General features: G+C 32.2%; 2 protein-coding genes and 2 long non-coding RNA genes across 5 annotated transcripts in view; 3 read left to right on the top strand and 1 right to left on the bottom strand.

The window, feature by feature from the left end:
• Positions 1-3689: 3689 nt before the first annotated feature.
• On the top strand, positions 3690-48529 carry LOC139498521 (PAS domain-containing serine/threonine-protein kinase-like). 2 transcript variants are annotated; one of them, XM_071286941.1, is made up of 20 exons: positions 3690-3821; positions 27187-27289; positions 28147-28396; positions 28885-29087; positions 29696-29866; positions 33624-33764; positions 34728-34862; positions 35777-35900; positions 36360-36514; positions 38914-39025; positions 40023-40176; positions 40796-41805; positions 42367-42539; positions 42910-43074; positions 43622-43747; positions 44694-44828; positions 45663-45862; positions 46284-46417; positions 47013-47153; positions 48016-48231. In XM_071286941.1, exons 2-20 carry the CDS (start codon positions 27263-27265, stop codon positions 48114-48116), a joined length of 3657 nt encoding a protein of 1218 aa, XP_071143042.1. In that variant the 5' UTR covers positions 3690-3821; positions 27187-27262; the 3' UTR covers positions 48117-48231. The 2 variants fall into 2 exon arrangements, with proteins under 2 accessions (XP_071143042.1, XP_071143041.1); XM_071286940.1 differs by lacking the exon at positions 3690-3821 and adding an exon at positions 16461-16504 and having other exon boundaries at positions 48016-48529.
• Positions 48530-55782: 7253 nt separating this feature from the next.
• LOC139497083 (uncharacterized) lies at positions 55783-62847 on the top strand. Its single transcript, XR_011657674.1, has 2 exons — positions 55783-56732; positions 62697-62847. It is a non-coding gene; the product is annotated as an uncharacterized lncRNA (long non-coding RNA).
• Positions 60643-62553, bottom strand: LOC139498520 (uncharacterized). The gene is made up of 2 exons (XR_011657955.1): positions 62310-62553; positions 60643-61004 (listed from the first exon to the last, which is right to left on the bottom strand). It is a non-coding gene; the product is annotated as an uncharacterized lncRNA (long non-coding RNA).
• A 1383-nt stretch (positions 62848-64230) lies between the features above and the next one.
• Positions 64231-64304, top strand: part of LOC139497635 (E3 ubiquitin-protein ligase TRIM71-like) — a 789-nt gene continuing 715 nt past the window's right edge. The window contains exon 1 of the mRNA XM_071285865.1: positions 64231-64304. This exon is cut by the window's right edge and continues 715 nt beyond it. Coding sequence (XP_071141966.1) covers positions 64231-64304 — 74 coding nt within the window.

The raw sequence follows: 64304 nt of genomic DNA, 5'->3' as shown, positions 1-64304 counted from the left end.
TTATTATTTGGCTACGCCCCCTCAGCCATGGTCTATTGACTTTGAAGCTTTTGCCTATTTGACATGTATTTGTTTGTGATTAGGTCAGTTCATGGGGAACCATGAGTGGTAGGTCAATTCAATTATATTTAATATGCCGTTTTGTAAGCATCGGCATATCTCATTTCTATGGAGATCATTTGGCTCTGCACCTCAGTCATGGTCTATTGACTTTAAAGCTTTTGCTTAGCTTACATGTATTAGTTTGTGATTATATCATTTTAAGATGAACTGCAAATTTAAAGTCATTGATAATAGATATGCAAATTTATTGTTATTTATAATATTTAACATAGCTCCAACCCCTCTTCATGGTTCATCGACTTTGAAACTTTTTCATAGTTTACAAGTTAATGTTTGTGTTTAGGTTTGTTTTAAAAGGGAAATGACTTATTATAAGTCAATGATATTTGGTATTCAGTTTAATTAGCATTGGCACAACTCATTTATATGGAGATTGTTTAGCCATGTACCTCAGTTATGGTTCATTGACTTTAAATATTTGCCTAACTTATGTAGCATGTTAAGTATTGCTATTTTAATCATAGGTGCTTGAGGACAGAATCCTGTTATGAGCCCCAATTTTCAACCCATTGTCTCTCCCCCTTATTATCATAAATCTCATAGAGTAAAAAGATGGTATATTAGTATATATATGATAGATATCGGATATGTTCCTTACGTCGTAACTACAATCCCTTCCCTTTCATGGATGTGACCTACCGAATTAGACTATTTACCGGATTTGTTATCACATAAGCACCACGACGGGTGCCACATGTGGAGCAGGATCTGCTTACCCTTCCGGAGCACCAGAGATCACCCATAGTTGTTGGTGGGGTTCGTGTTGCTTATTCTTTAGTTTTCTATGTTGTTTCATGTGTACTATTATTTGTCTTTTTCATTTTTAGCCATGGCGTTGTCAGTTTATTTTTGATTTATGAGTTTGACTGTCCCTTTGGTATCTTTCGTCCCTCTTTTAAAAAATATGAGATTTATAATAATAAGGGAGAGGGACTAATGGGGGCTCATCACAGGATCCTGTCCTCAAGGATTTTAATGTCAACATTTGCATAATCAAAATAACAAAAAGGCGAGACATATCTCTCTAATAACAGTTTATTAATTAGTAGAGAGTATATACAGCTTTGTTTTACACTTTTTTTCCCTACAATTCTTAATTCTGTTGTAATATCTTATAGATTGCCATCTGTCCACCTTTCCGTCCTTTTTTTCATCATTTTGTCCAACTGTTGTATCACCGATGGCTTAACCGCTTCCCAGAATTATCAGAAGAGTCTTACACAAAAGATTTAAGCCTGTTTTAATAGAAAAGTAAATATCATTCACAACATCAGATGAGAATCATAAGATATTAATCATTGTATGAAGATAGAAATTAGAAACAGTCAAATAACGATTTCTTTTCGAATTTAGCATTGCAACACATTTTTCTAACTCGACTTTCAGTTATTTTGCAATAATGGTTTTTATTCAACAGGCTGTTTGTTAACTCTATCAGGCTCTGCATATTGCCAAGAGAAAGAGTTTTGCCTTGTTTTTTTCTCTCTCACAAAATCGGTGATATTACAGCGTTTTCATCAGTTTGGACAACATTAAAGTTCTTTGTTTGAGAAAGTACACATTTCTTCTTCCTACCATTCATTTGAAATATTTCATTTTTATCGTGAGTTGGTTTGTTTTTAGGGGGGATTTATCTAGCTTAAACATTTGCTGCTATGCCTTTGGTAATGATCAACCATATGATTTAACGTTTTACTCGTAAAACTGCTAGTCTCTTCGTTTATTGAAGGCAAGATTACATTTTCTACTTGGCCTTAATCCTGCAATTCCTTCCCAAAAAATATAATCAAAAAATTACTGAACTACGAGGAAAATCAAAACGGAAAGTCCCTTATCAAATGGCGAGTTGACATTACCAAGTATTTTTGACATTGTGTACATGACATGAACAACTTGAAAGAAGCAGTTGTAAAGCCACAGCTCAATTTATGTATCTATATATATATATATATATATATGTTTAGATGTAACGCAAAATTTAAATAACAGCAAACAATCATTATGATGTCAATAAATCTCTCAAGAGGTCCATTACATTAGCTCCATTAGGTATTTTTGCTTTCATTTTGATTTTGTTTGTTATCTGGTTTTTTCTTGTGAATTCACAATGAAAATAAAATTGAGAATGGAAATGGGGAATGTGTCAAAGAGACAACAACCCGACCAAATAAAAAACAACAGCAGAGGGTCACCAACAGGTCTTCAATGTAGCGAGAAATTCCCGCACCCGGAGGCGTCCTTCAGTTGGCCCCTAAACAAATATATACTAGTCCAGTGATAATGAACGCCATACTAATTTCCAAATTGTACACAAGAAACTAAAATTAAAATAATACAAGACTAACAAAGGCCAGGGGCTCCTGACTTGGGACAGGCGCAAAAATGCGGCGGGGTTAAACATGTTTGTGAGATCTCAACCCTCCCCCTGTACCTCTAACCAATGTATTAAAGTAAACGCATAACAATACGCACATTAAAATTCAGTTCAAGAGAAATCCGAGTCTGATGTCAGAAGATGTAACCAAAGAAAATAAACAAAATGACAATAATACATAAATAACAACAGACTACTAGCAGTTAACTGACATGCCAGCTCCAGACTTCAATTAAACTGATTGAAAGATTATGTCTTCATCATATGAATATCAGGCACAATCCCTCCCGTTAGGGGTTTAGTATCATACCATCATAACATATATGAGAAGAACATAACCCGTGTCATGCCAACAACTGTTTTTAAAAAAATAATGTGTTTAGTTCCGATGCAAAGACCTTATCAGTGACTCAATATTAACGCCAAAATATGCAATCTTTAATGACTTGACAACAGTATCGTAATTATATCCCTTCTTAATAAGTCTATTCAAAGGTTTTGTAAGTTTCTGAGGTGAATAGTGACACCTTTGTGCTTTATAAAGAATATTACCATAAAAAATCGGATGTGAAATACCTGAACGTATTAGAAGTCTGCATGTTGAGCTATATTTACGAATGATGTCTTTATACCGATGATAAAATTTAGTAAATGTTTTGACTAGTTTGTGATATCGAAAAAAAAGGTTTTGTAAGGAATGCGCTAATACTTTTGATAGTTCAATAAAGGCAACAGTAGTATACCGCTGTTCGAAACTCGAAACAAAAATTGTTATTAACGGAGTTGCCAAATCCATTTATGTCGACTTTACCTGAGTGAGTGAGAACCTCAGTTTCTTAATAATTTCTCAATTTAACAACGGATAATTTAAGATCGGTATACTAAAATGGAGATTGTATTACTACATACAACCTCTTTGGTTAAACTAACTCATTTATATAACAACTTTTATCCAGTTGCGGAAATATAACCTGAAATCATCTCGTAGTGTAAAGGTAAAGTAGTTTTATTTCTTATTCATCTTGATTGAAAACCTGTCAGATGTTACACTGTTTTGATAGTAATTTATTGTTGATGCAAAGTTAACAATTGTAACAAAGAAGTATAACCTAATAAGGTATTTCAACCAGTACTACAACCAGGAAGTGGAAACTGGAAAAACCTGGGTCATAATAGAAATTTGCTTTGTTCAATATACATGATGTGTGGGGTGATAGATATTCATCTTGAACAAGTAGAAACCACAGAATATCTGTACACAAAGGAAACAAGACACAGTAATCGAAAAGATAAATAAAGGCAAACCAACAGCAAATCTACAGGGGTAAGTGATATAAGTAAAAACAACCATAGTTCCGATGCAAATTTACGTCGTCAGGAATACGGAAAGTGCAATTGTAATATGATATAATTAAATGACGGTTAGTCCAATACCTTTTAATGTTACTTTTGAAGCTATGGACTTACACCAATTTCATTCCGAGTTAAGACAATCCTGTGTACCTGGAGTTTTATTCAGAATGGCTGACGTGGACCTATAGATAAATGAAATTTAAATGCAATCTCAGTTTTGTTTCTCTATTCTCTCTCGAAAAGCCCTATATATTCAGCGTGTTCAATGTTCTCAGCTATTTGAATATCTAACCTAAAATTTTCAAGGTATAATTGTCTTTCATTTTACCTAGTGTGCTTTGTCTATATGCCTTTGTGTGCTTCTTTGTTTATTTAGATGATAACACAATGTTGACTGATGTACCCCCATTGTTGACATTTTTACCTGTTATATAAAAAAGAAGATGTGGTATGATTGCCAATGAGACAACTCTCCACAAGATACAACAATTATCAACTATGTGTCACCGTACGGCCTTCAACAACGAGCGAAACACATACGGCATAGTCAGCTATAAAAGGCCCCGAAATGTCTGTTTGTTTTTTTCACATATCGTTGTCAATACCATGGAGTTTGATGCGACTGTCATACATGTCCAAGTGAGATGTTTAGCTAGCTATAAAACTAGGTTCAATCCACAATTTTCTATATAAGAAAAGTCAGGACTATGAAAGTTGTTATCCATTCGATGATGTGTTTGAGCTTTTGATTTTGACATTTGATAAGAGACTTTCCATTTTAAGTTTTCCTCGGAGTTCAGTATTTTTACTTTTCACCTTACTTTTTACAAATTGTCATGCAATGATTAAAATCTTGTGACGAATAACACTACAAGATTAAGAAGTAATCTATTAAGAAATACCACATTGATTTTCTGTTAAAAGAACAGCATTTACCAAGGAGGGAATCCAGATTTATCACACATCACATTCCTTTGGAGTTTCAACCAAATATGCTTCCTTTGAAGTTTCAATCAAATATGATATATACCTTTGTGCTTTCTTTGTTGGAATTTTTGTTTGTTTTAATAGTTTTAAATTTATTGTTTCGAACATTATAACACAATGTTGACTATTGTATCTATTTGTTTTGCTCACACATTGTTGTCAATAGAATGGAAATATATATGCGACTGTAACATTTTTACTAGCAAGAGATTTAGCGAGCCGTTAACCCAGGTTTAAACCACCATGTTGTACTTATGGAAATACCAAATATGACAGTTGTTTTTCGTTTGTTTGAAGTGGTTGAGTTTTTGATTACATCCATTGTTCTTCTAAATGCTCCACGAAAATTCTTTCGAACTTATTAACATTAACTATATCAGCAATCAAAGCATGGCTTTAAAGTTACTCTGAAACTACCTACTTTAGAGGCGTTAATTATATGTGGATACATAAAGATTCCAAAGATTAAAAACTTTTTTCCATATTTGTTCCTTATTTGACGTAAAAAAATTACCACCGGAGACAATTTCGAATGAAAAGTATTGGCTTACACTTTTCATCGAAGCCTACCTAATAATCACTGGGATACATGTTAAAATGAAAGTAACAAGCACATTTTTACATACTTTATCAGAAGGAAAATTCGAAATATACAAAGTGCATTCCGTACTGACCCAATAGCATACACAACTTACGTTTGACTCATTAGTACAATAGAACCCAAAAGGAAAAAACTCAGGACTAGCCCGAGCATATACCATTTTTGAAAGAGTAAAAAAAGTGTTAGAATTAACAGGGTATTCCTTTATCAATTACAGATTCAAAAACAGTATGAGCAAAGCAGATAAAACACTTTCCATCAAGCTTTATCAATATTTATGTAATATAGTTGGATCAGAAGAAGTTGTAAATACAAGAAGAAAGATATTTTGCGCAATAGACAGTTTATGTAGAAATTCCTCCTACATTATCGTAAGTAGTGGGAGTAAGGCAGAAGGTATAGACTTCATAGGTAGTGATTATGATCAAATGACTGTTTGTCAATTTTGTCGTGTTTACGATAGTACAAATAATGCGTCAACCTTCACAGATGAAATACCCATAATCATGGACATCAATGACACAAAACCAGGGTTTACGACGCTTAAGCTTTATGACATGTCAGACCTACCGGACACATACCTATTTTGCGAGATTAAAGAAGGGGATGCATACTTTTCAAGTAAACTTTATCGGGAGTATGGTTTAATAGACGATTATGTTATCCATGGACCATGTACATCTACAGCAAACGGTACACATGATTTTGCAAATAGTTTTAGATGTAAGGAATGGATAAGACCGGCTCAACATTGGATACATAGATCCAGATCGTCTTGGCCCGATAACAATCTCGTTACTTCTGTTGTGCAGTACGGCGTTTTATTTGTTCCTATTGGATGTAAAGGATCAGCAAATGAAGATTTGGAATGGCGGATATCGTTTTCCATGGCAGAAAAACAACTTATTTTTTCCTTTTCTCATACACAGTTATTATGTTACGCCTTGTTAAAGATCATTTTGAAAGACATTATTAAGACAAAACACAGTGATCTTATTTGTTCATATTTCCTTAAAACTATAATGTTCTGGTTATGTGAAGAATCAAATCCTTCAGATTGGAATCCTGCGAATATGATTCCCTGTTTTATGAACTGTCTGAGGCGACTGATTTACTGTGTGCAATATAAAACGTGTCTTCATTACTTTATTCCCGAAAATAACTTATTTGAAGGCAGATTTACTGATTACCAACACAGATCTTTATTGGATAAATTACATGATATATACAATTCGCTATGGACTTGTGTTTTCAATACGGCTACATTTCAAAGGTTTATAATAGAACATAAACAGACAAATATGTTATCTAGCTCGCCTATTTTGACAGCATCTGCGTTCGCATGCTTATCATACACTAAATGTTCGTTTAGTCCTGTCTTCCCTATTCACATAGCTCTTTTACGTAAAATCAAAGATAAAGAACTTTCTGCATACATGATGTCACAGATTTTCAACGAATTGTTACAACTACCAGACCGATATCAATTTACGGAAAGTAACAAATCTGTTTACGAACAATACCAAATAAGCTTAAATTGCTTCAAGGCAGGGATACACTTTAATGTTACAGCCACTTGGTTACTGTTAGCATCATTATATTATAAATATCGACGATTCCACGAATGTATAGATATCATTAACTACAGTTTGTCAAAATGTACTCCCGATAAAATTCTGTTGCATTTAGACAAAACTTTTAAGGATCAAACGTATTTCCAACAAATGAGAAAATCAGTTGGATTCTTATCAACTTGCAAACATTTAGTTGTTGAAAATGTTTGGTTTCGACCACCGTTTACGTTATTGCCTGTAGAACTTACTCCTTTGATTGAAAGCGTTGTGCATGCTAAATTTATTCCTGCTGTTGTGTACTTGAATAGTTTAAAATTTTTGTGTTCATATCATCTTGAAGATATTCGAGGGTTACATACTGCGCTGCGAAATCTGGAGCTAACGATTCGAGATAAATATTTTATCATTCCAAACGAGCCCAATTTAAAAATTGCAAACCAGTGTCTCTATATTGTCAAAAATATGATGTAAATGTTAAATCAATAAATAAGTTTGAGTAGATTTTAAGTCATTACTTAGTGTATAGCGAATGGAAGTTCTGTTTTGTTTACAGTTTCTCGATAAAATGTCATTTCTTTAATTTTTAAATATGTTGTAGGCCTTGGCGAGTTATAAAATAAAACACAAAATAAAACATAGGTCACCGTGCTCGTTTTCGAGAAAATTGAGGCTGAAAATTGGGGATTTGTGCAATTTTGCAAAAAAGTTAAACAATGTTATAATTTTTTTGGAGCAAATATTCTTTGTCGTAAATTATTAAGATCGGGTTCAATTTGAAGGTGTGATAAGTGACAATAAGGAAAAAAAAATCCCTACACGAATGACTATACAAATTTTCAAGCTTTGCTTGAAATTGCGAATCAGATGCTCAAAGTGGGATTTTTTTATTCCAAAAAATATAGCAATAAAGTGTTTCTGAAAATGTCATTTTTATCATTTTTCTGCATGAACTGCATTTTGTCATGCTTTCTCCAAATATCAAATAAAAAATATATGTCACCGTGCTGGATTCTATGATAAACGTGATTTATCCTAAAAAATTGCGTCCCCCCTTTGTAACCCCAACGTTAGCGCTAAAGTGCACGACGTCGCTGGCAGACTTTTTCGACGTAAACTTGAAAATTACCGGCAACATTTTTCAGATGTATAAAAATTGCTTGTAAAGAGCTTTCTAAAAATTGGTAATATTGTTTTCGGAAATATAATCATGTGAATCATAAATACAGGTCTCAGTGAGAAACATCCCAAGAAAAGTGATAACGGACTGTTGATAATTTTTACGGCTTTTAAAATTAAAGACTCGGCAATTTAAAACTTGACATACAGGTTACATGTACTGTACCCAATCGTGCATTAATTTATGTATTAATTTATAGCATATGTTGACCTCTAGATGTTGTTTTTTTTGTTTGTTTTTTTTTTGTTGTTGTTTGGTTTGGTTGGCTGCTATTTCATTACAATACTCCTTTGGCTTTAAATCCTTCTATTCACGTTTCAGTAATCACTTTTTAGAATTTCACATTTATTCATAAAATTAAACTTTTATTCTGATCAATGATTACAATTGAATAAAATTGGGAGGCTCCTAAATATTTTTAAGTTCAGTTTTTATAGTTGACTATGCGGTATGGGCATTGCTCATTGTTGAAGACCGTGACCTATAGTTGTTAATTTCTGTGGCATGTTTGTTTCTTGTTAAGAGTTGTCTCATTGAAAATTATACCATATCTGTCAGAAAACAAAAACAAAATCTTATCAAGGAATATGCTAAAGGATGCTTTTGTCTAGAGAGATAAACCAGACCATATTTTGAAATTTTTGGATTTCGCAAAAACGATTGAATTAATAGCGAGAGGACTGGACATATTACCTATGCATAATTTCATCGGTAAATAACTATATATATATTTTTTCACCAAAGCGCGACGCATTTCGGGGTACAGGAAATATCGCACGTTCATTCCTCTGTCTGTCCTTTCGGTCCTTATGGTTAATTAGATTTTTCAAGTGTACAATTCTTGCCAAATTTCCATAAAACTGTTATCGTACGGACACATTATATTAGAAATTGCAATTGTATTTGCTGTCATTCCATCATTTCTCTTTGTATATTTGTAAAAAAAAAATTAAAAAACCAAAATAAACAACTGCGCTTCGAGCGCATGATACACCCGTCGTCATATGAAGAAAAAAACATAATACATGTTTTTAAAATAACACGGGGCTTGTACAGGAAGTCATGCTGAGTATATCTTGACTCATTTGTTATTCTTGCTCAAAAGGAAGTTTATAATGACTATGATATCATATTGAAGCTCAATAAAAATTCAAGAACTCAACAATGAATTAACGAATCATCACGAAAAAGTATACAGATCTGTTTAAGAATAATTTAACTAACAAGTATATAAAATTTTATGCAATAATTATTAATAGTTTCTTAGATACGGCTCGACATGTGAAAACCCCCTCTTTTTTCATAAACTCAATAACTCTAAAATTAAAAGAATCATCCCCAAAGTACACAGGAGTCGATTTCACAAAAAAAACTTAAGACTAAGATTGATCGTATAAGTCATGAACAATTCAGTATACTTACGACCAATCTTAGTCGTAAGTTTTTTTGTGAAATCTTCAGATTCATATAACTAAGAAGTGTGTAAGGTTTTAAGCAATAATCAAAAATCATTTTTGAGATACAGCGCGAACTGTGAAAAAACACCCCCTGTTTTAGTTACAAAGTCTTGTAACTCAAAAAGTTCACCAAAAAGATATACAGATCGTTTGACCATCATGAAAAAAACCCAACCATATTTAGTTTAATATGCTGTACTTTTTGACGACGTACAGACGGACGCCGCACATTTGTATACCATAATACGTCCCGTCAAAATTTGTACGGGCGTATAAAAATATTGTTAGCTATTGTCTTTATAATTTTCTGCGGAGTTCAGTATTTTTTGTCGTTTTACTTTTTGTTAGATAAAATATGTGTTACGTGGAGGTAATAGGAACTTTTTTAAAGTTGTATCATTGTTGATATTAGCGGAATGCCATTATTTATCTAACATAAATAAATTGTTCAGTTAGGAAGTTCACTTCTTCTTGTACCTAAATTTTCGGTACTAGTTTTAAAATATCATTGTTGGTTTTCTGTGCTGTAAAAAAATGACAGAAAATCGGAGCCGGACTAAATTGTGGATGTCAGAATGATAATAAAAATGTCCTATGCTTGAACAGAATATTTTTTACATCAATTTGGGAATCAGAATATGTTTTCAAGACAAATACTACTAGTAGTCCAAATAATTATGACAGTAAGGAAGGGTATATTAAATTTTTGCTTTGACGGTCCGCCTTACTGTGACGCGTGAAAGAAAAATAATATAATAGCCTTTCAAGACGTTTGGATTAGTAAAATACCATACCTCCTCCAATCTTTTGAAGTGCAATGATCGTTCCATAAATATTTTCCATCTGAATTTATTATTCTATTTTAGACAAAACTATATCATATGTAGGACATACGTCCTAAACATGCATGAAATATTTGCCCCTGGACGTTAAGCAAACAACATTCAATCAATTTATTGGACATAGTCTTGGTATAAAGCTGGAATTTAAGGTAGCGCCTTCCTCATATTAAAATGATAATTGACATGCATTATATTAGTAACATCAAAAGGGTTAGTCATCTTGAGAGTGCTAACTTTACGATATTTAAATTTGTTGAAGATCTCACAGAAACAGTAATGTGTTTTATTTCATAGATTTTATTAGACTGTTATCCTTTTAGAATCAAATGCACTAATATAATGGTGTAGAAGTTAGCATGCGGGAGAAACAGAAATTGGAGCATCGGAAAATCCACATTACGTTTCTTATTACGGAAAATTACACGCATTACGTCCCGCAAAAAGTGACGTTTTGCGGGAATTCAAACGCTTAACGTCGCGCCAAGAGTTAACTCCCTTGAAACTGTATCGGATGCCCTTAACAGAAAGGAAAGTAATTGTGTCTTTCGTATACCATTTTTGGTGGAACTTTCAATGTCAAAGTTTGTTCATGAATAGTGATTATAAGGTCAAAATTTATTAATTTTCTAAATGAATGCAGATCACAATTTATTCCTCTGAACGGTTTGAAACATTTACATGTTGTTTTGAGTTTGATTGAAATGTAGATCTCTGAATTTGTATGTTCTTATTTGTATAACGAAATCGTAAATTTGAATTTAATTATATTTTGTGCTGCTATACGTACTTGCTATATTTATAGTTGGGTTGTATTATGCGATCTGAAGTAGCTAGTACCTAAAATTCAATATTAGTTAGGAGTTTCAATAGTAAAAAAAAAGTTTCAATGTCTCCTGTGGTTTATAATTTATCTGTTCGAGGGCAAATAATCACCAAAAAAAATCCTGCGTTCTTTTTAACTTTTCATTTCATTTCATTTCATTTCATTTCATCATCTCCCGACAATGTAATTACGAAATTCAAGGCGCTAACACTGTTTTCATATGAAATATATTTCCAATGGCCATAATTTTTGGTAAAATAATTGGTCAACAAAATTAATGTTCCAACTCAATGCTGCTATCTTTGTAAACCGTTGTTTGTTTAAAATCCGAAAAGGAAAGTAAATGTGAGAGTGCTAACACTGCAAATCGAATGTTCAATGTTAATTACATTTCAAGGAGACATTACTCCGAGAAAATAATTGATCAGTGCTGATTTTCAAACTTGTCAAAAACCGTCTGTGGTTGATTAATTCATCATTACCATACACATTTTTATACGCCCGTCAAAATTTTGACGGGACGTATTATGGTATACAAATGTCCGGTGTCCGTCCGTCCGTCTGTCCGTCTGTCCGGCGTAAACATGTCGCACCGTAACTTGAGAACGACTTATCCAAATTTCATGAAACTTAATATAGTTGTTTCTTAGGATGGTCAAATGATCTGTATACTTTTTGGTGAAAATAAGATTTAAACTTTTTGAGTTACGGCACTTTGTAACTAAAACAGGGGTGTGTTTTTTTCACATGTCGCACCGTATCTCAAAAATGTTTCTTGATTATTGCTTAAAACTTTACACACTTCTTAGTTATATTAATCTTAATATCTGTATACTTTTTGGTGGTGATTCAAAATTTCATTTTTGAGTTTTTGAGTATTTTGTAAAAAAGGGGGAGGGTTTTTTTACATGTCGCGCTGTATCTCAAAAACGATTTATGATTATTGCTTAAAACTTAACACACTTCTTTGTTATATTAATCTAAAGATCTGTATACTTTTTGGTGATGATTCAAAATTTCATTTTTGAGTTATTGAGTATTTGTAAAAAAGGGGGAGGTTTTTTTTACATGTCGTGCTGTATCTCAAAAACGATTTATTATTATTGCTTAAAACTTTACACACTTCTTTGTTATATTAATCTAAAGATCTGTATACCTTTTGGTGATGACTCAAAATTTTATTTTTGAGTTATTGAGTATTTTGTAAAAAAGGGGAGGGTTTTTTTTACATGTCACGCCGTATCTCAAAAACAATTTATGATTATTGCTTGAAACTGTACATACTTCTTTGTTATACTAATTTAAAGATCTGTATACTTTTTGGTTTGATTCAAAATTTTATTTTAGTGATATTTGTAAAAAAAAAAAAAAACAGGGTGGGGGGGGGGGGGGGGGGGGGTTCACATGTCCCGCCGTGTCTCAAAAACAATAAATGGTTATTGCTTAAAACTTCCTCAGAAACTATTTATGATTATTGCATAAAACTTCCACACAAGACGTCGGGCGTATCATGCGCTCATGGCGCAGCTGTTTATTATATATGTTTTACAATTCAATTCAAAATCATGATAAAAAGGCGACATGAAAAGTAAGAGACAATATTAAAAAAAATGATGAAATCCTAAGATATGTATAACTAAGCGGCAAGCCATAAGCCAAAAAAGTAAGTTAAATAATTTGTGGCACAACATAAAAATAATGAATGTAACATTTTGCTTCATAAAAAAAACTTTATGCAAAGACGTGCAAATCATTTAAAAGACGTCCATTTGGAAAGAAGGTAATTGTGTGCTAATATAATGGAATTATATGTGACTGCCATATCAGTGGGAGGTTTAGCTAGCAAAAAACAAGAATTAATGCACCATTTTCTACATATATGAAAATGCATGCACCAAGTTAGGAATATGCATTTGTTCCCCATACGTTTGATGTGTTTCGGCTTTTTATTTGGTAATTTTATCAAGGACTTTCCGTTGGATTTGTCTTGCTATTCGGTATTATTGTTATTTTACATTTTATTACCAGGTTACCGAAGAAGACAATTTATTGCTTTTGTCTTAATCACAAGCAGACTTATGTTGATGCATGATATTGATTTATAGGAATTATCTAAAAAAAAACATCTTTCAAGTCAATGCAGACCATATATATATGAACTCTCGTTGATGCAAGTAAAATAGAGTTTTGTTTCATTTAAATCTTCAGTCATATGATGATCTATAATGATTCTAATGAAACCTTACCTGATATCTAAAAAGTTCTGCGAAAACAATTAATTGGTAAAGCTTGATATAATATTTAATGATAAAGAAAGAATAAATACACTTTGTAACAAATATATCCCTTTGAGCTACTAGCGTCAAGATTAATCAAGTTCACGTTATATTACTCATGGGCTGGAGTCCTCCTTAAAAAAAATAAAGACTTTTGGTCAATTTACAGTAATTTTGTATACAGCTTTGGCGGAAACTTTAGTGCCTTCAAAATATGTGCACATTTGTATAGAAAACACATAGTAAATAACTCGACGAAAAATGTTCTTAATTTTGTCTTAAAATCATCAAATCTATACTGAAGAAAATATTATTATAATAGGAATTCTTGATAATGATAAATTCTTGGATTAGTTTTAGGTTGAAAATTATGTATCCCTTACCCTGTTATTTGCTTTGATATTTATGTTATTAAGTGTTCCTTTAGTATGTAAAGGTAAAAAGTGCAGTAGTACAAGGAAATTAAAAAGTATAAGGAAGTTTAATTCAGATATCCAATATAGCCAAGAAATGAAAACTTGAAAAATTCGACATAATAGCAAACAGCTTTGTTATTCAAGGGGTGCTTTTGTAAACTATTTATGCGTCACCTACTGTTGATCTCTATTAAATATATACCTTTGGTATTGATTCTAGTTTTTCCGCAATTACGCAGAAGACATAAATGTGTTTGATTTGGGTAGAGGTGGCAAGATAAATTTTTAAAGAAGAAAAGGTACAGGCGTCCCACTTACATCTCCCTGATTTAAAACTAAATTTTTCCGCATCTCAACTTTTCGTTGACGTTTAAAGTAATATGAAACGATTTACCATGTTATAATTGTAATATTGTAATATTAAGGAAATTATTGAACAAATGCATGTATTTATACTACATTTTGTACTGTCACGGTTTTATTTCTGATAATTTATTTTAAAAAAAATGTCAGATTACTTCTTATTGGAGTAAACGGTTAAATATACAATTAGATAATTTACTAAATTTTTACGTTGTTTATTTATAATTTTGAAAACAATAATAGATAGGATAACAGCTTTAAAAATAGTATAAGCAAAACATGCAGCTCTGTGTAAGATCTATGTATGGCAGTATATATAAAATTATTGTTTAAATGATAATTTTGTAACAATTGTTTGCCATTTGCCTTTTATGATCTTTTTCTTGAAAACTAAATTAGATAGATCGAAAGTCTAGTGTTGTAACTTGATTTTCTATACAAATCCTTGCTTCAAGTTGTTAAATAAAACCTTAAATGATACCCCCTCCTCCTTAAAAGAGGGAGGAAAGATACCAGAGGGACAGTCAAACTCATAAATCGAAAATAAACTGACAATGCCATGGCTAAAAATGAAAACGACAAACAGACAAACAATAGTACACATGACACACTATAGAAAACTAAAGAATAAGCAACACGAACCCCACCAAAAACTAGGGATGATCTCAGGTGCTCCGGAAGGGTAAGCAGATCCTGCTCCACATGTGGCACCCGTTGTGTTGCTCATGTTATAAAAAAATCCGGTAAATAGTCTAATTCGATAGGTCACATTCATGAAAGGGAAGGGGGTTGTAGTTACGACATAAGGAACATATCCGATATCATTTGTGAAACGGTTATTCCATAACGGTCAACCAACTCGTGATGGCGTCCGTAAAATTTACGAAGGGATGATTTCAACTTCACCATTTAGAACTCTTGGTTTAATAGCTTCCTTATGAGCAGTAACCTTCTATCAAGGAAGTCATGATAGGAAATGCAAGTACGGGAATATCGTATCAATTGGGAGATATGTACCCTATATGCAGGTGCTGCTGGAATGTTGCTACTTATAAAATTTAAAATGGAAACTGTTCAATAATTGGAAAGCTGAAATCATCTCTTTTGTCGTAAAGTTTTGTTTTCAACTGACCCTCATTGCCAATTTCTAGATGAAAGTCCAGATATGAGGCCGACTTAACCGTATCTGTTGTATCCTTTATCTCTAGTTCGATGGGATAGATGCGTTCAACATAGTCACCAACTTTTGAATTATTTAGTGAAAGAACATCATCCATATAGCGGAAAATAGAGATAAAGGATATTGCTAACTTCTTATCTTTTTTCCTAAGAAGTTCCTGTATGAAGTTAGCCTCATAATAATAATAAAAAAAAAAGTCGGCAAGAAGAGGGGCACATTTGGTTCCCATTGGAATGCCGACAGTCTATTGAATCAGAAAAACACGTCCCCGAACCCTACATGTTCGCACCCAAAGTCCGTTCGCACCCTACATGATCGCGCCCAATTTTAATTGGTTTTGTGTTTAATAACTTTGTAATCAAGTTTTGGCAAGTGTATTCTTATAAGTATATGTGTTGTCATTGTCTCAAAATGAAGTGAGACAGCATTTGTTTTCTTTGTTGTTGTTGTTGAATAAATCTTAATCATGTTTTGGTTAGTGTATTGCTATAACTTTGTTTCATTGACTTGTTTCAAAATAAACATGATAAAGTGAGATTCTGACTACTTTTTTTTCATTTATGTGTTGAATAAATTTTATCATGTTTTGGTTATAATAGTGTATTGCTATTATATTGTATTGTTTCATTGTTTCAGATCAAAGGGACCAAGCTGTTAAAACAATTATCTTTTGTGTTTTTCATTTAAAATCTTCAATGTTATACTCATACCAAGCTAAAAATACATTCAGTATTTACACCAAAGTAATTTAAAACAACAATCATGATTTTCCAATTATTCAACTGGAATATGAATTAAAATTGCCAATTTGGGCGCGAACGTGTAGAGTGCGAACGGACCTTGCGTGCGAACGTGCGAGGTGCGAACGTGTAGGGTGCGAAAGTGTATTGGGCGCGAACGGACCTGATACCATCACGCATGCGCATTAAACTCTAAAAATGGCGGATGAATTGAACAGGTAGAAATGACACTGAACCCAAACAAAGTGTTTAAATCAAATATATTATAATTTATAAAGTTTAACCATCTTCCCATTGAAAACACATGGATAAAACTAGATGATTCTCCATTTATATTCAACGTTTGATCCTTAGGGACAGTAAAAAATAGGTGTCCTCGACACCCGTGACAAAAAACTTGTTGGAACAGACACACAAGTTGGCAGTGAGATATTCCTTCTTTTACTTTAGTGGTCACTGTACTTTATAGTTATATTCATAAGCGGTTGTGGGAAAGGGTCATTGTAGGGATTTCCCCAATGGAGGATCCCAAATGGAAATTTTGTCGACAATTTACAATCAGTTTTGCCATATAATTTGGTATAGGAATGGAAAGTATTTAGAAGCAAATAAACAACTTCCAAATAAATTTGAAGTCGCCTTTGAAGGTTTTGAAGGACTATGAGAGCAATCTTGCACAGATACCCATACCCATGGGTATTTTGAAATGTTGGCAGGTAATACCTGAGGTACATCCAAAAACTCGTACAGATTTTCATTTTTCCCATACACAATAACTCAATGGAATCTTTTACAAACTACAGTAGTAAATATGTTCCAGACCATATGAGTATTTGGACCGTAAACGTATACTCGTACGGTCCGACCATACGCGTACGGTCGGACCGTACGAGTATACGCGTATGGTCCAGTATGAGCTGACCATACATGTTATTGGATAATATGGGTTACATCTATACAAACAGTTATCACAATCTTTATTTTTAGTTTTACAAATTGTTATTATTACATAAGATGGATAAAATGAACTACCTAGTAATTTAATTAGATATTTGTTTAATTGTATATCTGAATCCTATTTTGAAACTCTCGCCAAAGGTGACACTGGCTACCAAAAGTATATTTTTCATATTTACAGTTTTTCAGTTCATGCATGTTCCTTTCGATTAGCATTTTTTTGAAAAGTTGCTAAATATTCTAAAGCAATTGTCCTCCCACATTATTTGCATTCAATTTCAGTGAGAATAATTGTCATAATTCAATTAGTGTATTATGCAGTGGTCTCGCTAGCCCAAAATAGAAGGGCGCCGCGCCCTGGGTGCCCTCAGCCGTGCCCTGGGTGCCTTCATCCACGCCCTTCTGCCCTGACGTCTTTTTCCAAAATTCTCTTGTGCCGTTTTGGTAAAAGTGCCTTAATTTTGTTTCATCGATTTCTGATCTCCAAGTTAATTACATATATGACACCTGTGTGATTGCCCCCAGGTTAATCATGTCATTACAATCAATTACAATGATAAAGACTTCAAAGGTGTTAATATATAGGTAATTTAATTAGGACAATGTATCTTTTTGTCATACATTTGATGAATGTGTCAGCGAGTGAGTTTAGCTTGGGTCGGCATTTTCGATTTCCAAGTCACAATGGAAGAGTGTATAAATGAAGACTTTCATGACTTTAGAATTGAATTTAAGTCATCAAAATAAAACTATGCCTTCACAGAAATGCCTTCCATCTCAACTTGTTAGCGACAAGCACAGTTTTTAATTAACGCAAACGTGTTGGAAATTAATTTTGGAGTTACTTCCCCTGTTTTAGCTTATTACAAATTTGTGCTCTAAAAATATTATCTAGTTTCAAAAAAAGGAATAAAGAACCAATTGAATATATAATAACATAATAATGTTACCTTAAGGATATTAACTGTCTTTGAACATATTAAAAAAAAAATATTGCAATTTCTGTTTGATAATTATACTTTTAGCAATCCATGTTCTAAACATTGTTAAATTAGTAATACACAAAAATAGGCATTTTAGGTATCAAAAGCTGAAATTCTTATATAGATAAAAAAATAAAAAAATCTTTGACAATGGGTAGAGTGAAGTTAAACTATAAAAACACAATATGTTGATGAAGATATACTATATAATTCATAACTACACAAACAATGAAATAAAGACTATAGTTAAAATGCATCTTTATTTAAAAAAAACCCATATACAGTAAAACAAAAGAGATTACTTAACTCGTGATACACACAGAAACGTAGACAAAAAAATTAGCAGTGCCTTTTCTTATCATAAAAAGTGCCCTGCCCTCCACTGGCACCCTGCCCCTTTTGATTTCTAGCTAGAGCACTGTTATGTATTACTGATCTACATGCTAAATACTAGAGATTACTCAGGGAACAGTCTTAGGCCCAACATTATTTTTACTCTTTATTTATGACCTACCCGAACATGTAACTTGCAATGCAAGACTTTTTGCAGATGACTGTTTATTGTATAGAAATGTAAATAATAGTTCTGATGCACAATTACTTCAAAAAGATTTATCAAGTTTAGTAAAATGGGAAGAGGACTGGCAAATGAATTTTAATCCTGAGAAGTGTTATGTAATTCATATTTCTAAAAAAAAGTAAACCTTCCTCTTTTGATTATATATTACACAATCATGTTTTAGAAGCAGTAAAAGACAGTAAATATTTAGGCGTAACTATAAGCCATGATCTTGATTGGGGAACACATATAAACAATATTACTTGTAAGGCAAATAAAACCTTAGGTTTTCTACGTAGGAACCTGAAAAACTGCACACGTAAGGTTAAAAACCTTACGTACACATCACTTGTCCGTCCAGTCGTCGAATACTCTTCCCCTGTCTGGGATCCGTACAAAAAACATCACATCACTCAGGTTGAGCAGGTACAGCGTAAGGCAGCCAGATTTGTCTTCAATGATTATAAAAACAGATCACCTGGTGCAATTTCAAACTTAATTAAATCTTTGGAATGGGAAAATTTAGAAATAAGAAGAAAAAAAGCTAGATTAACTATGCTGTATAAAATAAATTGGGGGTTAGTGGAAGTTCCTAAGGACAATTTAACAATATCTGATAGACGTACTAGGGGGAAACATAAATTTAGGCAAATATCTACAAATAAAGATTTCTATAAATTTTCATTTTATCCTCGCACTATTTCGGACTGGAACTCACTACCTGAAGCAATAGGTATGTCTGACACCCTGGAATCCTTCAAAAGTGGCATATCCACTCTAACACTTGAAGGATCCACAACAACTTATTAAACTACAAAGCCACTGTACATAATGTATATATGTTATTGTTTATGATTTTTCTTTGTCATATTATTTTTAAATTAAGTCCATATGTACATAGCACACAAGTTCCGGGAAGTTTTACACTCCTACCTAGGAGTCTACTCCCGTATTCGGAAGAAGAAGAAGAAGAAGATTTACAGATTTAATTAGCGTGAATTTTTTAAATACTAAGTTAAAATGTAAAGTTTTTATTTCAATTACAATTGATTTTTTTCTATTTATTTGAGAGTTAAGTTATGTTGATCTGTTTATTAATACAGAGCTCCAGATAAGTTGCGTATTTGCGTGATCACGCAATACAAATAATAAAAAACCCAATGCAATTGCCCATTGCAGGGTTCAATAACCCAATTTAATTCAAAAGAAAACCCAATAATATGCCAAAACCATGAGTTCTCAACTCTTATATTGGCTACTATTTGCGTTATTTACCCTTATCTGTTTACAGTCGTCGCGTAAACTATTTTTATAATATTTATAATTGGAAATTTTCTTTCGTTCTAAAAATAGATCCCTGCATCAAGTAGCTGAAATAGGTCCCTGTTAGAGTTTTCCGTTGCTCAAAGGGTACATGTGTTTTTGAAAACATTTCGATCTTCTCGGCGTTTATCCAATTAGCGTGTGTCATGTAGTCATATTTTTTTTTGCATTGCTCGGGATTTATCATAACATAGATTGAATTAAAACGAAAGTGAATGTCCGGTAAAAATATTGAATAGAAGCATGTTTTCTGCTTCTTTTGAAAAGCTGAGGAAAAGTTATGATGATAACAAGACTCAGCCAGTGTTTTTAGGAAGTGTCCATCGAACACACGGGCGTATGTGCGTACCTTAACGAGAACATTGCTAATAAAAACAGGCAGGGTTTCCTCAAAAACGAAATCAGATGGAAAAAGTGAAAGGCCAAATCAATTATGACATGATAAAGCATCAGAAACCAAAAGTTCTAATAAAAGACAACTAAACCCAGATTTATGAAAATTGGAATAAAACAAAACCGTTCAAGTATAATAAGAGTTTATATACTATTTTTTTTCCATTTTACTGTTAATTAATGAATACACACACATTCAGTATTTATTAAATAAAGGTATAAGACGAGTGCCTGTGAATACAACTATCCGTTTTTTTACAGTTTATATGAGAAAATACAAAATTGGCAGAAGGTTTGAAACGGAACACAAATTAAACCTACAATTGCTCCTCAGTGAATAAACCAAATAAAACAGCTATCAAATAACCCTAACCCTAAACCAAATAAAACAGCTAAACAAATTAAAGAAAGAAACATATTTAAGATGGGAAAAATCTGGGGTTGCTATTGGCTTAATATTCAATATTGTGTTGATGAGAAACCCAATACATTAAGGAGCTTCGTGGTGAAAAACCCAATTTGATATTAACATGAGGGGTGAATTGGAATTGATCATGCAATTAAAACACTTTTTCACCCAATTATATTTGAAAATGGTGGGTTAAAAACCCAATTTGTGAATTCTTATCTGGAGCTCTGTTAATACATGTATTTGTATCTAGTACAATTGATCAACTCCTTGATAGTAGTCAGACCGTACGCGTACGGTCCGACCGTATGAGTATTTCGAAAAAGTACGCATACTGTCCAGACCGTACGCGTATGGTCCAAATACTCATACGGTCTGGAACAAATACACAGACAGTCGACTCTTTCAGAGAGCAGCTTACATATGCTGTTCTCTCCACTATCATTTAAAACTACATGTATGTACAGGAGATGAAGCTATTTAAGGTTCATCTATACACTTTATCAAAAATGGTCGTGTTTACACTTAGTCCGAGATTACTCTGACGTCCGACGGCTGTTTTGCCAGACAAGCTAGGGCCGTGGGACGTCAGAGCTCGTCCCATATCAAAAAGTGGATATTTGGCCTTCCAAAATAGATGCGCTGCTTCGTCGCTTCTTGTGCCGACTAACGGCCTTGGAGTTATATAAATTGGGTATCAATTTGTTCATTTTTCATTTATCTCTTCATTCATGTAAGTTTCACTTACCTGCCACCCTATATTTTCTCATATTTTGACATTTTTCACATTGACCCATCGATTCTGGCATTTTAACTTTCATTTTTGTCGAGCCTGCAACTTTTGTTGCAGAAAGCTCGACATAGGGATAGTGATGCGGCGGCGTTAGCTCACTTCTTAAAAGCTTTATATTTTAGAAGGTGGAAGACCTGGATGCTTCATACTTTGTATATAGATGCTTCATGTTACGAAGTTTCCGTCAGTCACATGTCCAATGTCCTTGACCTCATTTTCATGGTTCAGTGACCACTTGAAAAAAAAGTTCAAATTTTTTGTAATGTTGAATTCTCTCTTATTATAAGTAATAGGATAACTATATTTGATATGTGCGTACCTTGCAAGGTCCTCGTGTCTGTCAGACAGTTTTCACTTGACCTCGACCTCATTTCATGGATCAGTGAACAAGGTTAAGTTTTGGTGGTCAAGTCCATATCTCAGATACTATAAGCAATAGGGCTAGTATATTCGATGTATGGAAGGACTGTAAGGTGTACATGTCCAACTGGCAGGTGTCATCTGACCTTGACCTCATTTTCATGGTTCAGTGGTTATAGTTAAATTTTTGTGTTTTGGTCTGTTTTTCTTATACCATATGCAATAGGTCTACTATATTTGTTCTATGGAATGATTGTTAAGTGTACATGTCTAGCGGGCAGATGTCATGTGACCTTGACCTCATTTTCATGGTTCAGTGGTCAAAGTTAAGTTTTTGAGTTTTGGTCTTTTTATCTAATGCTATATGCCATAGGTCAACTATATTTGGTGTATGGAAATATTTCATGATCTTTATGTCAGTTGAGCAGGTTTTATTTAACCGTGACCTCATTTTCACGGTTCATTGCACAGTGTTAAGTTTTTGTGTTTTGGTCTATGTTTCTTAAAGTCAACTATATATGTTGTATAGAAGCATTGTTAGCTGTACCTGTCTGCCTGGCATGGTTCATCTGACCTGGACCTCATTTTCAAGGTTCATTGGTCTTTGTTTAGTTATCTTGGTTAATGTTAAGTTTATGTGACAGTTGAAATAAAGTTTAGCTTTACACTTAGGACAATCAACATAATATCAATGATTAGTATAGAAGGCGAGACATTTCAGCGTGTGCACTCTTGTGAAAGATTGTCATGTGATCACGAGAAAAAAGTAAGGCACAATGGAATATGTGAGATGATGTATGCAAATGACCCTAGGTCAATACTCGTTCATTTACGATGCAAGTTGTAAAAATAAATGTCCGAGAGCTTCTGACTGTTATTGTGGTTGGCACCAGTGGTCTCGCTAGCCCAAAATAGAAGGGCGCCGCGCCCTGGGTGCCCTCAGCCGCGCCCTGGGTGCCTTCATCCGCGCCCTTCTGCCCTGACGTCTTTTTCCAAAATTATATTGTGCCGTTTTGGTAAAATTTTGTTTCATCGATTTCTGATCTCCAAGTTAATTACTTATATGACACCTGTGTGATTGCCCCCAGGTTAATCATGTCATTACAATCAATTACAATGATAAAGACTTCAAAGGTGTTAATAACTAGGTAATTTAATTAGGACAATGTATCTTTTTGTCATACTTTTGATGAATGTGTCAGCGAGTGTGTTTAGCTTGGGTCGGCATTTTCGATGTCCAAGTCACAATGTAAGAGCGTATAAATGAAGACTTTCATGACTTTAGAATTGAATTTAAGTCATCAAAATAAAACTATGCCTTTACAGAAATGCCTTCCATCTCAACTTGTTAGCGACAAGCACAGTTTTTAATTAACCCAAACGTGGTGGAAATTGATTTTGGAGTTACTTCCCCTGTTTTAGCTTATTACAAATTTGTGCTCTAAAAATATTATCTAGTATCAAAAAAAGGAATAAATTACCAGTTGAATATACAATAACATAATAATGTTACCTTAAAGATATTAACTGTATTTGAACATATTAAAAAATATATATTGCAATTTCTACTTGATTATTATACTTTTAGCAATCCATGTTCTAAATATTGTTAAATTAGTAATGCTCTTACATTTAGATCATGTGTTGTTTTAATAGTTGACAAAAGTACCAGGATTATAATTTTATAAAAGCTATAATTCCTGTATAGATAAAAAAAAAAAAACACATTTCCTTTGATAACGGGTAGAGTGAAGTTTAACTGTAATAACATAATATGTTGATGAAGATGTACTATATCATTCATAACTACACAAACAATCAAATAAAGACTATAGTTGAAAAGCATCTTTATTTAAAAACAACAACATATGCAGTAAAAAAAAAAAAGAGATTCGTTAACTCGTGATACACACAGAAACGTAGACAAAAAAAATGAGCAGTGCCTTTTCTTATCATAAAAAGTGCCCTGCCCTCCACTGGCACCCTGCCCCTTTTGATTTCTAGCTAGAGCACTGGGCACTAAATGCTTAATATCGATCTCCTGTAAAGGAGGTGAAATATTGAGGTAAAAATGAGGTTGACTACTAAATGTTAGCTATAGATTTCCTATAAAGGAGGTGAAAAAAGTATAAATATTTGCATATTTGAGTCTCGAGGTCGTGAAATCTCTCGTAACTTGAAGTCCATTTGTAAATAAAAGAAAAAATGTCGGAATCGATGGGTCACTGTGAAAACTGTCAAAATATGAGAAAATAAAGGGTGGCAGGTAGGTGAAACTTACACGAATGAAGAGATAAATGAAAAATGAACAAATTGATACCAAATTTATATAATTCCAAGGCCTTTAGTTGGCACAAGAAATGACGAAGCAGCACATCTATTTTGGACATGCAAATATCCACTTTTTTATATGGGACGAGCTCTGACGTCCCACGGCCCCAGCTTGTCTGGCAAAACAGCCGTCAGACGTCAGAGTAATCTCGGACTAGTTTACACCATGAAATTTCTCTGAGTGCAGACAAAAAAGTGTAATTTTAAAAGATTTAAATTAAAGCCTGGCAGTACCTAGATACATAAAAGTTGTATTCATTTTCTATTTTAATATGAAAAATACTGTTGTGGATTTTGCTAAACATTTTCTTTCCTTGCCACAGGTAGTGTAAAATAAACAAAGTCATGTGAAACCTTTGAGATGGTCCCCTCAGGTAATGATTGTATTGTATCATGTTGCTTGAAATGGACAATAGAAATCTACTCACAACAAAGGTGATTTAAATAGTGTAAATGAGTGGACTGTATCAAAGAACACTCAGGTGTTTGTTTATTTCACCATCTTCTGTGCCAAAGAAAGAAAATGTTCATCAAAATCTATAAAGTGTTTTAACTTTTTAACCGGATTTTTGTGACAAAAATGTCGGTTATTGATTTGGGGATGTACGGCGGTCGGTCGGTCAGTCGGTCGGGCGGGCGGGCTTCAATCAAATGTTGTCCGTGCATTAACTCATGAACCGTTCAACCAAAGCTTTTAAAATTTTAATATGTTGTTACTGACAACTAAATGAAGGTCAAGTTCAATAATGGCAATTTTGACTTTTACTGTTCAGGAGTTATGGTTCTTGAAAGATTGAAAAATGGAGTTTCCAGTCGTGTCCGTGCATTTACGCATGAACTGTTCTACCTAAGCTTGCCAAATTTTAATATGTTGTTACTGATGACAAAATTGAGGTCAAGTTCAATAATGGCGATTTTGACTTTTACCGTTCAGGAGTTATGGTTCTTGAAAGATTGAAAAATGGTGTTTCCAGTCGTGTCCGTGCATTTACGCATGAACTGTTTTACCAAAGCTTCCCAAATTTTAATATGTTGTTACTGATGACAAAATAGAGGTCAAGTTCAATAATGAAGATTTTGACTTTTACCGTTCAGGAGTTATGGTTCTTGAAAGATTGAAAATTGGTGTTTCCAGTCGTGTCCGTGCATTTTCTCATGAATCATTCAACCAAATCTTTTGAAATTTGTATATGTTGTTACTGATGGCAAATTAGAGGTCAAGTTCAAAAATGACGATTTTGACTTTTACTGTTCAGGAGTTATGGTTCTTGAAAGATTGTGAAATGGCGTTTCCATTCACGTTGTTGCATTTACTCATGAACCATTCAATCTAAGCTTTTCAAATTTTAAGATGTTGATACTGATGACAAAATGGAGGTCAAATTTGATATTGACGATTTTCACTTTCACCATTCATCAGTAATGGTTCTTGTGATATTGCCAGGACACAAATAAATATTAATAAATCCGGTTTGCTGTCGTTGTGACAGCCTCTTGTTAAAACATAAATTGGATGCAACATGTATTTCTCTAGGTGCTGCCAGGCTTTAAACTTTTAAAATTACACAGTTTTGTCTGCACTCAGAGTCAGAGAAAATCTCATTTTGTAAACACAGCCATTTTTGTTAAAGTGTATAGATCAACCTTAAATAGCTTCATCTCCTGTACATACATGTAGTTTTAATCACTACATCTGTTCCTGCACCGTTTTGTATATAACTAAAATATTAACTAGTTTTAAATAAAAAGGCCACATATGCACCAGTTATTAATCATCTTTATTCAGATGGAAAACTGGAAAACTTAAAGAAGGTATGTAGATTGAAGCTGGTGTGAGGGTTTATAGTTTGGTATAGCTTTAATTAGATTGATTTCCTTGCAGTATTTAAAAGTAAACTGAGATTCACATCTTTAATGCACCTTATCGCTAATCTTCGAAATCTGTGCCATTCAAACTATTGCTGTCATACAACAATCATGAACAAATAGCGATCAGGTGTATATCAATAGTGTCCTTGGAAAGAAAGTATAATTATCATTACCATATTTCCCACTCATCTTGGCTATGATTTTGGCTGATACAGATTTTTTTAACTTTATTTGTACTATATTTGACCTTTATCATGATCTTTTTCACTTTATTATGGCCCCGCAACGAAGTTGTTGGTGCCATATAGTTTTTAACCTTGTCCGAAATTCCGTCATTCCGCAACAAACCATTATACAGAGTTTTTTTCTAAACGCCTTCAGATATTGGGCTGATTTTTGGTATGTGAGTAAACCATGATGAGTTACAGATTAAGTTTCGTTCCGTTCCACTGATTTTTGCCGAAATTACGGGCTTTGGACTTTGAGAAATTGTTGAAAATCAGTTATACAGACTTTTTTTCTAAACGCCTTCAGATATTGGGCTGATTTTTTGGTATATGCGTTACAGATCAAGTTTAAGTTTCGTTGAAATTACAGGCTTTGGACTTTGATAAATTATTGAAAATCACAGTTATACAGATTTTGTGTCCACATGTGTTATTGAAATTGCAGATTTTTCAACTTTTTGGGACGGGGCCATTCGTGTCGCTTTGACACATCTAGTTTGTACTATATTTGACCTTTATCATGATCATGTTTGTGTACATGTATTACTGTATACACGATGTATATTCTTCTTTGTAATTCAGCTCTTTACCAACATATTGATGATAATGTGCGAGACACTGATTTTACTATATTGCACATGGCCATGACATGGCCTGACATCTTATTTCTTTACAAATATTATTTATCTTTTACAGAGGAAGCTATACAGATGTGTACAAAAAATATGGAGTTAATCGTGAAATTTTAGACACAGATTTTAATCCTACAAGAATGACTACTCCTGAGGTTTTACCAAATGTAAGTGTGTAGAATGTGGCTACTACACAATTTGCAAACACAAACACACTTAAGCTTGTGTGGATTAATTTTTTTAACAATCTGACATGATTGGTTGTACTTCCACAGGATGTCCACTAAGGATATTTGGCCATATTGAGTACAGCAGTGAGAAGATGGAATTTTATTGCAATACAATTTGTTATATTTCAGTCTTCATGACAATAAAGAGCAAGAAAAAAATTAAATTTTGCTACATAGTCATTTGATAGTGAAGATATCAAAACAAAAATAACACACATTTTACAATTTTGAACTTTCAAACTTATACAAAATGCTTATTACCATAAAACTTAAGTGGCATCACTTGGTTCTTGAGAAATGTCACTTTGTAATGTTATATGCAAGCAGGGGTCCGTGGACAACATGCTCCATATATTTTATTTTTAAAGTTGAAGGTTGAGACCAATATTAATACTTACTGTTACAATGACTATATCATCCTTTGATCATGTCGAGGGGAAAATGCATATATTTGGTTGCAAACTACATAATCATGAGTAACATCTGAAAAAAAACTTCATAACAGTATAGAAATTAAGATGAAATGTATAAACATATAGATTATGCCCTGATTGGTGATGTTCTAGACATATTTTTTACCCAAAAAAATTGAAGAAACAAGCAAATATTGATATTTAGTTTTATGGTAATTTTTGATTTGTCATCTTTGTTAAATCTGTCACTGAAGTTTTGAGGTTTTGATCAAATCTCTCATATTTTCATGAATCATTTAGCATTGTAGCACTCAAGATTACAACTCAAATATGTGATAGACAAATTAAAAGTTCATAATTTGTTGGTTTTTTTCTCTTCAGAATTTTAACCATAACTTGCATATCGACAAGGCAGGCCTTGCAAGTAAAAGATTGACATTTGGAACTCCTTCATACCCTTCCCCTCTTGATAGGATAAGAGGAGGGAGAAATGACAGAGCCAACCAGTTTGGTCTCCTGGTTGGAAAAGAAGCATCGTTTGAAGGCAACCAGTCTTATCCTAAAATAAACAGGGGCCAGTTATGTTTGGATGAGACCATGATGAAACCTAAAACATCCAGAATTATTCAAGGTCAGTTTTCTTATTGAAGCACATTAAATGAATAAGTCATACAATTTATGGAAAAACATGATGATTTGACTAAGTACCACATTAGGCAAGAATACATATATTGTCATTTTATTACATAAAAATGCATTGTAACTGAGAAAAAAATTCACATTAAAAATAAAAGCAAATTATTGTTCTTTATAATTCTGTAAGTTTAGAGTAAATTGTTTAATGTAATTATTGTGGAATCATTTTTGTTTTAATATGTATTAATTAAATTAATGTCTTGCTTAATATAAAGTTAATGCTTCTATGTAAATATTTTGTTTTTTCTGAGATAATATATTTTGTAGGATCAGCTTGTACTTAAATGCATGGAAATAATTAAAATTTGAAAAATCATGGCAATATATTGATTAAAACTCTTGCCATAATTATTATACGTTAGTTCACCAGCATCTTGCTTAATGTTCAACTATATATTTATTCCTTGCTTTTATATGTTTCAGGTTCCAATTTAAATGATGTGAGTTACTCACCAGCTAGGAGTAAAGGATCCTTTCTGAGTCCCCATGATTCTAGTTTGAACATGTCCAATCATGAGAATTGGTCATTCTATAATTATCTTGGTGGTCACTCAACTTCAGCATTCCCGACAACAGTACGGAATCCAAACAAAGCTATTTGTACAATAAATGCTAAAACATCAGAGGTATGTTCAATGTTTTCATAGATTACAAATTTATACTGAATGATGATCAGTTGAAATTGAAGAAATTTTTAGTTTTTGAGTCAAATGTAAAATTGTGTGAAAAAGTATAATTATTGAATTATAAATGGCAGGTTGGATGAACATTTATGAGAAATAAAACTAACAACGCAATAACACTAAAAGAAAAACATTCCTAGTTTTTGATAGGACAAAGTTATGAAAATTGCATCATAATTCACATTTTATGCACTATGTTCCTTAGTAATTCTCTTTTGATCTCTTCACATCTTTAAACATCTTATACATCCTTGGCTTTCTAATATTCGGCTTTAAGCATTCCTGATGGAGATAAACCAGAAAAGTGTTTGGGATGCTTAAAATTAAAAAAACAACGATTTTTGTCCTGCCATTGTTGATATAACTATTAAAATTAGTGAACAAAACAGGAAAACAAATGAAAGATAAATTATCTTTTAAGAAAATACTGTTGTTATTACCTGTCACAGTTGATCTAAGTTCTTTTATTAACATTATTAAAGTGAACGAAAATTTGACATCTATATTGATATTTGTGTCTTTATTTCATTATTTGAGATTGTATATTTTAGATTTTAATTGCCAATGACATTGCCTGTGTTTTGTTTGGTTATGAGTTAGAAAACCTGATTGGAAAGAATTTGAAAGATCTGATAAAGTTAAAACCAAAAGATCAGGCTACCATTAGTGAATCACATTTGGATGAGGCCTCTGGTGAAATGGTCTCAATTTCTGGAAAAGTGGTAGGTAACACTGGTGCAGAATTAGGGTATCTCTTTTGCTTTTGCTGATCTAAAGTCATTTTGAACCAAGTCTGCATAAAACAAACATTAATCCATCAATCAGACTTCCTACAGTTCAATCACAAGAGACCATACTTACAAGCTAGTCATTTGGAATCAAATTGAAATTTTAATAAGAGTGAGGTTTAGGTAGATATGGTGCCTTTTTTTTAGCATTCCTTCAAACCATGTACCTTTTTAAGTTAAAAAAAGTTTTACAAAGTATCATTCAATATACAACAAATCATTTTAAGTTCAAAAAATCACGCTACAAAAAAAGATCTTTTAAAATTAACCCTTTCACCGATAGCTGCCCAGACAAAAGCTACTCTTAGACGATGGCTTCCCTGGCTATTACTCAAGTGGGAGATCTTCATAATAAATGTCAATAAAAACTTGTTTGTAGTTATTTGTGTGTTTATTTCATTCACTAACACCATGTTCACAGTTTTGTTCATGTTTTGATAATTTTTTCTTCATAAATATTCAAATTTTCGGCATTATCTAGGTGAAATTCTCAGAATTCTACTCTTTGACCCAAAATTGTAATTTTTAATCCCAAAATGGCAAAATTTTGAAAAATTTAATGAGGCTGTACAAATTCCTTACACTGAAAGATGTCCATTCCAAGTGTTTTGTACGTAAAACAACATTTTATGTCAAAAAAGTATTCTAGTTTGGCTTCAATTCTTCCATATTCTTTCAAAAAAATGTTCCCTCATTTCAAATTCTTGTAAATTCCGTAAATATCCTCTGATTTTGACACGGTTTTCAACAAACAGAAGTGCCATGTTTACACTTTCTTCTGGGTATTCAACAAAGAAAGATAACTCATGTTTGCACTGTTTTGAGCGGGAAATATGAAAGAGGTATTCCGAACCCGGTTAAACAGGACTCATCGTCACCTTCTGAAGCAAGAATCGCAGTAAACCAGGACTCATCGGTGAAAGGGTTAAGGGAAGATAATTATATTGAACTTTATTTAATGGGACAATTTGTGGTGTTTTTTTTTTTTTTTTTAATACTTTGACCTTATTTAAAAAAAAACACAACCCGTTTACCCCATATTTTATTGTCGAGCCTGCAACTTTTGTTGCAGAAAGCTCGACATAGGGATAGTGATCCGGCGGCTACGGCGGCGGTGTTAGCTCACTTCTTAAAAGCTATATATTTTAGAAGGTGGAAGACCTGGATGCTTCATATTTTGTATATAGATGCCTCATGTTACGAAGTTTCCGTCAGTCACATGTCCATTGTCCTTGACCTCATTTTCATGGTTCAGTGACCACTTGAAAAAAAGTTCAGATTTTTTGCAATGTTAAATTCTCTCTTACTGTAAGTAATAGGATAACTATATTTAGTATGTGCGTACCTTGCAAGGTCCTCATGCCCGTCAGACAGTTTTCACTTGACCTCAACCTCATTTCATGGATCAGTGAACAAGGTTAAGTTTTGGTGGTCAAGTCCATATCTCAGATACTATAAGCAATAGGTCTAGTATATTCAGTGTATGGAAGGACTGTAAGGTATACATGTCCAACTGGCAGGTGTCACCTGACCTTGACCTCATTTTCATGGTTCAGTGGTTATAGTTAAATTTTTGTGTTTTGGTCTGTTTTTCATACTTTATGCAATAGGTCTACTATATTTGTTGTATGGAATGATTGTAAGGTGTACATGTCTAGCGGGCAGATTTCATCTGACCTTGACCTCATTTTCATGGTTCAGTGGTTATAGTTAAGTTTTTGTGTTTTGGTCTGTTTTTCATACTTTATGCAATAGGTTTACTATATTTGTTGTATGGAATGATTGTAAGGTGTACATGTCTAGCGGGCAGATGTCATCTGACCTTCACCTCATTTTCATGGTTCAGTGGTCAAAGTTAAGTTTTTGAGTTTTGGTCTTTTTATCTAATACTATATGTCATAGGTCAACTATATTTTGTGTATGGAAATATTTTATGATCTATATGTCAGTCGTGCAGGTTTTATTTGACCTTGACCTGGTTTTCAAGGTTCATTGCTCAGTGTTAAGTTTTTGTGTTTTGGTCTATTTTCTTAAACTATAAGCAATAGGTCAACTATATTTGTTGTATGGAAGCATTGTTAGCTGTACATGTCTGCCTGGCATATGGTTCAACTGACCTTGACCTCATTTTCATGGTTCATGTTAAGTCTATGTGACAGTTGTAATAAAGCTTTAGATTTAGGAGTATCAACATAATATCAATGATTAGTAAAGAAGGCGAGACATTTCTGTGTGTGCACTCTTGTTTGTAATTCAGAAGTATGAATAAAAAGCAATTCTCTGATAGAATTTAAACTAACTTGATCATTTAATTTTTCCTCAATAATGAACAATTAAGTTCCCCTTTATGACCTATTTAAAATAATTAATTATTCGTAAATTTCAATGAATTTTAACGAAAAATTAGGTTTGTGACTCACACTTTTTGTCGAGCCTGCAACTTTTGTTGCAGAAAGCTCGACATAGGGATAGTGATCCGGCGGCTACGGCGGCGGCGTTAGCTCACTTCTTAAAAGCTTTATATTTTAGAAGGTGAAAGACCTGGATGCTTCATACTTTGTATATAGATGCTTCATGTTATGAAGTTTCCGTCAGTCACATGTCCAATGTCCTTGACCTCATTTTCATGGTTCAGTGACCACTTGAAAAAAAAGTTCAAATTTTTTGTAATGTTGAATTCTCTCTTATTATTAGTAATAGGATAACTATATTTGATATGTGCGTACCTTGCAAGGTCCTCGTGTCTGTCAGACAGTTTTCACTTGACCTCGACCTCATTTCATGGATCAGTGAACAAGGTTAAGTTTTGGTGGTCAAGTCCATATCTCAGATACTATAAGCAATAGGGCTAGTATATTCGGTGTATGGAAGGACTTTAAGGTGTACATGTCCAACTGGCAGGTGTCATCTGACCTTGACCTCATTTTCATGGTTCAGTGGTTATAGTTAAATTTTTGTGTTTTGGTCTGTTTTTCTCATACCATATGCAATAGGTCTACTATATTTGTTGTATGGAATGATTGTTAAGTGTACATGTCTAGCGGGCAGATGTCATGTGACCTTGACCTCATTTTCATGGTTCAGTGGTCAAAGTTAAGTTTTTGAGTTTTGGTCTTTTTATCTAATGCTATATGCCATAGGTCAACTATATTTGGTGTATGGAAATATTTTATGATCTTTATGTCAGTCGAGCAGGTTTTATTTAACCGTGACCTCATTTTCACGGTTCATTGCACAGTGGTAAGTTTTTGTGTTTTGGTCTATTTTTCTTAACTATAAGTAATGTGTCAACTATATATGTTGTATAGAAGCATTGTTAGCTGTACCTGTCTGCCTGGCATGGTTCATCTGACCTGGACCTCTTTTTCAAGGTTCATTGGTCTTTGTTTAGTTATCTTGGTTAATGTTAAATTTATGTGACAGTTGTAATAAAGCTTAGCTTTATACTTAGGACTATCAACATAATATCAATGATTAGTATAGAAGGCGAGACATTTCAGCGTGTGCACTCTTGTTATATTGAAAGTAGCAAGTAAATTGACCCTGAAATCTTTAATAGCATTTAAAAAATAATCTGTCATTGAACATTTAGACACCCCAGCTATACTACCATAAATCACAAATGACACCTAAATAACATTCAATTGATTATTAAGAGCACTTATACATGTTTCTCCAATGTTTTTTCTAGGTTGATGCCTCTGACAGTGAAGGTATTGTCATGCCTGTTTCTATCTGGGTTCGCAAGTTAAACTGTAAAGCAGAGCCAAGGTGTCTGGTGGTTATGGAACCAGTTGAGAGAACTGTTGCCATGGTCACATTTAATAATAAGGTTTGTAGAGATAGATGTGTAATTATAAGAAGAAGTTGTGGTATGATTGCCAATGAGACAACTCTTAACAAGAGAACAAATGACATAGAAATTAACAAGTATAGGTCACAGTACGACCTTCAACAATGAGTAGCTTGGTAATAAAGAATAGCTTTATTATACTGTCTTTATATTTCTTTGTGGAAAAACTGCTAAAATACTTTTCATTCATTTACTATATGAGACATATAAAACATAAGAAAACATAAAGAGATTTCTTTAAGGCCTTGTTAAAAAAGCATTACATAGCTGCACTTTGACTTATAACTGTTTACACATTGTGACTTGGACATACCACATCTTCATATTAAAAGCATGTGAATTGAGTCAAATACTTTGAAAATAAATGATAGTAATCAAAAATTTACTTGAGCACTAAGATGTTATGCTTAAAAAGTTTGTCAAGTAATTATACCCCCGCTTTAAAAAAGGGGGGGGGGGGGTATACTGTTTTACCTCTGTCTGTCCGTCAGTCAGTCCGTCCCATGAAACTTTCGTCACATTTTTCTCAGGAACTACACATCCACCCTTTCTGTAATTTGGTATCAACATTTATATATGTCAGCCATACCGTGTGATGCGTTTTCAGATTCATCACTTGACAACTTCCTGTTTACCGAACACTTGTCTGATTTTACACATGATAGCCAAGTTGAAAATTTTCGTCACATTTTTCTCAGGAACTACAATACAAGGATTTCTGAAATTTGGTTTCAGGATTTATATAAGTCAGCTATACCGTGTGATGTGTTTTCAGATTCATCACTCGACAACTTCCTGTTTACCCAACACTTGCATATTTTTACACTATTAATATTATCCACTTGCGGCAGGGGTATCATCAGTGAGCAGTAGCTCGCAGTTTCACTTGTTTTTCAGCATTATGAAAATATAAGTCAGATTTGTAGATTAATATCTTTTTAGGGTGTGATTCTATCTTGTGATCACCAGCTGGCGTACCTTCATGGTTTTGACTCTCCTGATGACTTGGAAGGTCTTGACATGACACAGTTGATACCATCATTTAACATACCTATGACAGCATCATCTCTCACTAAGGTTAGTTAAAGTACATTAAAGAATATTAATTCCAAAGTTAAGATGCAAAATCAAATATGATTGGTTGCCTGGAAGTCAATAAATGTAAAACTCCTCCTCAAGAAGCAAACTTTGATTGAACCAAGTCTGTGTGTTTTATTAAATATGTTCTGTTAGATATATAAACATCACAAGCTGAAAATTAATGTGTATAATTAAAACAAGCATGTGTTGATTAAAAATGGTCAATAAACGTTGATACAGACTATAAATTTCCTCATATTGAATTTTCTTATACTTTGCCAGAATGTAATTTTACCATGTTAGTTTTCAATCAGATATACACAGATAGTTTTAATAAGAAAAATTATTTGTAAATAGAAAGAAATCTATGTGTCAAAATATTGAAATAAAATATGAGAAGATATAGGTTTTATGATATGCCAGTTAATATTTTAAAAAAATATGTTGGCACTTTAATTTGGTGTTCTTGCTGCAAGTCAAAATAAAATTTCATTAAATTTCTGTATTAAATTTTTTACAAAAAAGTTTATCTCCCCTTGTATGGCTAAATTGAAAAATTGAATCTTACCAATCAAATATTTTAAAACAGTGTTAATGTATTTTTTTTTTGGAGAATTTTAATGGGAGATAATTTAAACATTGAAATGGAAAATTAAAACCGATAATAAACTTGCAGAAATGAATATTACTAAGGTCTGTAAAATAATTAGAGTAACATGTTCTATAAGATGTTCCACTGACTATTTGGATTTTAAACATTTACAGCTTTGAAAATTTATGTTTTTTTCTACAATTATTTAATTATTTAATTAGTTTTATACAGTCTCATATGCTGAGGTTTTTAAAAGAAAGTTAAAGAAAAGATCTTGCAAATGTTTTGACAAGTTTTGCTATATTTTTTAATAACACAGGAAATACGGAAACAGCAAGCAACAGGCAGAACAAAAGATGGAGTACCTTTCCCACTGAGTATTTCTGTTAAAATGGCGTCAGAGATAGAGGACGATCCTAGGAATATACCACCTAATCAACAGGGTAAATTATCTGTATATCAAATTCTTATTTCAAAAAGAAAGTTATTTTGCAGTGAAAACATTAACAAAAACCCTTGATTTTCAGTTAAAATTTGTTTCCCTGCCAGGATGTTGTATATGGATTGTTTTTTTATTTCAATAAGAAAACTAATTTAGCAGCGAAAAAGATTATCTTTTCAGTTAAGGTTAGTTTCCTTCCCTTGCTAATAATTTTCAAAGTCATATATGAATGTCTTGTTGGCAATCAAATTAATATTCATATGATATTACTGCATACATTACTCGTTTTTGTCCAAGAGTGTGTGACCATTAAAATATAGTTCATAAACTTATTAATTAATTCTAGCAGACATAATTTTGATCCATATGTCATTATCAAACCTTGTCAAACACAATTTATGTTCTTAGTCTTTCAGATGTTTTTACTGAAAATTAATGGAATTGTTTGTTTCTTTTACAGATGGTTGCTATGACAACATCTACCTTGGGATTGTATGGGTATTTTCCAGCATCAGTGGACTGATAACATTTTTACCTGATGGAAAGATACAGTCCATTAATGAGAACTTTTCTCGTTTGTTGTTTGGTTATAGTAGTGATGAACTTATAGGAAAGGTAACATACTGTAAATACAGTATTATGTAAAACAACATTCTGATTTACAAAGTATTGTAAATTTAGAGGCTCAAAAAAGGAATTTTGATAACATTATGAAATGATAATTAATAGAAAACAAAACATTACTTCATTATGGTGACTTGAGAAACACCAATACCACTCAGATTACAATTCTACCTTGACAGGTAAGTTTGTATCTAGCCTATAAAATACTTATTTAGCCTTGAGAATTGAAAGGTCAGTTTATCCCATGCATACAAAAGAAGTTTACCTATGAGGGTCAGAATGGGGTTTACAGAATAGAGAATACATGTAATAGCAACAAAAAATAATAGAGAATAGAGAAAATGAACATCAAAATAAAGAATAGAGAATAATTTACTGCAGTGCAAAAGTATAAAGAATAACTGTGCATAATAAAAAGGTAACTTAGGTAACTGTAAGGCATACTGATAATATAATCATGATCAATGAACATAATTGATAAATAATCTTGTAACAGAAAGACTAAATAGTAAAATCATTTTCATGAGAATTTTACAGAATGAGAGTTTTTTCAAGGCTATTAAAAGAAAATGCCCTAAAACTTTAAAGAATACAGATATTAAAAAACCCATCCAGGTCCTCATGTTATTTACCTTGTCAAAATATAGGCCACACCATTGTTATTCCAAGAATAATCTACACATCTAGTCAAACTGGTTTTAAACTAGAGATCTAGTCAAACTGGTTTGGTATAACTGACAGTTTGCTCCTGCCCTAGATGTCTATTTCACACTGACCTTATGTGTTTGTGCATAGAGTACATTGTACTGTCATATTTATTGGTTTTCTGTTGGGGCATGATCTAAACCTGCAAAACAGTGGCTTGATATTTCAATTTAAAAGGAATCAATAAAATCTTAAAAGTTTATTCTATATGAACTGATTTTAGTATAATAAATTAATATTTGGAATTTCATATCCTGATTGATGATTTTTTTTGGGACCAAGATGTTTTCTTCATTCTAATTCACATTATAATTATTTAACCTTCAATTCACATTAAAAGATAAAAAAAAAAATCGGCTCTCGTTTAGAATATTTTGCAACTAAATTATAATCCTTTAGAATTTGGTGTAAACAAAAAACAAGAGAACCTGCAAGCAGAGTCTATTTCTATAAAGCCGATAGTTTTTTTATATCTGAAAAGAAAACTAACACGTAAAAAAAAGGCCGAAAGTAACCCCTAAATTTCAACATTAACATATTTTGAACAATTGAATCAAGATGCACAAAGTTTAAGCATTGGTCAGAATATAGGGTTCTTTTGTACTGTAACAATATCACAATAACAATAAAGTGACCTTAATTTTGGACAAGGTAAATGGCATGAAGCCAATTTTACCAACTTCTTTTGTATGAATGGGATAAACTGACCTTTCAATTCTCAAGGCTAAATAAGTATTTTATAGGCTAGATACCAACTTACCTGTCAAGGTAGAATTGTAATCTGAGTGATATCGGTGTTTCTCAAGTCACTATAAAATTAATTTTTGTTTGGAAATAATCAAATCTATTGTATAAAGCAATTAAAGCAAGGTACTTTTTATATGAGTATACATACATGTAACGGATGTCAAAATTGTGTGTAGTGGGGGTGCCTTCAAAGAACTAATATAGAAATAAAAAGATGTGTTTTGAATGCCAAGTAGACAGCTCTCCACTAGAGACCAAATGGATTTTAGTCCCCTACCGACGAAGTTGAAGAGGACTTGAGGTTTGCACTCTGTCCGGCAAATCAGTTTTCCTTCATTCTTGAAGATATTGATTTGATATTTGGTGACTTGTTTTATCATGACAAGTTACAGGTCAAGTTTAATTTTCATGATGTTAGCTTTTCTCCTTGTTCAGTTAAAGCCCTTTACCTAGAATTAAATTTTTGGCATAATGCTTATTAATCACTAGATTTCTGTTAAAAGGGAAATAACTCTCTTTTTTTTTTAAATTAAGATATTTTTATTTATGATAAATGACATTTTGGATTTGTTCGCCTTTTTCATTGGTAAATTGTTTTGAAGAATTTTGTACCAGCCTGATGATTTTATGCAGAGTTATGGTCTTTGGACATTAAAAAAATCACTTAAATAATCAGTTTTCAACAGTGTATTTCGTCAGGATTGAAGATATTGACTTGATATTTTTATGTAGTTGGATACACCATGTCAAATTATAGATCAAGTTAGAATTTCGTTTCATTACAATGAATTGTTAACCGGTAAGGAACTATGCATTGCCATGCAATACTCTCAGAATTGTTTTTCTAAAACTGCCCTTGGAAGATTTTATACTTTATAGGCATATCAGGTCATCATCATCTGTGAACTATGGACACATTCTCTATTTTTTTCTTACAGAGCATATCAGTGCTGATCCCTGAAATAAGTGAAATTTTAGAAGATAAAGGATTCAGAGCACCAATGGAAGATTTAGGAGAGGATAAAAGTGTTCATATTAAAAAGAAAAAATGTAAGTTATCAGTTCGAGTGGTAGTAATTCAATAGCCTTGACGTTTTGTTGTTGAAACTTTTTGATATAATCAATTGATCTGTGAAGATGATTGACATCTACCAATACAATAGATATAGGAAGATGTGGTATGAGTGCCAATGAGACAACTGTTTATCCAAGTAATAACTTGTAAAAGTAAACCATTATAGGTCAAAGTACTTTCTTCAACACAGAGCCTTGGCTCACACCACACAACAAGCTATAAAGGGCCCCAAAAATGACTAGTGTAAAACCATTCAAACGAGAAAACCAACAACTTAATCTATATGAAAATCGACAAACAATTATGAACCACATCAAAAAACGAATATCAGGTTGACATATACCTTTTTTTTTAAAGAAAATCGCTAATGTTATCAAAATCTTTCAAAAATAGTACTGATAGAAATTTCACAATCCAACATCACAGTTTTAAAGGAAAAACTTTTTAATAATTTTTTTTTAAAACAATCATGGAAGTAAGTTACTATTAAAAACTGATTCTGAAAGAAAAAATTGACACACCAAATCAAATGACAAAGTTTAACAATTGGAAACCCATTGAAGTGATAAAAAGCAACAAATAAACAGCTCTATATCTTTTCAGTTATTATACATATGCTTTAATGATTCTGTGTTATGTGTTTATCAAGGCCACAATCAATAAACTTTGACACCAAAACCCAAAAGTTAATTATCAGCCAAGTTTTTTTTTATGAACAATCACTTAATAAGTTTTTTTCTATCAATATATGTTATGGATGTCAGAGCAATAAATGTAAAAAAACAACAAAAAACTGAGGACCGAGTTAAGCGTATATGCATGCAATAGTTAAATAAATCCCTGATTACATAATGATAACATATGACTTATTGCATATGACTTTTAAGTAAAACATCAAAAGAACAGTATTCTTATTGCTGTTCCTAATCTAAATATGCATTTACAGCTATCACAAATTTGTTGTTATTTCAGTGTTTGAGACAGACAGCAGTGAGGACCAAGGAATAGGTAGTAGCATTGTATCTGGTCTGGCTGGAAGAGTTGACATACCAATGGAAGGTCTAGGTGATCTTAAACCAGGTGTCACATCTACCCCCAATAAAGTCAATTCAGAATCTTTTCTCAAGTAAGGATCTTTTCAACATTGATAAGGATTGAGTGATGCTTGCTTGTAATAAAAATATTTAGATCTTATGGGGTTGCTTGCCAAAATCATGTTCGACTTGAAATTTTATCAAAAGACAAAAAACAGCTTGCTATATTTGGACTCTCTCCCAAAAAAAGAGGCAGAGGCTGCCAAGGGCACATTTAAAACTCATAAGTAAGGGAAAACAGACAAAGCCATAGCGAAAAAGATGAAACTCCACCAAATGCTGAGGGTGATCTCCTGTGTTTCTAACAAATTTTCCAATTCAAATTTCAGGGAATTTTTAAGTAAAATAATATAAATTTTGTACACTCTCAACGTAATTATTTACATATACACATGCTATTTGTTTCTCAAAAACAATATTTGCGATTTTAACTATTTTAATATTCCTGAAGTGTTCTAGAATCATTTACAAGCATTTTCAAATTCTATGAAAATATTGCAAACAACTAAGCATGCTTTGAAATTAACAGAGTTTCAATAGACATTGTCTAACAGTAACAAAAATTTCTGTGTTTTTTATTTTTCCTCAGGGTTGAGCTTAATCATTAAAATACTTCTAAGTAATTTAAAGATTTGTATTTTTATTTTACAGGAGAGCTCTTGAAACTGAAAATAGTAAATCTATCAAAAACATTTCACCTTTAGCAGAATCTGATTCAATAGCTATCAAATTAAATCTGGATTCTGACAGTGATAGTGATGACATCATTAAGCCTCTTTACAAATCAGATGTCAGGTCACCTGTACGTTTGAGTGATGTATCTACTTCAAGTGCAGAAACTATACCCACTGCAAGGGAGGTGAAGAAATTCTTTCCTCCTATTGTACCTGATGCTGGGGGTGAAATTCCATCCACGAACGATCGAAAATCAGTGGAGGTTGAAACGACAGAAAATTTTCTGAATGAAGTGCAATATACTGATAGAATTGATGATTTAAGTGACATTGAATCTGACAATGACCCTTCTGACCTTAGTACTAGTACCACTGAACTTTTATCTGCTAAAGTAGAATTAATGAAATTACGGTCCACTGAAGATTTACTCAACCAGAGTTTAACTTCCGAACAGTTTGACACTTCAGGTCAAGGGGCATCAGGGGACATAAGCAACAATTGTCAATCGAGTAGTGCAAATAAAGAAGTGACTGATGAAAGTTGTCATGACAACCAAATTCAAAACAACATTGATTTTATACCCCCATGTGGTGACAACCATTTTATAGACAGTAGTAGCACAGAATCAGACTATTCGTGTGATGAGGAACGACCCATTCCAAAACATATTTTATCTCCGCTGACTGGTACCTCATGGGAAGAACCAGGCACAGATAGTAACTTAACTGATCTTATGCCAGAATATGACTCAAGTTTGGCAGAGAAACTTGGGGGATATTCTGCCAGTAATGGCTCAGATTCTATGCAACTGTCGAATCAGTCTCTGTCATATTCAAAATCACGGAGTCCGAGGAAACATCGTAGGCGGCATGGTGATAGGAAATCAGTCAAAGACTTGCAGACAAGTAGTGGAGTGTATGATAAGAGTAATTATACTGAAGGAAGTTTTGCTGGAGCTTGTGTTCATAAAGATGGTTCACACTTAGGTAGGAATATATCAGTAAAATGTAATATGAGATAAAAGATTTTACCTTTATTCCAGGTTGATTGATCTTGAAAGATTCTGGCTATTCTGTTTAAGTGTACCTTTTTTATGCCTTAATTTTTTGGTATTTCAAGCTTTCAGCCTGATAAAATATAGTACAGAAACATGTGGTTTCCTCGCTGAAATTAATTTCTTTTAATCACACGTCATGTCAAGTGATTGTTTTGTTTGTTTTTGGAAAGTTTGCTATAGCTTGCTACAATAATATACTTTCCTAAGACATCGGCCTCAAACAAGAAGTAGACAGATTATCTTACTATTGGATGTGTGTTGTGTGTTATACCCCTAGATAATGTAGTACTAGTGTTTGAATACTGATTACATTTATTGGGGAGGGGGGGGGGGTCTGAAAGCACTTTAATAAAAATTTGATGGGTGGTGGTTATTTTTTTTAAATATCCAATTTAAAAATTTATGTATTTCTCAATTTGCAAATGAAAACATTTGTATGGAAACACCAAAGTAATAGACTTGCTTAAAAATATTAAAATTTTTCTTTCAGGTGTTATTTTCCAAGTAAAGAAAGTAGAATTAGATGATGGTAGTTCTACCTATTGTATGTGGGTGTCACGTGACCCAGAGGATGCACCAGAATATGGAAAATCTTTTGCAAACCTGACGTTGGCCTCCACTTTTAACAGTACAATGGATAAATCTAATTGTAGTTTAGGAGAGGTGAGTGTTATAACAACTCCATTTAAGATTCCGGATCAAGAATAAGGATTAATCTTTCTCTATTGAGAGTTTGATATTTTCCAACCCCCATCTACCCCTCAAATAAAAAAATAGATTTAGTGAAAAGTTTTGAAATTTTCTTCTAAACTTCTGTGATTTCAAGCTGGCCATATCTTAAACTATCAAGTGTATCATTTAAAAGTATGAAAGGGATCCTATCATTTGTTAAAGCAAAATTAGAATGAGAAATAAACAAATTTAAGAGTATCATAATTAAGTAGATGTATGTGAGGCTCTGAACCTGGTATTATTATTTGTAGTATGGCACAGAGGCAAGACCCATTGATTCATTAACTATTTTCTTTTTCAGATGGTTGTGGATAAGAATGATAATGAGGAAAAAGAGTCTGACACTGCAGAGGAAGAATCTCCTGGTAGAGGACTGTATGATCTGAAATATGACACCATGGATTCTATTGGCAAAGGAGCATTTGGTTTTGTTAAAACTGCATTGCGAAAGACTGATGGGGAGGAGGTAGGTCACTGTTTGATTGGTCAAGCAGCTGATATAAAATAGGAGGTATGGTATGATTGCCAGTTCGATAACTATCCAAAAAAGATCAAATTAAGTGGATGTATGCAATTATAAGCAACCATATGGTCTTCAACAATGAGTGAAAGTTATACTGTATAGTCGCCTATCAAAGGTTCTGACTGAAAAAAAATATGAAATGATTCAATTGAGAAAGTCACTATAAATGTTGATTTGGCTACAAGAAGGCCTATGGGTCAAGTTGTGACTCTAATAAAAGGATAATTTTAAACATGTGGTATGAAACTGATATGATTACTGCCTGTGAAAAGATAAACATTGCGTCAGAATGTTGTGTCCATGGGGTGACATGTCTTTCGATGTGGACTGTAACCTTGTCAACTAGCATGTATAAAATTTAAGTCAGTGTGTCAGTCTAATTCAAAGCAGGGTTTATATTCATAACACATTTTCTTGTACAGAAATGCATTTAATTTGCCACTCTTTGGTTTTAAAATTTGTGAATTCAACTTTTGTCATCATTTTTCAGGTTGTTGTGAAATTCATTAGAAAAAGTAAAGTTCTGTCAGAATGTTGGATAACAGAAAGAAGTGGGGACAAAATCCCTATGGAAGTAGGCCTGCTGAGAAAATTATCTCACCCTAATATTGTATCTGTAAGTCAACTATTGTAGTTTTTCATTTAAAATAACCCTTCACACAGTGATTTTGCTAGCACTCGTCACTTTCGTCATAAAAAACTGGCTGCCAAGAAATAACCCAAAAGCGATGCTTAACAGTGCTGTTAAAATCACCAAAAAAAATCAAATCAAATCAAATCCTCAGCATGCATGAAATATATGCCACTGGACATTGGCAAGCAACAATAAAAAATAAGTCAGTTTTCTATTGAATAAACAGGCAGAAATATCAGATAAAATCAAAAGAAAGTCATGAAAAAGAACTTAAACTGAAGCAACTTGTGTATACTCTACCAGTTATAGTGTATGTGGATGATATGAACATTGTTAATAACACACTTGTTTTTGCCCAGGTCTCTAAATATCTACAAAAAAAAAAAACCACTGTGGTCACTTACAATTTTATTAGGGCTCTGCTGATTAGTTAGAACATAAAAAAGATGTGGTATGATACTCTTCACAAGTTATCAAATGACACCAAAATTAACAACTTTAGGTCACTACTACCTTTAACAATGAGCAAAGCCCATACTGCATAGTCAGATATAAACGCCCTGAAATGAAAAATGTAAAACAAATCAAATGAGAAAACTATCAGCCTAATTTATGTACAAAATAATGAAAGAAAAACAAATGTGTAATACAGCAACAAACGACAACCACTGAATTACAGATTCCTGACTTGGGACAGGAACATACATGTATATACAGAATGGGGTGAGGTTAAACGTGTTGTGGGAACGATGTTTGTTGATGATCATGGTAAAAAAAGTAAGTTGATCCCAGATACTGTGAACTATATGTTTGCAATAAGGACACTGTTCAGGTCATGATATAAAAAGTTTAAAAAAAATTCTACTATGCACTAGTGAATTTTCAATGCTAAACTTACTTTGTAACAATCTACCATTGTACATTACAGGTGATAGATGTATTTGAGAATGATGATTATGTACAGATGGTAATGGAGAAACATGGTAGTGGAATGGATCTGTTTGAGTTCATTGACAGGAGTCCTCTACTTGATGAGACATTGGCTAGTTATATTTTTAAACAGGTGAGGTATACTTTTAACATACTGTATAGTTGGTTATTTTCGCAGGGTGCAAATTTTCGATGATTGAAAAAAATTGCTAAAATAAATTCCGCCAAAATAACACACCATACCGTACCATAAAATGAAAATTTGCTGATGCTTTATAACTCATAGTACATTTTCTTTGAAGACCAGTGATCTGGGTCTATGAGAGCTCTTTTATTCTAGGTCATTGTAATCTTGTTTTGGACGCAGAATTTGAGGGTTGTCTGCCATGACATTGCTGGGGTAAATTTTATCATTAAAGATAAATATCTAATACATGAAAGAATAACAAAAATATTGGACAGTGCAATAGACCTCAACAACCACCCAACACTGAGTACACATGTACTTATATAATATTTAAGAGATTGAAGCGTTTTCAACATTGCTTCAATATAATTTGACAATTTTATTGTATATAACATTCTTCTAATAGATGTACTGTATTTGAAATCTGTAAAAAGAAATATATATAGATAACCCAACTATAAACTACTTACATTGCAGTCTTTATAGAAATCACATGTTCATCCTATGAGAAAATTTACAACCTTTGTGTCCTGTGCAGCAATTTCTATTACTGTGGATTCATTTATTTTCGTGGATTCTAATTTACGTGGTTTGCGGAAAACTTGAATATTCGTGGATATTTAAGTTCTTGTTTTGGCACAGCCTGCATTCATTCCTTTAGAAAATGTGTTACTCTTTGAACATCTAAATTCGTGGTTCTCCTGTACCCACAAAATCCATGAAAATTGGTATCCAACGAATATTAATAAATCCACAGTATACAATAATTCTTTATTTCAGATGGTTAGTGCAATATCATACCTTCACAAGAATGGCATTATACATCGAGATGTGAAAGATGAGAATGTGATATTAAACGAAAGCTTCCAGATTAAGTTGATTGACTTTGGTGCTGCCGCCTACCTGGATACTACTAAACTGTTTGGGACATTCTGTGGAACATTGGAATACTGCAGTCCAGAAGTTTTAATGGGAAATAAGTAGGTGTTATATATAATTTTAGGTTAAAAATTGAGATCAGCTCAATGTTTTATTTTTTAAACTAAAAAATAAATTTGTAAAATTTGTACTGTGCTTTTTGAGGCTTGTAAATTTCTGACACTGGTTTTAAAAAAATTAAATTCACCACTTATCTGTCTTATTGCAGTTATGAAATTTTGTTTCTGATATAACATCCCATTAGACAGAAGATATGACAAATTGGAGATTTTTTTCCAAGACGGGGAATTTGTGAGTTCTGCCTCAAGAATCAGCACTGATTTTCAATTAGCCGTCCAAGAGACACATACATTTTGTAATCTTTTTCTCAATTGTTTGGAGGGAAGAGTTAAAAAAAAATGTGTTCCTTATAAAGTTGTTAATTACTAAATGAAATAGTATGTTTAAAAATGTGTTTTGTAGATATAAAGGTCCTGAGTTAGAAATGTGGTCCATGGGAGTGACATTATACACTTTGGTATTTGGAGAGAACCCTTTCTTTGATGTAGATGAAACAATACAGTGTGTTTTGAAACCACCATTTGTTGTATCTAGACGTAAGAAATTGATATCTATTGTTATTTTTGTAATGTGATTTGTTAATTAGACATCAAATGTTAGACAATGGGCTCCTTTTAATATCATGCACCCCTTTATTGCAAAATATATTAAGCATGCAAAAACATTTCCATCATTGTATTTAACCCAAAAAAAATGTATTTTAAGACTGCTCTATTTTTTTTAAAAATAAGTGTGATCTTTAATAACTGTTTGTACAGAAAAATTAGAATTCCTACAATAATATGAACTGGTTTTGATATTGTGCCCTCTCTATCTTTGATTTTGCAATTACTTCATTACAGTCTTAAGAGTGTATGTTTATAGCTATTATTAAGATTCATTTAGAAAAAGGTGGAAACCTGCATTTGTTTGTTGGTCAAAATTTGTATTGGTTTTACTTCACATGGCACTGATATAGGATCAGATGTTTTTTCCTTTTTTGGATAATTTATAAAATGTCTTGTCTTTTTTCTTAGGTTATAACTTGCTATTAAGTAAATCTTTGGGTTCATTTATTTGACATTGTATTAAGTTAATGATAAAATTCCATACAAATGGTCAGTTCTATAACGTTTTCATTATTTATTACAGCGTTGATGTTTTTATTGATGGGTTTACTACATCCTGACCCCAGAAAGAGAACCAGTATAAAGGACTGTGAGAAGGACCTGTGGGTTAACCAACCAATAGATATATCTATGTATAAGTGGGAGGATGTATTGCCTAATTCAGGTTTGTTTTATACTCTCTCCCTAGGAGTGTAATAACCTCACTCTAGGAATATTACAACCTCACTCTAGTAGTGTTATAACCCTACTCAGGAGTTGAGGCTACACTGTAATCACCTATTTGTCTGTTTTGCCAATTTTCTCTAATGAATAGAATGAGTAAACACTTTTTAGCAGCTTGATGAAGATAAGCTGTAACACATAGTCTTGGCCATACACCTAATTCCTGTTTGCTGATACATGAATTTTTATGCTCCACCTACGATACCTACAATAGTAAGAGGGGCATTATTTTTTCTGGTCTGTTCGTTTCGTTCGTTCGTCTTTCCCGCTTCAGGTTAAGGTTTTTGGTCGAGGTCATTTTTGATGAAGTTGAAGTCCAATCAACTTTAAGCTTGGTACATATTTTCCCTATGATATGATTTTTCTAATTTTAATGCCAAATTAGAGATTTTCACCCATTTTCACAGTCCACTGAACATAGAAAATTATTGTGGGGATGGGGCATCCGTGTATTGGGGACACATTCTTGTTAAATTTGCTTAAAAGAAAATATTTATTCAACAAAATTAGTTTCACAACTTTATCTAAATTGCAAAATCAGCAAAGAATAAATCTCTTATGAAAATACTTTGAATTCAGATTTCTGATACATTTATTATGGTGATAGTTGAACACTTGACAATAATGTAAAAATAATTATTGAGAATATCAGGAAATGTGAGAATCAAATAATACATTCAAAATTTAAAATGCACAATTTGCACTATATATATATATATATATATATATAAAAAAAAGTGACCCAACTGAGAAAAAAAAAAGATTTTTTATAACATACTAATGTAGATTCTTATCATTTACAGAATTTCATGGGAACACTGCATCAGATAACAGAATGGACTCTCCAGAAATTCACAAAACACATGAAAAGTGGCTTAAACACAGTAATTTAGTACCAAGCTGATAAAAAAATGTGCTGATAAAATTTGTCAAAATCAAAAATCACCAAATCTACTCATAAAACAGAATAGAATAGTGCATCTGACAGGAGAAATCATTTTAAAAATAGTGCCATTTTAATAACAATTTAGAAACAATGCTTCACCTCCTGAATGATAAACAAAGAGTCCCTACAGTGTACAAAAAGTGTTCCAGAAATAAATGTATGGGGAGGAGAGGCACTTTTTATTTTAGCCTGCCATGCATAAAAATTTTATTGAATATTTCTTATATTTTTCAGAATATCTTTATGAGATGATATCCCATCAAATTTTAAAAGAAGTTCCAACCATGTCCCTATACAATTAATTCTAGAACAGTCCTAATGTCTTTGATGAAATCTAAAATTATGTGTGCATATATTAATGTTATTGTTTTCATCAACAAAAATAGGAAATAAGGTTACAAATTGTTCAGAAAAAGTGAATAAAAATTATTTAATTTTGATAGTGTGTAAAATCCAAGTAAAAAATCTGATTCAAATTTATCTGTATTTTTTTCTCAGTATTTAATGCAACGTTATAAAAATTCAGAATTTCTCAGTTTTGTAAATTTTACAACCTTGTTACAAGAATATTCTATGCTTTAATATATACAAGCATGTAGAACAGATTTTCCCCTACTTTTTTTATTCATTGGGTTAGAACTATTTTTGCTTTTGATGGATATTTTTATAAAGATTTTGTTGATAACTTAAACCACCTAGTAAACTACTACTATTTTTCTTTAGAAGACAAATTCAGAGATAATAAAAATGATATACAAATATAATAATTTGAAACGTAATCACACACTTGTATATTTCATGCAGATTTGACACTTTTTATATGCAGAGTGTTTAATTTACACCCCTACACACAGATTATGTTTGTTTTTGAGAACAAATGAAAAAAAGCATGCACATGTTAGATTCTTTTTAACTTGATTTCCTTTCAAATTTTGAAAAATCCATGAAGTATGATATATAGAGATTAATACATGGCCTTTTCCATATCAGCCTCCGTCTCGGGCTGATATGGGGTTCTCGGGATGATACCCAGGGTGATATGGAAAAGGCCATGTATTAATCGCTTTATCATATACTTCCGACAATAGTTTTATGTAAGGCAAATAAACTAATGCAATAACTAAAACAGTCAAACATTTTATAAAGAAAATTAAAATTATGAATCAAATATACTATAGTTGTCCAACAACAGCATCATTAACTCCTTATATATTTATGGTAACATTTCCTATAGAGGCATTTTGAAACATTGAAAATTTGGAAGAGTTTTACGATCATTACTACTCCATGTTTGTTGTACTATAATATGATTCATAATTGTCAATGGCATTTGTTAGCAAGTATTAAACTATCCCCACAAAAGTTCCCGTAAATTTTGACGTCGTCATAAAAAACATCTGACGTCACAATGGAAAAGTAAACAACCGATACCGGAAACACCGGAAGTAACTTGCACGAGAGGCACTATTATGGGTTTTGTGCACGAGATGCACCTGATATGGGTTATCAGCCCAGGTGGGAAATTATGGCTTGTGTACTTCCGCTCATTACACATATGCAAAAGCTATCATATCAATGCTAAGTATATGATAAACAGAAATATTTAATTTAAAATAAGTGGATGGCATGAAAAATGATAAATGTTGTCCTAAGTATAAAGTGAGTTTTAAAGTCCAATTCCTAATATGCAACATTACAAAGGCAAATGTTCACCAAATTTATGTAAAAAAGTATTCTTTGTATGGAACAATTTCAGAAGTGGATTTTTTTTAACTTGGCTGTAAGATCATTATATAAAAATAATAAATGAAAAACAGCACAAAATTACATAGAACAATGTTTTGGGGTTGCATTCTACACATTCTATTTATCACACATTTGTAAGTTGTGACATGAAATTTGAATATGGTTATTTAATAACTTCTTTGTAGCAGGGTAAAAACTTCACATTATTTATGTGACTGTAATCATGTTTTAATATTGTTAGAATTTGAACAAAAGAAACGAGATTGAAATAAGTTTTAACTTCATGATTTTTAATAGGAATTATGTTATAAATTTCCATGACAAATGAAAACGTTTTTAGTTTAGAAACAATCTTGGATAAAGTCAAATAATTTTATATTATTTTGAAATTGTAATTATTATGCTTGTAATAAGTTTAACATCAGGATTTGATTTCTGAATTGCTGAAAGTTCTGTTTAATAAATCAAATTTGAAAAAAGACCAAACAGCACTTTGGATATCTTCAACGATAAACCAGAAGATTAGAGTTTTGATAAGGATTTGAAATCATGAGTAAAAGGACCAGACAAGGCTATTTAACAAAAACTTTTAGAAGAATCACTTAAATAAGAGTACAAAATAATTAACATGTCTTGTTACTGAACCTTGTGTCCAACATTACTAATAGATTTTTTTTTTTTTATCAAAGTAAAATTGTATGCATATATGCTCGGAATTACTAACATCTGAAAGGATATATATATAGCAAGACAACATTAAAAAATGTCAATTTTTTCTTGACCTTCAAAAAACTTAATTCTTTTTTTTTATATTTTGGATTTTTTTTAAAAATGAGAATATGCTGGGTATTACATGAAGCACTATTGAGGATGAGAAGTTTATAAAGATAACAGCAAAAAAATGGGGCAAAATGGGCATGATATTAACAAAATACTTGTGCTAATTTGTGTTTTTACTTTTGGTTTTGAAATACAATTTGTCATATTTGTTATACTTACATATATGTATATGTGTACATGTGCATGAAATATAGTTTGAATATTACATTTAAAAAAATTAATATATATTTACTATTCTATATGCATGCAGTAGCAGTGGGGAAAGGGTCTGCTAGTATATTATTGTCCATTGTATAAAATCCTAGTCACATTTGTGTGTATTGCAATTTTTAATGTTTTTATTGATATAGAATTTTTTATATGCTGTGATATTTCAAACAGTTTTCCTTCTACTACATCACAAGACATTCTTGGTATTTTGCCTGTGTAATCCTGGGGGAATATATATGATCATATAGTTACTGGTAGTTTTATATTGTATAGACAAGCATTATGTATGTACTGAAAGTTAAAAGACATACTTGTAGAGCAATCTACAACTTTAATATAGTTGATAGTAATTTATGTGAATATGCATATAAGACATTAAATTGTATATCTGTACTAACAACTTGATTTTACAGAAAATTTATTTTCATCTGTCCACATAATACATAAATGTAAAATAACTCAAAATGCTCTTGACCAAATTTCCAATATTTCATTGATGTCAAAATTTATAAAAGAAAAATCTTTTGAATTGGCTTTTTTCAATTTTGCTATTCTGAAATTCTTAAATGTGGTTATCAGGGATCTTAATGAAAGCTTTATATAATTTTGGTTCCAAAAAAACAAGCTTCTTTTCCTCTCCAAAGATTTTCATATATCATATGGTCATTGGCCTTTTCTTAATGTATAAGAAGTTTGTTTCAACAGTTTGTGTGAAATTTTTATAGTTTTTTGTTTTTTTGACATGAAGATTTCCCTTTGAATTGAAGATTTATTGTTTAACTTGTTGAACTATTAAATTATTAAACTTAAAGACTGCTATTTTGTGGGTTCCTGACTATGCATTTTATATTTTCAAAACGTGTTCATAATCATATATTTGAATTTTATGTAAAAAGTTATGCAAAGGTTAGATAACTAATCATGAATAAATCAGATACTGGTGAAACTATTAAGGTAAAGGTTGTAACATTTTGTACTAACAAGTGATGTACATAAAACAATGTATTTATTGTATGGTGTATCAGTATAGCCAGTTATTGCCTTGTGTATATAATGGTGAATAAAACACTTTTTTATTTTAGAGAAACTAGATTTGGTGTTTTGTTTTGTTACTAATGCCTGTTACCGCTTGTATAAGAGAGGCGAAAGATACCAAAGGGACCTTCAAATTTACAAGTTGAAAATAAACTGGACAAATACCCATGCTATTTGTTGATTGTTAACTATAAGGTGACAATTGGTAAACTTCGGCTTCAAAACATGGCATTTACTGATCAGCCATATTTGTAAATTCTTAACAGACTGAGAGAAAAAAAATGATGAATAGATATATTTGCGTAAAAAATGATAAAATCATGCACAGAGGACTAAGTTTATGATATATACATGCATTGGTTCAAGAATTGGATAAACATTATTTTTCACCAGTCACTTTTTTCATATGACTTTAACAAAAGTACCCCTAACATCATTTAAAAACAAGATGACACAAGTAAAAAAAAGACATAATTGCATATTTCTTAATATTAGACCACAATTAACATTTAAAAATAACTAGTAACCATGATTTAAATAGATTAAAACAAATTTTATGTATTTTTCTTCATAAACGAGTCCTAGTCGTACCAAAAATTCTATCCTAGGTTAAACTAATGTATTTAGTTTTGGATACAATCCATAAAGGTATAAGGAATCATATACATGTAGGTGAATGATTTGCTAAAAGGCAAAATTTCACATGTTTATATCTCATATACAATATTGTTTAAAATGGGCCTGCAAAGATAATGTTTATTGCAAAATAAATTTTAAGTATTTTTTTTAAAGGGGGAAAACATTGAGAAACTTTCAAGTATATAATTTGAACTCCAATATTAAAAATCCAGTTCATTGTAACAGCTTTACAATCATTGCTCCATATAGAAGCATAGACAGGAGCTAATGAAATTGTATGAAGTTAAGCTATATCAATTTCAGTCAACCTTGCCAGCGATTTCTAATGGTTAGATTATGTCACGTCCATTGATTACTCAATTCAAATATTACCAAGCATTACAGTAAAATATTTTATTATTTCTGCAGTGTCCGACAAAAAGCAGATTACATGACCTCTTTGACCTTTTTCATTGTCTTTTTATTGTTGCTCTAAATTATGTCTCTAATTGAAACAAAAATGTTTGTCTTGTTAGAGATAAATGTTATCAGTTACAACTCACTTCACAAAAAAACCCTACCAGACCACTATATGTGCGCATATAAATTAAGAAAGCAGATGCACAAGAAATATGCAAATTTAAGTAAAAACAGATATTTTCAAGAATATTCTAACAAACATTTTATGGATTTTAACTGAACATTTTATATTTTACGCTGGTAAAGTAGAACATGCAATGATAACAAATTTGAAATATCAAAAAGTTAAATAACAAAAATACTGAACTTTGCGGAAAATTCTAAACAAAAAGTCCCTAAGCAAATGGTGAAATCAAAAGTTCAAACATCTTACAGTGACTTGACTGTTAGTGTTGCTATCTGACAATTGCAACTCATTCAAAATTCTGACCAAATTGCAATTTGGGTTTTATAAAATCAAACTGTTCAACTGGTCAGAATTTTGAACAAACTGTTCAGTCAAATTGTGAAAGTGCAAGGTGATAAAATAAAATATACTTACAATCCTATAAGACTTTTAACTCCACTTTGATGTTGATGTGACAAAATCAGTCTAACAGTTTGTATAGATATGTTATAGTCATTACCATGCAAGAGGTGAAATGTAATTTTGAATTGCTATAAAAATGTCCACACTAAGCTTTCATATAATTTTTCTTTTGAAAAGTCTTCTATATTCATAAGAATCAGACATTACTTGAATTAAAACATCATATATTCGGTAAAATATGTGTGAAATAACAATACCTTATTGATAAAATTAACGGTATCAATTTTCTTGCACCAGATGCGCATTTCGACAATACATGATAAGTTTCCATAGGGAAATAACCTTAAACATGATTCTTTTGAATAAAGACTTTTTGAAAGAAAAAATGATTATCTCCCCATGGAAACTTCCTACAAACATATTGTAATTTCACACATATTTTACTGAATATGAAATGTTTTAATTCACATGATGTCTAATTCTTGTGAATATAAAAGACATTTGGAAAGAAAAACTATATGAAAGCTTAGTTTGGACATTTTTATAGCAATTCAAAATTACATTTCACCTTTAGCATGAAAATGACTATAAAATATCTATACAAACTGATAGACTAAATTTTCACATCAACACCAATGTGGAGTTAAAGTCTTATAGGATTGTAAGTATGTTTTTATTTCACCACCTTGCACTTTCACGACTTGACTGAATTTTTACAGCAGTATGTTCAAATATCTGACCAGTTGAACAGTTTGGATTTATAAAACAAATTGCAATTTGGTCAAATTTTTGAATGAGTTGCAATAGTCGGATAGCAACACTATCAGTCAAGTCACTGTAATGAAATGAATGGATTACAACTGTCATATTTCTGACTTACTAGTGGTACATGCATTTTCTAGTGTTGAAAATGGTGGATTGAAACTGGTTTTATAGCTAGGTGAACCTCTCACTTGTAAGACAGTAATATAAAACTCAATTGTATTGCCAATTATGTGTGAACAAAACGAACAGACATAGGTATAAATGTCGGAAATAGGGGTACAGCAGACAATATTGTTATCATCTATTTAACAAGCAAATATATCAACAAAGAAAAAGAAAAATACAAAAAATGTCAAAAATAGGGGTACAACACTGTTATAACCGTAATCTCTATAAAAAAAACAAGCTATGTGTCAAGAAAGATAAACCAATAGGCATATATACAAAGCACATTAGCAGAAACGAAACTCAAGTAAACAAAATTTTATTAAAGCACAATAACAATGATGGAATGCTAAAGTACCGAGCCACGTCAACTGGATATTGCCAAAAATAGACAACAGTAAATGTAATAATTTATAAAGACATAAAAGAATACTATATAACACCGTAACTAGGTGATAAGTAAACAACTTCAGTACCTAGAATCTATACATCGAGACCATCTTGTATTATTTGTAAAGTTGATACAGAATATACTAGAATATAAACAAGGTCATGGTATCTTTCGATGAATTATTTTCGAGACAAAAACGGGACATTCTTTTGATATACCCTTTATTCATCAACGGTTTAAAAGTTGGGCAGTGGAAGTCGTTTCTGTTGTTTCTTTAATTTCTAGTACTGGATCCTATATTAATGGAACCGCATCAGATAGGTTTGGATTATTATGGAAAGAACTTCATCAATATATCTGAATGTGACATTAAATGATTTCTTGTTTTTGACAAGTGTTTTAAGGAGCTATGAATCATATGACAAAAAGAAGAGGTCGGCAAAGAGAGGCGCATAGTTCGTAGGGAATGGTGATATAAAGGGTTGAAAAATCAAGTTTTAATAGAACTGATTTCAGAGAAAGATCGAGATTCAAAATTATCCCGAAGTTCTTTAGGGTTTTTGTTTGTTAACTAGACTTTGATTGGTCCATTCAAAGAAGTCCAATTATGAATTAAGAAACCCATTCCAAAATATATCAAAATTTCCTTCTGTCTTAATTATTTGTGTATATATGGCATCCTAGGACGTACTATATTACTAATGTTCTCTTTTCCGTTGTTTTTGGTTCGGAAGAAATCATCCATACTCCTTTAAATTTAGGACAGCATGGCTGAACATTTATTTTTATCCTTTAAATATTGCTTATTTTTTCTCTTCCTTGTTTATGTAAGGGTATGTGTTAAACAGTAAAAAGACAATATGGCGGAGAGTAAGGCTACATCATTTTATATTTATTCAATTGTACCACCCTTCATATGGTGATAAGACGGTCAACAATTATGATAACTTCGTACTATTTATATTAATATATATATGTTAACCATGTTTATCAGGAAATGGTTCATGCAGTCGATAATGGATACATGTGAAATTTGCACTAAGGATATAGGAAAGGACTATTGCACAGACTGCGAACAAATTTACTGTGACAATTGTAAAATAATGCATCTGAGGATGAAATCATCGCATAATCACAAATTCCGCAGCAGTCAGTGTGAGGATCAAAAGAATCAGGTGTCATATTGTGATAAACATAATTCGAATTATATATATCTTTGTGAAAAATGTGACGTACCTGCTTGCAGACTTTGCACTGAGTCCATTCATCAAGGTCATTCCATGGCTAACCTTTCTAGTTCAATAGCAGAGAAAACAGAAAAACTTCAGAAAATTTTGAAAACTAATTCTAATGAAATCCGCGAGATGCAAAATTTAACTTCAAAATTACAAAATGAAATTGCCGATTTAAACAAAAATTGCAGGACTATAAAAAATGTTGTGAGTGAAAGATCTCGTCTATTACAATCTAAACTATCAAAAGCTTTTTCTGTTCAATGGGATCGTATATTCCAACATGTAAGAGCTGAAGAGACAAACGTTGCGATATTTATACGAAATGTCAATGAATGCAGTAGAAAAATCGAAGAACTGACTGAATTACATAAGCAAGTGAAAAGCGAACGAGATATTACCCATTTAGTACAGTCGTTACAATCTCTTGAGCCAAAAATTATGAACATTAAAATTCCTAAAGCGCCAACCATTTCAAATATAAAACTCGTAACAGAATCCATGAATGAAAAGTTCGATGCCAAACTTAATGCTTTACTTGGAACAATAACATTTGAACCAATGTGAGAATAATAATAGAAACTGGCTTTGTTATAAAATTATTTCGGTTTTCTTATTTTATTTGTATTGTTTCATATTTTACATGCAGGGGACTTTTTTAACCGACTACTGTAAACCAACTTATTTTCGCGGATACTTAATTTAGCGTTTTACCCTTTTTAGATCACCTCGCGGCTATTTAATTTCGCGATTTTCTGAAGTTCAATAATGAATGATCCATGTATAACATATTCACGACGATTAATATTCGCGTTATTTTTCTATTCGCGGAAGTCGCGAAAATAAATCGCTCGCGAAAATAAGTTGGTTTACAGTATTCGGTATTCCTTTTTTCTCTGATGAATGATATACGGTTGGCTTTATTAAAATACCCCCCTAATATGATTACATACACCTACAGGCATGTTCTTACAAAGTTTCATGCTTGTATCACCATTTGCATGATTTGTGTGCTAAGCTGCTTAACTATTTGTATTGTTTCATATTTTACATGCAGGGGACTTTTTTAGCCGACTATTCGGTATGCATGTTTCTCTGATGAATGATATACGGTTGGCTTTATTAAAATGCTTACATCCACGTTAAACTGAACACCACTATAGTATATGAGGGACTTTAGCAATCAAAGTCGTTCAAACACCAATTTTCTCTAAACGCAAATACTGCACAATGCCTTTTTTTAAATAATTTGGAGACAGAGATGGTTCCCTCATCAGATTGTGCCATTGTATTTCAAATTAGCAAAACAATCTTGTAAACAGTTCCATTGGTTAAACATTACTGTGTGTCATTGGTAATACGTACTATAATTTCGTAAACATGTGATTGTCTATTGATATAGTTTTTAGAACTTTCATTTGCGTTTATGAGGCAATAGAAAGTTTGGGCTTCAAAGGTTAACATAATTATTGACTTTATACAGAAAATTCGCCGCTTTAAAACATTAAATGTTTCACAAATAATACATGACTTCAAAGTAAATTCATTTCTTAAAACACTGCAAAAAAAAATCATTCTGATTGATATAGTGGTATTGTCATAAAGTGCGCTGGAATGAATAATTGTATAGCAAACATCGAATTCCCTCACAAAATGTTATCAGACACTATAAACTGATATTACTGTATATCTGTGTTAAAGAATTCTCATAACTAAGCAGAGACAAATTATTCATTATTTAATTGTCCCATATAATAGCAATTTGAATTCAAATAAAGTCTCGGTTACAAATCATTACAGAACTGAACCATTACTTTTTTGCAATTTTATTGAGGTGCAAAAGCGTCATAAAAAAAAGCGTTGACAAAAGCACATGTTGTACAATGTTGTATGCGCGCACATTTTAAGATTTACAACCCTATAAAATTACAAAAAGAAGCATTAAAATATTAGGATTCCATTTTTATACTGCAACTAGTTGGGGTACATTAAGGTATGAACATAAGGTTTAAATTTGTATTACAATTTAAAAAGCTATCAATGTATTAATTTGATTTGCAGTATAAAACAATATTAGGTCAATGTCATAAATATATAAACTTTTTTGTACTCGGCGCAAAAGTGGGGACGGTAGAACCTCGCCCTTCCGAAGTTTCTCAGCCTCATACAAAAAAGTGTATATTCTCCTGACATTGACCTTATATTATATATTTATGCAACAACTATGCAATTACGAGTTCTATAAAGATTTTCGTAGGTTTTCCTGTAATTTAAATATACCACCAACTTTAAATTTCCTTGGCGCAAAAAAATACAGATTTTGATTTTAAACCACATTCTTATTTAATTGTTATTTATGTAAAAATGTCTATTCTTTTACCTATTTTAATTTTTTTTTCATTCTTTAAATATTATGTTTTACAACATTCCATCCTTATATTGTTTGTTTAAAAACTGATTTGATGTCTATCTAAACCAAACAAGTCTTCAGTTGTTTTAGTTTGAAATAATAGTAACCAGAAAGTTTTATGGTTCGAAATTAGGCAAAAGATATATAATGTATGACATAATTTTTGCAATGTATATATATTTATATTTATCAAAGTTGTACATATATCAATGCTAGTTTTTTTTTTGGTAAGGAACATGTGTTTGTGCTATTTAAAGAAAGGTCTGTTTGATTGGATATATAAAGTATGCGGGAAGAATTTCATGCACGGGTGGTTTGATAGTAGTTAAAGTCATTCGAGTCATTGAAGGCAATAGTCTCGATAACCCAGACGCATATTTAAATATAGCGTCTGGGGTGATTAACCGGACTGGTCAGATATTTATAGGGGGCGTAACAAATAATTAAATATAAAACATATCTATAAATAGCACTTCCGTTATCCCCATTATATTTAAAAAAAATAATAATAACAACAGTAAACAGTGTAACGTTACATGTATATGTGACTATTAAAACTGACATTCTTGTAGCTGATCCTATGTTGCCCAACTTGCAGATGGGCAATTTTAAAAGAACGATAAAAAACTGTAATTAGCGGCGATCTTTTTTTCTGAATTTTTGTCACATGTAAAAAAAAATTAAAGACATGATTTTTTTTCGTGGGAAAAATTTGGTTGATTATATCATATAAGGAAACACTGTAGCATGACTGTATAGTGCACTCCTTATAACAAGTTCTGGATCCGCCACTGGTCGTGTATAGAGGATATACCACGCTCTCTGTGCGCTAAGAGAGGGATCCGTAGGTGGACCGTTGTACATAAAGCAATCCAATATACCTTAATTTTCTGGTGAGTTATAATTTCTCGAACATGTATCCCCAACGGGCTATAATTTAGGACCTCTTCTTTATAATTATTGTTATTTTTTTTCGTCCTGAACATTACCATTATTTACCACAAGACGATAACCAAGCAACCCAAAAGATCTATTTTTATATTTTAACACACCACGTTTAATATTCTCTTATCTTCATACTATAAACTACCATTTTTCTCTATTTTCATATTATAGCACACCACTATATATATTCTCTATTCTTTATATTGTATCACAACGTCCTGAACATGCATGAAATATTTGCCACTTGACGTTAACCAACCTACAGTCGGTATATTGTAGCCACGTTAGTCTGTATTCCTTATTTTTAAATTTATCCATTTTTCTTAGTTTTGTCTCATTCTTATTTCTGTAAATTCTTGTTATAATTTATGCTTTCCTTTTTATAATAATCTTTCAGATATCTGACGCACTTACCTTACTCGAAAAGCACACATCAAGTTACGTTTATGGAAAGAAAAACAACTCTAAGATTACAATGTAAAAAACCCCTGCTTAACAACTTATCACTGGCAGATCAGTGAGATCACACAATGAGTCAACTCAATTTTTATTTACAAAATTAACTGATCTTAAAATTGCTAACGACAGCATAGTCTGAATGTTTCACCAATAATCTATATCGCCTAATCCTTTTGGGAAGAAAACATCTGGGGACCAACCTTCACACAATACCACTTTACCAGTCTCCGTATCTATGAAGAAATACAGAAGTTAACCAGTCATTCATGAAACCATGCAATACTCTTTGAATGCATGTTTGGATCAATCACATGGAAAAGATAGAATGGGATTTATCCCATACTGCATGCTAACTTATACAAAAAATAACTGAAAAGTGTATTCTCCTACTACAAACTATTATAATATCCATCATGACTTTTGTATAAAAGAGCAGCTTCACAAAAACAGCAACTTCGAATTCTCCTGTTCATGTGAACCTTTATATAAAATAAGGAGATTGGTATGATTGCTAATGAGGCAACAACCCAGCAGAGTTCAAATGACATGGATATTCGCAAATATAATCACTGCTCGGCCTCCAATATTTAGAAAACTCCATACCATATAGTTAACTGAGAAGGGCCAGACATGTAAATGAGATACAACGCAAACATGAAAACTGTTAAATTGTTTATATGATTTTTAATTTGTTAATACAAATCTTTAAAATTCTCCGACATATCTGACAACAATGTGTTTCTTGATGTTTGTTTCATTTACTTAATATATGTCTGTGTACCTTTTTTCGCTTTGTGGTTGCTGTCAAAATAATGTTAACCCAACATTTTTGATACTGTGATTTATTTATAATGATTGCTGCTTCAGTAATTAAAAAAAAATCTTTGAATCTTTTTTCTTATAAAATTGAACCTTGAAGCTGTTTATGATACAATAAAAATTCGAATATTTATATAGATTTTTTTTTAATTCTTCACATTTTACACATAACATCTGTGTCCCGAAATCATCATTGGTTTGTCTACAAAATAAAGTAAATGTTAAAATCATATTAATTTTTGGTCACCAGCATAGCATATACATATGAAAAACAAAATGTTTGGAAAAAAACATCATATAGAAATATACATTTAGAAATGTCTTGGTGCAAGCTGAATTCCGCTACGGGATGCGAGATTATCTCGCTGTGGTGATGACACGACCCATTGGTGGCATTGGGTTGTTTCCTGCTCTTTTGTTGGGTTGATGTCTCTTTGGCACATTCCCTGTCCGTGTTCTCTATCAAAATCATGCATGAATTTTTATCATTGTTTTAGGCCATACAGTTGCCTATACTTGCTCTCATCCACCTCCTTTGAACTTGGGGTGGATAGTTGTCTCATTGGTATTCATACCGCATGTTCTTACTTGTATAATGTTGACCTTTTGGTACTTTTATTCTCAATTTTTGTTTAAGTCAACAAGATGTCCTGTTAATCATGTTGATGTCTACTTTTGGTAATGTATGTCATTGGGTTCACCGATTGCTGCCTCATTGACACCTCCTTTCATTGATGCTGCATCTATTGTTTTACTGTCTTGTTTTGCATAAAAACAAATTTACAGTGTATTCCTCATGCCATGGTTTTGTTTCAAGGTTTAGAATGCCAATTGGTATATATTCACTGACAACATTTGTATTCTTTTATGGACTTTTTTTAGTGTGAAAAAAATGCCTCTTAAAAGTGCAAAAAAGTATTTTTCTTTTTTAAGTTGACCAGTCCCGACTTTGTTTACTAACAGTATATTTAAATTACTTTTCATAACAACGTGTCGCACTTCTTATATGTTTGTATAAGCTAAATGCATTTGTTTTAAAAAAAATCGAGCATAAATCATTTTGACCGTTTGGTGTATGTACAAAATCAGTGGCATCTTCTAGATATACTTTGTTTGTTTTTCGTCTGCTTATGTTTTTGAATTGCGTTCCCTCCTTCAAAAGTGTACAACATTGCGCATCTCTCCTCCCCCCTTTTTTTACACATATCAAAATGCAAACTCCTTTATACACTACATATAAATACAACAAACTTATCTTAGATGAAGTGCATATTTCGGCGTCATATCACTTTTCCATCAAGTATTTTTAAAGTTAACAACCCCAAAATGTATTTATAGCGTACACACGACTGTTCGAGTGGTCCCAGTCAATACAAAAATTGCCATTTATTGTATAATTAGTAACTTGCTTACGTAGCACGGACATGCATGAAAGAATATATAACTACTCGCTGTTTCAGTTTGCATTAAAATTTATGTAACAGATTGTGTTGTTATATCATCTTACCAAGGTTTGATGTGCTGTTATTTTCCTTCGCGGTCATGGAAGCCATGCTGTCTGGTGTTTTCCACGACTTGTATGTCGTCACAAACAAAATATAAATAGCTTTAAACAACAATCGGTACTCTCGGGCTTTTCAATAGTATTATCGTAATATAATTTCTTCCGAAGTCAATAACCAACTTCTTGGTTATTCGTCTTGGACATTATCTTTTAAAACAAGCTAAAAAAAGCCGATACTATTCCGAATGTTATAAATTACCATTTTTATATCACTTGTCATCCAGACGCTCTACTTTGAAAAATAAAGCGGCTGGATGATCGAGACTATGAAGGCAAGTGCTCTAGATGCTTTTTTCCAAATAAATAATTATAAAAAATATTTATTTACAGGTTGATAGTCCAAGAGGAGTCGCAAATATTGATGTGGCAGTGCTAGTTAGAGACAGACAATTCTCATAATTCTCATTGATAGAAAATGAATTACGTGTACTTATTACCTGAATAAAAATGCGCTTGACTTTTGCAAGTGTCTACTCCCATGTCAGAGAGTTTTGTATTATATTGATAAATGTTTTATGTTCGGTTGAGGTTACGAATTAGAACATAAGTGTAGTATATTGTATATAAACGCCTTCATCTCCAATAGGGGTATAAATGTGCATTTCATTAATAAACAAATAAGTTAATTAATATAATTACCTCTCTCTTTCGATATATAGGACAGTATGGCGCATATTTGGTGTTATCCTTCCTAGGCGGATCCAGGGGGCCCTGGGGGGCCGCCCCCCTTTCCAGGGAAAAATTTGGTTGATTATATATGGAATCACTGAAGCATGACTTGAGTGCCCCCCCCCCCCCCCTCTTATGAAAAGTTCTGGATCCGCCACTGTCCTTCGAAAGTTTGTTGAATTTTGTCAGCCTTCTTTCATTTGAAAACCGCCGTGAATGGTTGATTAGTATTTCCTCGCAGCTGGGTTAATTTATAACATAGCATTGTTGTTTTAGATATATTGAATTAATTATAAAATGGCTCAGCCTGCTATTGAAACATGTGAAATTTGTAACCAGGACGCAGGAAAGGACTATTGCCAGAACTGTGAGCAGACATTCTGTAACAAATGTAATATTTATTATATGTAACTGTTGATGTAAATGTCTTTTGGTTTTATTAGTCTTTGTTTACTCCTTGGTTTTGATTAATTTTGTCTTATATAGTAATATAGATTCAAGACTGAGGACGGACACCAACTTTGGGACGTACATACGTTCGCACGTACAGACGGAAAAGGGTAAAACTTAATGTCCCCTCCGCTACGGCGGGGGCATAAAAATACTATCAATTTGTTCAACTAATAATATGTTAAACAATAAAGGGACGAGACTGGAGATTTCACATTGTAATCGGTATTTACATAACAAAGCTATAAATGCCTATGTCCACGTCATTTCGGTCACAGGTGTCTCATCGACAGTCGCATCAAATCTTATATCATATTTTAAGTATTTCTAAAAGTCTTTTTTTTTAAGAATAGTTAACCGTAATTTTATGATTTCGTTAATTAAAGTCCAAAGCAGAAGTATTAACAAATATTAACAAGTATTATTATTTACAACATTCAATCTTAACATTATTTGTTTAAAACTGCTTTGGTGTGTAGCTGAATCCACCCAAGTCTTTTTTAGTTTGAAATACTTGTAACCAGAAAAATTTATGATCAAAGCTTAAGAGATATGATGACATACATGTTATCTCTTTCTTTCTATATAATTATACAATGTAGGACAATATGGCGGTTATTTGGTGTTATCTTTTAATTTTATCACCCTAATTTCATTTGAAAACCGCCGTGAATGGTTGATAAGTGTTATTTCGAAGGTTACTTTATTGTACACAATACTTGTTTTTAATATATTGAATTACTAAATGGCTCAGTCTGTTATTAAAACATGTGAAATTTGTAACCAGGACGCAGGCAAGGACTATTGCCAGAACTGTGA

The sequence above is a fragment of the Mytilus edulis genome, chromosome 12, assembly GCF_963676685.1.
Source record: "Mytilus edulis chromosome 12, xbMytEdul2.2, whole genome shotgun sequence".
Classification (NCBI taxonomy): Eukaryota; Metazoa; Mollusca; class Bivalvia; order Mytilida; family Mytilidae; genus Mytilus; species Mytilus edulis.
Note: the sequence above shows the minus strand (reverse complement) of the source record. Positions and strands in the feature narration are given on the sequence as shown.

Coding starts and splice junctions, on each gene's coding strand:
- LOC139498521 (XM_071286940.1), top strand. CDS start 16,485: ATGGCGGATGAATTGAACAG. Junction 44,829..45,662: donor CTAGTTATATTTTTAAACAG/GTGAGGTATACT, acceptor TCTTTATTTCAG/ATGGTTAGTGCAATATCATA. Junction 46,418..47,012: donor ACCATTTGTTGTATCTAGAC/GTAAGAAATTGA, acceptor TATTTATTACAG/CGTTGATGTTTTTATTGATG.